We start from the raw sequence: 72,089 nt of genomic DNA, 5'->3' as shown, positions 1-72,089 counted from the left end.
CCCACTCTATTCCCTCACCCTTGTCTCCTTCCACTAATCAGGTAACATGCCAGAAGCTCCCTGCCAACATTGTAAACAACAGCGCACAATGGAGGAAATGGGTTGGTTTTCGGAAGCACTATCCCAGGGAAAGAATCAGGCAGCATTGAAAGCCATAACCAGGAATGTCAGAGAAATGATTGCACTTGATAACCAGCCCCAGCAGGTAGTGGAGAATGTGGTTATCAAGCATTTACTGTAGATGTTGTCCCTGAATTACAAATGAAACCCATCTCCCAAAAGGGATGGAAGTTAAAGAGCATGTAACCATTTAAGTGAACTGCAACAGAGGGGAAAAAAAAGGACAATGCAGCCACCAGCCTAGGAAACTCAGAATGAGATTGAAAAGGTTGACAGATCCCTTACTGTGAAGGTGCTTAAATGACCATTGTATAGATGAGTCAGAGACTCAGGTAGGGGATTTGCATGTCACAATCCTTTGAACTATTGTAGGAAACTTTCAGTGAAATATCACTTTAAATCAAAGGATATCAAAATCCTAAATTACAGATCTCTGACTGGAAAAGTCCTACTTTGGAGAATTCTGAATGAGAGAAGGATTTGTAAGAAAAATATACTGAAAAACTGTCCTAGGAAGCAGATTCTCTCTCTGACTAACAAAGGGTGACAGACCCTTGGGTACCCAATTCTCAGACAACACAAGAAAAATAAATCCAGGCAAGATGGAAGGGTGCACACATATTCTCTTTCCATGGTCCTGTCTGGGTCTTGACATTTTGGCTGAGAGAAGATGTCCCATCCAGGCTGGGTAACAGCGAATGACTGGTCATGAACTTAGCAGAGTTAACTCACTGAAAGCTGAGACTATGGAGGGCCTGAATCACTGAATGCTAAACAAGCCGTGAGCCTAGTAGAGCTATAAACCCAAGTCAAGAAAAAAACCCTCATACCAAGGGAGGTGACCCTGGGTCCCCCTTGAGCAAGGGAACCTCAGCAGCAGATTGAGCAATCTCCACGAAGGTGTGGACCAGAACGACTTGTCCCCCAGGAAGAAGGGGACCCCAGTGGCAGTTCCAGAGGCATTGGTGGGTTCCCCAGGAGGATATGAATCACAGCAGCATTCCAGGAGGCAGAGTCAGGTCCCCCAGGAGGGTGTGGAACCTAGAAACAGACCAGGAAGTAGCATCATGTCCCCTGGAGAGTGTGGACCCCAGCATTGGCACAGACCTGTCAGTGGAGTGGAAGCGGTACAGCGGTTTAGCTACAATGGACCCCCCCCCCAGGCCAACACTGCCCACCAGTCCAGTTGTATCTTTTCACATGAGTGAGACTTGGGGGAAAAAAGGGGATGATAATATTAAAACTTGATTGAAAAGTCCCTTCTATTCTATATAGTGGTATACTGTGGGGGCCAACAACTCCAAATTGCCAAAATTTTAAATGATCTTGCTACCTTGTAGAAATGTATATAGAGACTATTAATCACAAGTAGATAAGTGTGCTGTTTTTACATCCTATTAGCAATGTACATAGTAATTTAGAAATGTATATGCTTATATAGTCTAATAAACATGTATATATTTGTACATACTGTCCCATTTGTTTTCCTGGGGTGAAGGGAGGGAAATCCCACCCAATCCCACCCACTAACTCCTTCTTTCCTAGATGGAGGCACCAAGCACCAAGAACATGAGGACTGACAGAGTCTGCCCTAAGGGGGGCTCCCACCAGGTTGGTCCCAGATCTAAAAACACCCCATGAGGTAAGCAGTCAAGGGGGCATTACACAAAGTTCCCCTCAGGACCACATTCAGTGTAGTAGAAAGATCATCCTAAGCTTCTACAAACAATGCCATAATTGCATCCATGTGCTGCTAGCCAAGGCAAAAGGGAGCAGTGTGCATTTCGCCAGCAACATCAGTACCCCTTCTCTCTGATGGCACACTGGTGGGACATGGATGAGGCAGGGGAAAGCAGCAGCTCGAGGGGACCAAGTATCAGGTTGTAGGTGGGCTTTGCTGCACATCCACTTAATGGATAAGGCCCATACCTTACCCAATATTTTAGTAGCCATTGAAAGGATGTTGGAGGTCTGGCAGCTAGACCAGAAAGCCAGCAGTTGAAACACAAGTTTCTTTGTGACTCACAATGGCTGAAATATGGTAAAGGCAATATCCAATGAGGGATTTCAAGGTGTCTGATGTTTTGCTCACACCCTGCACCTGGTAGTGAAGGAGACCCTGGAGCAGTCTTCCAAGGACAAAGACAATGTCTATCTGCAGGAGTTATTAGAGAAGTGCAGGAGAACAGCTGAGCACTGCCACAGAAGTTTGAACATGGGGCAACGTCTCTGTGAAAAGCAGGATGATTTTGAGATGCTCCACAAGTGTCTTATTCAAGTTATTGGAATCCACTGTAATTCCACCTAAATGATGCTGCAGAGGTTAGTGGAGCAGTAGATACCCTTTCACGATCTGTCTCAGGAAATTGAGAAAAGTGTTGTATTTCCCCTAGGGCATCATGATTGGGTAGTTATGGATCAGCTGGTCAAAATATTGAAGCACTTTAAGGATGCCATAGAGGAGTGGAATTCCAGAAGTGCCATCTTGGTTAATGTCATCCTCATAGTAAATATCCTGAAGGAAAATGTGTTGGGTTTTCAACAGGAAGAGAGAATGACTGCTGAGGTGCTGCACTGCATAAAGTCCTTGCAGAAGCAGGTGACAGAGAGACTACAACCTCTCACCAAAACAATACATTCATGTTCTTTATATTTTATGATCCCCATGTGAAAGGGAGACTCACACTCCAGTCTAACTGTTTGACATACATAAAGAACATCCTGACAGAGAAGGTCTGAGAACAGGAGCACCATAGGCTGAGGCAGAGTAGGAATGTAGCAGAGGAGGAAACACTAACAGTGGGCACCTCAGAAAGTAGTGCAAGTATGAGCAACACCCTGGTACTTCCTCTTCCTCCACTTCAACATGCCAAAACTCTGTTGCCCATAAAGAATCATCTCTTCTGGCATAGAAAGCATCTAGGAAGAAAGACTCTCTGCCTACTCAAGCAAAGGAGACATGAGGACAAATCATTGTGACATGCTTTGTCACAGACCCTATTGAGGACATTGATACAGATGTGCTGTCATATTAGGCACACAAGTACACCATCTGACCACACCTAGCCAGAATGGCTCAGCACTGCTTAGTGAATGACTCTTTTTAATGACAGGAAACATCGTGAGTCCTCTCACTCACTGCTCTCACCACCGTTGCTAGAGAAGCTAGTGATCTTGGAAATCCATCTACCTTTGCATAGGTTTCCAGATCTGCCATGCAAGTGGCAAGATAAATGAAAATACTTTGGCAACCTTATTCCTTCTCTGACTGCCTGCTTGACATTCTACAAATACTACCACAAAGGCCTTATTGAAATGCATCCATTGCTTCTGCATTGCAGGCCACAAGTACATCCACAGGGGCCTAACAGTACATACTGAATCTTCTTGCCATGCCCCAAACACCACCACAGGTAGCTGACTGTAATGCATCTACTGCTCTGACTGCTAGCTTCCATATACCACCACAGGTGCCTAATTGCTTTGCACATACTACTTCTGCCTGCTAGGCCCCAAACAACACCACAAGGACCTCACTGGTTTGCATACACTGCTTCTGCTAGATAGGCCCTGGTACTACCACAGGGGCCTGACAGCATACGTTTCTTTTGCCTGTCATGCCCCAAACAACATCACAGGGGCCTGATAACAAATACTTCATTAGCCTGCTATGCCTCAAACACCACCATAGGGGACTGATTGCTTGGCATCCATTGTTTCTGCCTGGAAGATCCCAAGTATATCCACAGGGACCTGACAATACATTCTGCATCTTCATGCTATGCCCAAAATACTACCATAGGGGGCTGACTGTAATGTGTCCACTTCTTCAGACTGCTAGCTTCCAAACACCACCACAGGTGCCTAACTGTTTTGCAGTCCTTTGCTTCTGCCTGTGGAGTCCCAAACACCACCACAAAGGCCTGACAGCTCATATTCCTTTTGTTTTCTATGCCATAAAAACTTCTTCAAGGGCCTGAATGATTTACTAATACTTCTTCTGCTAGATAGGCCCCAATACATCACTAAGGCCTGACAGCACATGCTTCTTTTGCCTGCCATACCCCAAATACCACCACAGGGACCTTACTAAAAGGCATGCACTGCTTCTGCCTAATAGGTCACAAATACCACTTCAGGGGCCTGACAGCACATACTCTTTTTGGTTAACATGCTCCAAATGCCACCACAGGGAGATGACTAAAATGTATCCACTTCTCTGACTGTTAGGTCTCAAATACCACCACAGGGGTGTGACAACACACAATCCTTTTTCCTGCCATGCCCTGAACACCATTACATGGGTCTTACTGCTTTGCACACATTGCTTCTGCTTGATAGGCTACAAACATATAGAAACCTAGAAACATAGAAATGTCGGCAGGAGACCAAACGTCCCATCCAGTCTGCCCAGCAAGCTTCCACACTTATTTTTTTCTCATACTTATCTGTTACTCTTGGCCCTTATTAGTAACTTTTTGGTTGTAGTTCCCATCCACTCCCACCAGTGATGTAGAGAGCAGTGCTGGAGCTGCATCTAAGTGAAGTATCAAGCTTAGTTGGTTAGGGGTAGTAACCGCCGCAATAAACAAGCTACTCCCCCGCTTGTTTACCCAGCCTATGCAATTCAGTCCTTGTTGGTTGTTGTCTGAATATAAATACTCTTTTCTTCATCCTCCCTGCTGTTGAAGCAGTGAGCTGCGCTGGATATGTATTCCAAGTGAAGTATCAGGCTTAATTTATTCGTGGTAGTAACCACCATAACAAGAAAGCTATACCCACGCTAATTTGTTTACCCAGACTATGCAATTCAGTCCTTGTTGGTTATTGTCTGAATGTAAATCATCTATCTTCATTCCCCCCTGCCGTTGAAGTAGAGAGCTACGTTGGACATGCATTGAAAGTGAAGTATCAGGCTTAATTGATTTGAGGAAGTTACCACCGTAACAAGCAAGCTACACCAATGCTTATTTGTTTACCCAGACTATGCAATTCAGTCCTTGTTGGTTGTTGTCAAAAAGCACACACTCCTTTTGACTGTCATGCCTCAAACACCACCATAGGGTTCTGAATTCTTTGCACAAACTGCTTACGCATGCTAGGTACCAGTACCACCATAGGGGCCTGACAGCACAATACATCTGCCTGCTATGATCCAAATTCCACCACCACAAGGGAATAACTAAAATGTATCCACTGCTTCTGACTGCTAGATCCCAAACACCACCACAGTAACCTGTTAGCACATACTACTTTTGCCTGCCATGCCCTGAAAACCACCACAAGGGCCTGACTGAAATGTATCTACAGCTTCTGCCTGCTATGCACCAAATATCACCATAGCAGCCTAATAGGACATACACCTTTTGCCTGTCATGCGCCAAACATCTCCACAGGGTTCTGTCTGAAATGCATCCTCTACTTCTGCCTGATAGACTTCCAGGGGCCCCCATGGGTCTTGATGCTAGTGTTCTGCCTTCCTGCCATGCTTATTATGAATGAACATGGAAGGTGTGTTGATTGCTTTACTTTTTTGGTTCTACTGAGGGGATTGTTTTTACCCGGAAATAAATGTTTTTTAAATATAAGTTTATGCTTCCCCTCCACCTGTTGTATGGTTTCTCATTTTAATCCAAGTCTAGTTCTACCACCATGTTTCTTTGTTGGTTAGACTGGGGTGTTTTGTCCCCAGAGAAAAATGTGAAAAAAGACCAAAAGTATAAGTTTCTCCTTCCCTTCCTCCTGTTGTATGTTTCTTCCTTTTGTTCTACCCCTCCACAATCAAAGCCTTGTTCTCCCATTCAATTTGTTCATTGCTTGTACTGGGGTGTTTTGTCCACAAAAAGCCTCTATCAGAATGAAAAAATGGAGGCAGAAGAGAAAACATACAGAGACCAGTCCCATATTCTAAATATGAAAAGTACACTATAAGGAAGAGAAAACTTGAAGCAACACAGAAAATCAGGAAAGGGAAGGGATTATGTTCAGTTATAGGACAGGGTAAAGCCTTTTTTTAAGAAAGCAAACTTAAAAAATTAGCAGGAAAGCCATACTGATGAGAAACCAATTAGATATTTAGAATATGAGTACACTTTAAATTGGCAAGCAAATTAAACCAGAAAACCAAAAATGCCACCCAACAGCAAGATCAAACTCAAGTAAAAAACTTTAAATAAGCTCATGTTACAAAAATTATACTGAGGACTGATGATTGTCTTATACTGAATCTGACATGTGGCAAGTCACCTCCTATGCTTTCTGGTATTCTTCTTATCCTTTACCTTAGTAAGCTTTCTTCCACACAGCATCACTTGCTGCTGTCACTTTGCTATTTGCCAGCTTCTCATATACCACTTTGGAGGTCATGCTATTGATATGCTTACCTGCCATGCTTATTATGTACTAGTATTGGAGTTTTGTGAGTCCATTTTGTTTGCTTTTTGGCTTTCAGCTTACTGTTCCCACCCTGTTCTTTTGCTTGCTGGTTATTCTGGGGTGTTTGGTCACCTGGAAAATTTTGAAAAAGACAAAAAAAATACAAGTTGCTTCTCTCACCCCATCTCTTTTGGAGTTTCTCATATTGCTGTCATGACCTGTCTAGACCTTGTTGCTATTTGAGATTCAACACACTCCTCACTTGGAATGCAGAACAGAATGTCTGCTTCTGGAAATGCACACCAGCTCTCAAGTTTAAATACAGTTCTATGACTATGTTTGCATATCTTGTCCATTTGAAAGCAATATTGGAAAGGATCAGGATCATTAATAATCTCAAATAAACTTTACAGTCCCTAAGAGGGACCTTGAGAGGCACTTTGCAAATGCTACATGAAATTGACTCAGGTACTTTTTTGGAGTTGTTATGGCTACCCTTGTCAGTGTGCTGCTCTACTCCTACCATTTCAGTTTTAAGAATTATCATCGCCACTGCTCCAAGCCAGTCTTGCCAAATTACAATGCCTGTTCTGATGTTCTGAGCATGTGCGAGAACTCTGTTCCCTCAAGATAGACCATTGGAGGTTTTACTGCTACCCTTTTCACAGCTTTGCTCTATTCCTACCTTTCTAGTTTATTAGAATTGCCATCACCACTGCTGCCACCGCCACACCAAGCTAATCTTGCCACATTACCCTGCTCGCTTTACTGCTCTGTTCATGTGAGATAACTGAGAAATGCCTTTAGGGGCATTACAGCTACCCTTTTCCCTGAGTTGTTCTGCTCCAACCATTCCAGTTTTTGAGAATTATCAGCACCACTGCTGATGTCACCACTCTAAGATGGTCTTGGTACCTTTGGGTGCCTCCTGCACTGCTCCAGCTGTGTTCAAGTTTCTTGCCAAATCTCTTTTCCCTACAGTACTTGCCCAATTTTCAACTTGCCCTGGCCATCCATTACTTTGCAAATTTACTGAACCACTCTTCCTCTGTGGTACTTACCTACTTGCCATTTCTTGCTCTTATCCTGACTATCCATTGCACTGCATATTTACTGCACCACTCCATGAATCCATAATTGATTTCATAGCCCATTCACAGTTCTACTGTACTGGCCATGTGTACTTATAATGTGTATAGCTTACTCTTTAACACAAGCATATGCTATTGGACTGGTGGATCAGCAGGTAGTACTAGCATAGGTCTGCCTTAGAACAGGCATTCCCCATTCTGGCTGTATTTAAGAGGTTCCTTCCAATTCTACCTCCTCTTCTTCTATGGTACCTAATGATTTCTGGTCCTCCCCTGGACATCTATTACCCTGCATGCTTGCTGTATCACTCCATGGCCACTTCATGTTACTCCAGATGCTGCTAAACTTTTACTATTTCATGGAAGTATATACTACTTGTAGGATCAGCCACTTAACACCTTTGATTAGGAAAGGCATCCCCCACTCTAGCTTTAGTTTCTACAATATTCCATAAAAATCACTTTCTCTATGGTACTTGCCAACTCTTATTCTTGCTATGGCTATTCATTACTTTATCACCCACTTTGCTTTAATGGTTTCATGGTCCCTTGAACATTTTCTTTGGATGCCATAACTTTTGCAGATGTTGCAATTACTGGTCTCATCAAATATTCAGCCTTTGTCAAGGATTGGGCTGCAGAAGTGCAGTGCCCAGAACCACCATAATCAAGTCTTTTACTACTTCTTAGTTAATGGAGCCAGTATTTGCAAATACTGATTCAAAAGAAGACTCATGTCCTACATTCCAGAACCATCACTTACAAAATTCTTACAATTATCCATAGTCTACTATACAACTCTAACTCAGTTTGGCTTTGTTCCCTATTAAGAATATACAAACCTACCAGACAGCTCCGTTCTATGGATAAATGCATTCTAGAAGTACCATCTGTAAAAATTGCAAGTTTGGCATTAACTCTCAAACGAGCTTTCTCCATCACAGGTCCGATTCTTTGGAACTCTATTCCTGAACAAATTCGACTAACTGCAAGCACCAAAGAATTTAAGAATTCTTTAAAAACCTATCTTTATACCACTGCCTATAATATCTGTTAACCATAAAAACCCATTTCCAACAGGAAATTTTTCGTCATATTAATATCAAATAACTATATATGGTTGAATTATGATGCATTGTAAATGAGATGTATTTTTATGATTTGCTTGTTTTGTCTTTTAACTATGAATATTTTATTATAAACTGCCTAGACGGTCAGGTTACTGCCCAGTCCGTGGTATATAAAAGCATTTAAATAAATAAAATAAATAAATACATAAATAAATAAATAAACCATAAAATATTAAACATCTACTGACTAAAGAACATTTTGTGCCTCTAGTCAATAGCATTTTAACCTCCAGTGATGACAAATCCAAGCCCAAATAACCAGATCCTTTGGAAATTACATCAGGTGTCCTCCATGCCTTCTTCCTGCATGCTTTTCACTTTCTACCAATTTACTTGGTGCTCTTTGCCCCTCATTTGGAACCCTGCAGGTAAATTTTAAAAGGAGCACGTGTGCACCCATAAATGCACAAGCAAAGATACATATAATTTTATATTGTGCGTGCAAGTACATGTGTATCATTTAAAAGATCCTTGTCATGCATATGTGTGCAGCCTTTACTTGCATATTTTAATAACATGGTCACACAAGTGACCATGTGGGATGGGGGAGAGAGGTAGGGAGAGAGAAAGAGAGAGAGAGAGAGAGCGAAGAGAATATGACATTCTATATATCTCCCACTGTAAGAGGGGCTCTTTTATCTCAGGGTGGGTTTTGGGGGGGGGGGGGGTGGTGTTAGAAGGGTCTACAGACCATTATGCCCTAAACAGACTAATGTAACACCACCCCCTAAAAAAGCCCACCAGAAGTTGAAATGCCCTTCTTACAGTAGGAGATATATAGAGTGTCAGATTGTCTGTCTAACAGAGGTGCTTACTCTCTCTCTCTCTCCCTCTCTTTCTCTCTCTCTCTCTCTCTCCCCCTCAGTGTTCAAGACCCCTCTATTTCTAGACTCACTCCTCATCAGGACCAGCATTATTCTGTATGTGCATACTGCCTGCCTTCTTAAAATGTGTATGGCCCATGTTTGGGGCCATTTTTGCACAAGCAATGCTTTTAAAATCTACCTGTTGGAGTGCTCTTGCCACTCTGGGTGAATGCTTTGCTTTTCTCATGCCACTCTGTCATTTGTTTTCACCCTCTATCACTGTATCTTCTAGTGCTTTATTCCCCTTTCATGGTGTCTTCAGCTATTATTCATACCACACATGGGGCCAATTTGTTCCTCTCATACAGCTTTGGAATGTTTATACCAAACCTCTTGAATGCCCTCTTTTCAAGCCTTTGTGAGTTCTTCCCACTCTAGCTTTTCTCTTTATTGAATATACTGGGGTGTTGTGTCCCTAGATCAGAATAAGAAAAGTCAAAGAATACAAGTTTCTCCTCCCATACCACCTGTTTTATGGTTATTCTGCTCCCACAGGACCCAGACTAGTTCTCCTACCCTGTCTATTTGTCAATACTAGAGTGATTTACCTACAAATGCCCTCATTCAACAGGAAGAAATACAAGAAGTACAGAATAAATAGAAGAAAGTAACCATTTACATGTTGTGAGTGTGGTTAGAGTTTGTCAGGCAGATTTACCTTATTCAAAACCAGAAATAGAACAGCCAGACTTCAGCTACAGACTATGATAAACAGTTTCTAAAAAAAAGCAACCCTCACCACTTTACAGAAAAACAAGCCACACGTATTAAACAATTTAGATGTTCTACATGTGATAACAGGTTCCTTCAGAAAGTCCATTTGTCAAGGAAATCACTATTCCACCCAGCAGCTAAATCAAGTTCCAACAGAGAATGTAATCATAGCTTATTTCCAGAAAATGATATTTATCACAGTTCATTCTCTTGTACTGATCTGACAATTGGCAAATGTGCTTGAACAGAATGACCAACATCTCCCATGCCATTCTCCCTTGCTGATATACCTCTGATTAGGGTGTGCATTCGTTTTCAATGTATTGGCAATCTGCAACGTATATGTCCCTATTCATTGTATTCGTGGGGAAGCAAAATGTATTGCGACTCCCCACGAATATAACATATCATCTGTTCCATCTGTTTGGCAGTGCGTGCTTTTCTTTGCCGCCATTTACAATCAGAGGATGCCATTTGGGTGTATCCAGAGCCAAAAACCAGCCCTTTCGTGTGAGTCATCAGTGACCTCACAGCCCTGTCAGAGTGGGTAAGACAGGTTGGCATGGATACCGGAATGCAGTGTATCAGCGATAACATTTTGTGAAATGCACTGAATGCAGCCAATCTCGCTGTCATTCAGTGCTCAGTGACGATTTTCCTGATGACCCAGCACTATATATACTTAAGCACGTGGCATGCCGCGCACTTTCTTTGCAGGGGTGGTTTGGGGAGGTGGTCTCTGTGAAAGGAGGCTGTACTCAGAGCTAGCTAGGCTAGTTAGTAAAGAGAAAAACATATATTTATTCTTTATTTGGCTGCAGTGCCTGTGCCAGCTAGCCCTGTTTGTTTTTTAAGCAGTTTATTTAGGTGATCTGAGATGGTCTCTCTGTGTCAGGGAGAGAAGCTGCTGCCAGTGCCATTTTGTTTAATTCACCCTCTGGGCTAGGCTGCAAGCAAGCACCATTTAGTTGTTGTGACTGGGAGAGATATATTCAATTTTTAGCTAGTTTGCTAGAATTTCCATTGGAAAATATATTTCATTGATTTTCCTGCTGTGCCAACAATTCCAGCTTTTTTAAATTGAGTTTGTTTAATTCAATCACTCAGTCTCTCTGTGCACTGGGCTTCAGTGGGCTAGCACTTTAGCAAACTGAACTTTATTATTGGGACAGTTTGTGCAGTGAAATCCCCAGTCTGCCTCTTTTGTGCTTCAAGCAAGCTGTGTGTGTGTGTACACCACACACATTACATTAGTGCATAGCAAGGCATTGTGATAGTGGACAGTGGGTAGTTTAGCAGACTGAACTTTATTATTGGAATAGTCTGTGCAGTGAAATCCCCAGTCTGCCTTTTTTGTGCTTACAAGCAAGCTGTGTGTGTGTGTCTGCACACCATGCACATTACATTAGTGCATAGCAAGGCACTGTGACAGTGGGCAGTGGATAGTTTAGCAGACTGAACTTTATTATGGAAATAGTCTGTGCAATGAAATCACCAGTCTGCCTCTTTTGTGCGTACAAGCAAGCTATGTGTGTGTGCACACCACACACACTACATTAGTGCATTGCAAGGCACTGTGACAGTGGGCAGTGGGTAGTTTAGCAGACTGAACTTTATTATTGGGACAGTCTGTGCAGTGAAATCCCCAGACTGCCTCTTTTGTGCTTACAAGCAAGCTGTGTGTGTGTGTGTGTGTGTGTGTGTGTGAACATCACACATGTTACATTAGTGCAGAGCAAGGCACTGTGACATTGGGCAGCCAATAGGCACTAGGCAGTGACATTAAATCCATAATGTCAGGGAAAGCTAGATGTGGTCGAGTGATTGGGACTGGCAGAGGAGGCACTTCAAAAGGCACTAGTGCCAGTCCCCCTTTAAAGTTAAAAAGTGACCTGTTGCAATCTACACTCTTTGGAGGGGCAGGCAGTTCCATCCAGAAAAAAATGAAATCTGACCATGATGCATCACCATCACCATCACCTGTTTCTGACCCTGTAGTTTTGGAGGTGAGGGAAGGGGAGGCTGAGTCATGCCAGACAAAATGTCAACACCCAAAAGCAGCAGGGGGACAGAAGTCTCGACTAAGACTTAGCATTGACAATGTAGCACAGTCACTGTTTGCTTCTGATTCAGATGAAAATCATCTTGTCTGGGATTCTCATCAGAAACGGAAGAAGTAATAGTTGACAAAGATTTAGGAGGATCAGTTAGTCCTGTCTTAGCCTCCACTTCAGTGCAGCAGGGGAGAGATGAAACTGATAAGGAGGATGAGCAGTCAGCGCAGGCACAGAGGGTGATTGAGGCCCCTGGCATTGCTTCTCAGGGTTCACCCACTACTTCAGCTCCAGTGCCAACATCCACCCCCAAAGCTTTAGAGAAGGGAGGATCACGAAAGACATCTGCGATCTGGAGCCACTTTAAAGTGCCGGATGATCCATGTTTTGCTCGGTGTAATTACTGTGGCAGGGATATTAGCAGAGGCAAGCAAATGGGACATCTATCTAATTTTGGCATGAACCATCATATGAAGAGGCAACACCCAACAACAGTACTGCCATCTGGGATGGTGACAGTACCAGTCAGGGGACCTCTTCCAAGCAGTGTAAAGTGAATCAAAAGCAGCAGAGTCAGCCCACACCCTCATCACCTTCTAGCAGGCAGGTGGCAGGCCAGCAACCCCCTGACATGTGGCAGAAGCGACAACCCACCATGGAGGAAATGTGGTGAAGTGCAGAAACGCTATCCCGGGGTAGGAGGCAGGCAGCCTCAAAAGTTGTAACCAGGAGCATTGGGGAAATGATTGCCCTTGATGACCAGCCTTTGCAGTTAGTGGAGAATGTGGGTTTCAAGCATTATCTGAAGGTTGTAGTTCCAAATTACAAAGTCCCCTCCAGAACCACATTTAGCAGAAAGGTCCTCCCCAGCCTGTACAAGCAGTGTCACAGTTGCATCCAAGCGCTGCTAGCTAAGGCAGAGGGGAGTGTGCATTTTACCTGCAATATCTGGACCGCCATGAATGCTGCACACTCTTACCTCTCCCTGACAGCACACTGGTGGGACCTGGCTGAGGCAGGGGCAGGCAGCAGCTCTATTACTGAACAAGTATCAGGGTGGAGGTGGGCTTTACTGCACACCCACCCGATGGACCAGGCCCATACCGCAGCCAATATTCTATCATGCATCAGACAGATGCTGGAGGGCTAGCAACTATTCCAGCGAGACAGGAATCCTCAGGCAGGGTTCTTTGTCACAGACAATGGTGCAAACATGGTTAAGGCAATAAATGACGGGCATTTTAAGAACAACTGATGTTTTGCACACACTCTGCACCTGGTAGTGAAGTCAGCTCTGGGGTTGGATTCCAATGACAAATAGAATGAATACCTGCATAGGTTAATACTAGGGATGTGAATCGTGTCCTCGATCGTCTTAACGATCGATTTCGGCTGGGAGGGGGAGGGAATCGTATTGTTGCCGTTTGGGGGGGTAAAATATTGTGAAAAATCGTTAAAAATCGCCTGAACCCTCGCTGAACGACCTCCTGCAGTCGATCTCCTGCCGGCGCCATTTTGGAAAATGGCGCCGACTGAAGACGACAAGATTCAGGAGCAGGAGCCCGTTCCGGACCGCTGCCGTTCCGGACCGCCGCTGGACCCGCAGGTTATTTAAGTTATTTGGGGGGGGTTCGGGAGGGTGGGGGATTTAATTTAAAGGGTCGGGGGTGGGTTTTAGGGGGTTTTAGTGTGCCGGCTCACGATTCTAACGATTTATAACGATAAATCGTTAGAATCTGTATTGTATTGTGTTCCATAACGGTTTAAGACGATATTAAAATTATCGGACGATAATTTTAATCGTCCTAAAACGATTCACATCCCTAGTTAATACAGAAGTGCAGGAACATAGCAGCACACTTCCACGGAAGTGTGAAGGCGGGGCAGGTTCTCTGACAAAAGCAGACCGATTTGGAGATTCCTAACTGCGTCTCATTCAAGACATTGCCACCCGTTGGAATTCCACCTTTATGATGCTCGAGAGGTTAGTGGAGCTGCAGACACCCCTTCATGAACTTTCTGGTACAATGGACATAGGTGTACAGAATCCCCTAGGGCATCATGATTGGTTAGTCATGAGTCAGCTGGCAAAAATCCTGCAGCCCTTCAAGAAAGTCACGGAGGAGCTGAGTTCCAGAAGTGCCACCTTGGCTGACATCATCCCTATAGTTAATTTCCTGGATGAACATTTGGAGGCCTTTAAACAGGAAGAGGGAATGACAGTTGAGGTGCTGCATTGTCTGGACACTTTGCAGCAGCAGGTGGAAGAGAGATTAAGGCCTTTAACAGAACCGAACTCATACATGCTTGCCACAGTCTGTGATCCCTGTGTGAAAGGGAAACTCGCCCTACAGTACAATTGTCTCTTATTGGTGAAGGACCTGCTGTTAGCAAAAGTCCGTGAACAGGAGCACCATAGGCAGAGACAGATTAGGCGTGAAGCAGAGGTGGAAACTGCGGGCACTTCAGAGAGTTGTGCTAGCCCAAGCAAAAGTAGCACTCTGTCAGCAACAGATAGTACCTCCTCCTCCTCCTCCACTTCAGAACACCAAAGGCATGTTGCCCATAAAGATTCATTGTTGTGCGATGGGCTAGAGAGAAAGTAGCTGGCACAAAAACTATAGCAGACAAGATAAATCCCACAATAACAAAAACAATAAAAGAAACAAAAAATCAAAATCCCTGCTACAACAAAAACATCAGAGCAGCAAAAAGGAAACTCAGAAAAATAGAGAGATCATGGAGAAAAAACAAAACAACTACACTTCTATATGCATACAAATCACAACTTGAGAATATAAAAAACTCATCCATAAAAAAAAAAAAAGACTTCTACTCCAAAAAAATTTCCAAATACCAACAAAACCCTAAGATGCTCTTCAATATAGTAAAAACCCTTACAAAAACCTCTCAAGACGATCAATCACTATCATCACCAAAGATCAGCAGTGATGACTTTGCCAACTTCTTTAATGAAAAAATCAAATTACTCATAAATAACAACCTAAAAAATGACTCTCAAGACCAGAAACTACTGAGCATTCAAACAAAAACCTGGTCCAACTTTGAAACAGCATCTTCCTTAGAAACCCAAATGATCATAAAAAAAATGAACCCAGCCAAACACACTATTGATGCCATTCCCATTACAGCAATAAATAATAGGGATGTGAATCGTTTTTTGACGATTTAAAACAATCGTCAGATATATTTTAAATCGTTAAAATTGGTTAGAGCTGTGATACAATAGCAATTCCCCCGATTTATCGTCAAAAAATTGTAAATCGGGGGAGGGCGGGAAAACCGTCACACCAAAACAACCCTAAAACCCACCCCGACCCTTTAAAACAAATCCTCCACCCTCCCAACCCCCCCCCCAAAATGTTTTAAATTACCTGGGGTCCAGTGGGGGGGGGGTGGGGCCCGGCGCGATCTCCCGCTCTCTGGCCACGGTTGCGTTAATAGAAATGGTGCCGGCGCTACCTTTGCCCTCACTATGTCATACGGGCAACGTCGGCCCGTATGACATAGTGAGGGCAAAGGTAGCGCAGGTGCCATTTTGAATATTGGCAATATGGCCCGCGTGCAGGAGATCTCTCCTGCACGCGGGCCATATTGCCAAAAGTCCAGATGGGGGCCTCCTGACCCCCATCTGGACTTTTGGCAAGTCTTGTGGGGGTCAGGAGGCCCCCCCTAAGCTGGCCAAAAGTCCCTGGGGGTCCAGCAAGGGTCCAGGAGCGATCTCCTGCACTCGTGACGTCGGGTGCAAGAAACCAAAATGGCGCCGGCGCTACCTTTGCCCTGTCATATGATAAGGGCAAAGGGCCACCGGCGCCATTTCTATTAACGCAGCCGTGGCCAGAGAGCGGGAGATCGCGGCGGGACCCCCCCCCCCCCCCCACTGTACCCCAGGTAATTTAAAACATTTTGGGGGGTTTGGGGAGGGTGGGGATTTGTTTTAAAGGGACGGGGTGGGTTTTAGGGTTGTTTTGGTGTGCCGGTTTTCCTGCCCTCCCCCGATAAAACGATTTTTTAACCAAAAAAACCATGACGATCAGATTTCCCCCCCCCCAGCCAAAATCGATCGTTAAGACGATCGATCACACGATTCACATCCCTAATAAATAATTTCGATCCATCAATCACCAAAACAATAACAAAAATTGTAAACCTTTCCCTCACTGAAGGAAACTATCTAGAAAGCCTAAAATTGGCCATCATCAAACCCATTCTAAAAAAGAATAATCTAGATCCAGAAAATCCACTGAACTACAGACCCATATCAAACCTCCCATTCTTTGCAAAAATCATTGAGAAAATCGTCCATACTCGACTCACCAATCACCTTGATGAAAATGACATCCTCCTTCCTTCTCAATTTGGCTTTAGAAACAACTTAACACAGAATCCTTACTACTTGCCATGCATGACTTCGTACTCAAAGGTTTTGAAAAAGGCCAAAGTTACCTTCTAATCCTCCTTGACTTATCAGCAGCATTTGATACTATAAACCACTTTATACTGATTAATCGTCTTTCTGAAATTGGTGCTAACAAAACAACTCTTCAATGGGTTTCTTCCTATCTGTCACAAAGATCCTACCAAGAACTACTTAATGATTCCCTATCAAAGAAAATCAACTTAGACACCGGAGTTCCTCCAAGGATCCGCCCTTTCAGCGATCCTCTTTAACATTTATCTTCTCCCACTATGCCACTTCCTTACAAATCTGAATCTAACCCATTTCATCTATGCTGATGATATTCAAATCTTAATTCCAATAAGAAAATCAATTGAAGAAACATATAAATTAACTGCCTATTACCTAAACAGCATCAAGGAATTACTAAACAACATAAAACTCATCCTCAACTTTGACAAAACTGAATTAATAGTACTTGACAGAAAGAACAACTCTCTGCATACACCGACTCTAAATCTCATGAACCAAAATTCAAGCTTATCTTCAACCAACCATGCCCGCAATCTTGGAATAATAATCGACAAAGAACTTTCATTTAAAAAACATATATCAACAAAAATTAAAGACGGTTATCATAAACTACTTACACTCCGTCATCTAAAACCGTTTCTCTCAAATAATGACTTCAGATCAGTCTTGCAATCATTAATATTCTCCAATATAGACTACTGCAACTCTCTACTCTCAACTTACCTCTAAACACCATTCAACCTCTAAATCCTGCAGAATGCAGCTGCAAGAATCCTTTCAGGTGCCAAAAAGCATGACCACATCACCCCAACCCTCATATCACTTCATTGGCTGCCAATAAAATACAGGATCGAATATAAAGTCATTTCCATCCTACATAAAATTATATATGAAGAACAGAAAAATTGGCTAAGCCCCTACATTCAACTTCATACCCCAAGTAGAAACCTGGGGTCAGCAAATAAAGGAATCCTAAAAACACCACCAACGCACTCAAATCAACTCACCTCTACTCAAAATAGAGCGATATCCCTTGGTAGCCCAAAACTTTGGAACTCCCTCCCAACTAAACTCAGAATTCAAGAAAACCTAAAAACATTCAAAAAAGAATTAAAAACTTGGTTGTTCAACAAAGCATATCAAACCACCCAAAGAATCAACTAATCATCACCGCCCTCCATTACAGCCTCATGATTAAATGAATATCAGCACAATTATACTTTTCTAAAATAAGAATGAACTCGTTTTGATCTTAAGCATGAATTTGTTCACTACTAAGCCTAATAATATGTTATGTTTTTACACCCCTTGTTAACCCCTTTATCCCTATAACCTTATTTTGTAAACCGTTATGATGGCGTTATTTTGACATTTCCGAATAATGGTATATAAAACTCGTTAAATAAATAAATAAATAAATAATAAATAAATAAATAAATGAGTGACTCTCAGCCCACCCCAGCAAAGGAGACACCAGCATAGCTGTCAGTGACACGGAATCTCTCAGAGCCAACAGAGAACATGCAGACAGATCCACTGGCATTTTGGGCACACATGTCTACTGTCTGACCACACCTAGCCAAAGTGGCTCAGCAATATCTGTCATGTCCAACAACCAGTGTGCCCAGTGAATGTGTCTTTTCACTGACAGGGGATATCATTAGCCCTCACCGCTCAAGGCTGGCACCAGAGTTGATGGAAATGCTAGTGTTTTTGAAAGTAAACCTGCCTTTGCTTGGGTTTCCAAATTTTCCCTGTGAATGGCAAGATAAATAAAAGCAATTGAAAGCCTTGCAGCAGCTTAAACTCCTTGCTATGCTCCAGATAATATAAGCACTGCAGCACATGTACCTAACCGGAAACGCTGTGCCTGTCCATCCACTGTCCATGCCATACGTCCCTTCAAAGGCCTGACCTCAAACGCTGTGCCTAGACCATCTACTGTCCAAGCGGTAAGTCCCTACAAGAGTCTGACCTCAAACGCTGTGCCTGTCCATGCACTGTCCAGGCTGTACGTCTCTACAAGGGCCTGACCTCAAATGCTCTGCCTGACCATCCACTGTCCAGGCCGTACGTCCCTACAAGGGCCTGACCTCAAACGCTCTGCCTGACAGTCCACTGTCCAGGCCATTCATCTCTAAACGGGCCTGACCTCAAACGCTATGCCTGACTGTCCACTGTCTAGGCCATACATCCCTACAAGGGCCTGACCTCTAACACTGTGCCTGTCCATCCACATTTGGAATGTAAGAACATAAAAAGCTGACTTAAGATGTTTGGACCTTGCATATTTCAAATGCTCAATATTTTTCATGACCTTGCCAACAGTATATGTTTCAAGTACAATTGAAAACTGGTGGTAGTTGCACTCTAGTTCATCCTCTGTGTTCCCATTGTTTACAGAGGCACTGTGTAAACCACAAAGTCAACATAGGTTTATATTGTAGATTTTGACTTGAGTAGCAGTTTTCTTATTTCTGAGAGCTCTTCATGTTCCTTTGTCATCAGCTGAAGTGCATGAGTACAGTTAATAGCTTCTGGGTATTACAAAATAATCTCCAGCTCAATTCCTGCTTCACAAATGGCAGTCTCTATTGCTCTAAAAGCATCCTCTGTTGAATTATCTTTCAGAAATGAAAAAGATGCCATTTTCTCCTGGCAGTGAACCAGTTCAGGAAGAAGTGACAGGTCAAACCACAATATACATGCACAAAGGAAATCCTCGAATGCTGTGCCTGTCCGTCTAGGCCTTATGTCCCTAGGTGGGATTCACTCTGTCCTGTATTGCTATGCCTGTTCGTCCAGGCCTTATGTCCATACGTGGGCTTGACCTCTGTCCTTTATTGCTGTGCCTGTTCGTCCAGGCCTTATGTCCCTACGTGGGATGGACTCTGTCCTGTATTGCTGTGCCTGTCCATCCAGGCCTTATGTCCCTAGGTGGGATTGACTCTGTCCTATATTGCTGTGCCTGTTCATCCAGACCTTATGTCCATACGTGGGCTTGACCTCTGTCCTCGATTGCTGTGCCTGTTCATCCAGGCCTTATGTCCATATGTGGGCTTGACCTCTGTCCTCATTTGCTGTTCCTGTTTGTCCAGGCCTTATGTCACTAGGTGGGATTGACCACTGTCCTCTATTGCTGTGCCTGTTTGTCCAGGCCTTATGTCCCTAAGTGGGCTTGACCTCTGTCCTCTATTGCTGTGCCTCTTCGTCCAGGCCTTATATAACTAGGTGGGATTGACCACTGTCCTCTATTGCTGTGTCTGTCCATCCAGACCTTAAGTCACTAGGTGGGATTGACCACTGTCCTCAATTGCTGTGCCTGTTTGTCCCGGCCTTATGTCCATACGTGGACTTCACCTCTGTCCTCGATTGCTGTGCCTCTTCGTCCAGGCCTTATATAACTAGGTGGGATTGACCACTGTCCTCTATTGCTGTGTCTGTCCATCCAGACCTTAAGACACTAGGTGGGATAGACCACTGTCCTCTATTGCTGTGCCTGTTCGTCCAGGCCTTATGTCCCTAAGTGGGCTTGATCTCTGTCTTTGATTGCTGTGCCTGTTCGTCCAGGCCTTATGTCCATATGTGGGCTTGACCTCTGTCCTCGACTGCTGTGCCTGTTCATCCAGGCCTTATATCCCTAAGAGTGTTTGACCTGTGTCCTTGAATTCTGTGCCTGTCGATCAGGCCTTATGTCCCTACAAGGGTTTGACCTCGATTGCTGTGCCTGTCCGTCCAGGACTTATGTCCCTAAGAGTTTTTGACCTGTCTCCTCGAATGCTGTGCCTGTCCGTCCATGCCTTATGTCCCTACAAGGCTTTGACCTCGATAGCTGTGCCTGTCCGTCCAGGCCTTATGTCCCTACAAGGGTTTGAACTCGATTGCTTTGCCAGTGCGTCCAGGCCTTATGTCGCTAAGAGTGTTTGACCTGTGTCCTCGAATGCTGTGCCTGTCCGTCCAGGCCTTATGTCCCTCCAAGGGTTGGACCTTGATTGCTGTGCCTGTTCGTCCAGGCCTTATGTCCCTACAAGTGTTTGACCTCTGTCCTCGAATGCTGTGCCTGTCTGTCTAGGCCTTATGTCCCTACAAGGCTTTGATCTCGATTACTGTGCCTGTCCGTTCAGGCCTTATGTCCCTAAGAGTGTTTGACCTGTGTCCTTGAATGCTGTGCCTGTCCATCGAGGCCTTATGTCCCTACAAGTGTTTGACCTCGATTGCTGTGCCTGTCCATCCAGGCCTTATGTCCCTAAGAGTGTTTGACCTGTGTCCTCAAATGCTGTGCCTGTCCGTCCAGGCCTTATGTCCCTACAAGGGTTTGACCTCGATTGCTGTGCCTGTTCATCCAGGCCTTATGTCCCTACATAGGGTTGACCTCTGTCCTCAACTGCTGTGCCTGTTCGTCCAGGCCTTATGTCCCTACAAGGTTTTGACCTCGATTGCTTTGCCTGTTCATGTAAGGAATCTGTTAGGAATCTATTAGGAATCTCCTCCAGGAGAGGGAGGAGTTAGCAATCTGTAATGAATCAGCTCCCTTGGTGGGAGGAGTTAGAAATCTGTAATGCTCTTTTCCAGGAGAGGGAGGAGTTAGCAATCTTGTTAGGGTATAGACTGCTGAGTTAGCAATCTTGTTGAATTTTCTCCTGTGGAAGGAGGAGTTAGCAATCTGATATGCCCAGTTTCTGTAAAGGGAGTAGATAACAATCTGTTTTGAACTGTTGCTGAAGACCCCTGATGGCAGGGGTAGCAATCTGTACTAGGGTAGTGCTTGGAGAGGGCACTCAGCTGTAGAGGAAGGTAGATAGGTGAATCCTTGGGCCGATGGCAGATGACAGTGCCCCCAGGAGGATATCCTGAGAGGGACCACCGGCTATGCTGTGTTACGGAGACAGACACAGATAGTTCTTTTATTAGACAGGTTAGTAGAACCACCAGAGGTGGCAGTAGTGAGCTGATATGCCCAGCAGGACTGAAGTCCCTCAGGTACTGGAACAGCGATCCCAGGGTGGCTGAGCTATAGAGAGACTATAGGTAGTGAGTAGACAGGGTATGTTGTGTTCATAGCCAGAACTAGATAACCAATCTCACATAAGGTCTTAAAGAGGCTCAGTAGCTGGAAAGGGTTAGGCCCTCGAGGAGCGAGTACCTGGTTCCAGGGAAAGCTCTGAGAGAGCAATGGTAACTCACAAATGTCTGTATCTGCGATAGCTTCCAGGCAGTAGAGAATCTTCAGATTATTCAGGAACATGGGCCCTCGAGGAGCAAGTACGGGTTCCTATCTGCAATCTGAAATAAAGAAAAGAGAGCGAGGCCCCCAAGGAGCGGGTACCCTGATAACTCCGAGGAGGCAAAGTAGCTTGGACGAAGTCGTAGCGAGTCCGTATACTTGTCCTTGTCCTTGTCCTTGCTAACTCGATTAGTTAGCGAATACTGAGACCTTTTATATTGGAAGCAGATGACATCAGATCAGGGGGACGCCTCTGAGGTTCGCGCCCTTGCTGGTACATTAGTTGGAGCGCGTGCACGCGCCCTACGTCATCAGGCAACATAAGAACATAAGAACATAAGAAAATGCCATACTGCGTCAGACCAAGGGTCCATCAAGCCCAGCATCCTGTTTCCAACAGTGGCCAATCCAGGCCATAAGAACCTGGCAAGTACCCAAAAACTAAGTCTATTCCATGTAACCATTGCTAATGGCAGTGGCTATTCTCTAAGTGAACTTAATAGCAGGTAATGGACTTCTCCTCCAAGAACTTATCCGCAGCATTGAGCTGGTCCGGGGACGCCGGAGGAAGACGGCATGAAGACGCCATGGCTGTAGCCATCCATCAGACCCGCAGGGAGTCGCCACAGAGGTAGAGAGGGCAGAGTGAGGGCGTCGAGCAGCGACGGACGTAACAGTTCATCCAGGACTTATGTCCCTAGGTGGGCTTGACCTCTGTCCTCGACTGCTGTACCTGTTTATTCAGGCCTTATGTCCCTATGTGGGCTTGACTGCTGACCTCGACTGCTGTGCCTGTTCATCCAGGCCTTATGTTCCTAAGAGTGTTTGACCTGTGCCCTCGAATGCTGTGCCTGTCCGTCCAGGCCTTATGTTACTACAAGGGTTTGACCTCGATTGCTGTGCCTGTCCGTCCAGGCCTTATGTCCCTAAGAGTGTTTGACCTGTGTCCTCAAATGCTGTGCCTGTCCGTCCAGGCCTTATGTCCCTACAAGGGTTTGACTTCGATTGCTGTACCTGTTCGTCCAGGTCTTATGTCCCTACAAGGGTTTGACCTCGATTGCTGAGCCTATTTGTCCAGGCCTTATGTTCCTACAAGGGTTTGACCTCGATTGCTGTGCCTGTCCATCCAGGCCTTATGTCCCTAAGTGGGATTGACCTCTGTCCTCAACTGCTGTGCCTGTCCATCCAGGCCTTATGTCCCTACAAGGGTTTGACTTCGATTGCTGTACCTGTTCATCCAGGTCTTATATCCCTACAAGGGTTTGACCTCGATTGCTGAGCCTATTTGTCCAGGCCTTATGTTCCTACAAGGGTTTGACCTCGATTGCTGTGCCTGTCCATCCAGGCCTTATGTCCCTAAGTGGGATTGACCTCTGTCCTCAACTGCTGTGCCTGTTTGTCCAGGCCTTATGTCCCTACAAGTGTTTGACCTCTGTCCTTGAATGCTGTGCCTGTTGGTCCAGGCCTTAAGTCCCTACGTGGGCTTGACCTGTGTCCTCAAATGCTGTGCCTGTTCGTCCAGGCCTTATGTCCCTAGATGGAATTGACCTCTGTCCTTGACTGCTGTGCCTGTCTGTCTAGGCTTTATGTCTCTACAAGGGTTTGACCTCGATTTCTGTGCCTGTCCATCTAGGCCTTATGTCCCTAGGTAGGATTGACCTCTGTCCTCGACTGCTGTGCCTGTTTGTCCAGGCCTTTTCTCCCTACAAGTGTTTGACCTCTGTTCTTGAATGCTGTGCCTGTTGGTCCAGGCCTTATGTCCAGTCCTAACGCCTGAACCCTCATTGCAAAGAGAAACCTCTAGCAATTAAAACTAGTAATCCTTCACAGCATGGATCCTTAAATAAAACAGTTTTATTTAGTTTCAGGGCAGAGAAGAGAACTTCCTCCGTCTTGCTTATGAAGTCATGATCTGTTTGCAAATGCTTAAATCCTAACAATTTGTATCATTATACACTCTAGGGGCCAAACCATTCTAGGGAGCCCTTTCCTACTCAGAGAAAGGGAACTCTCCCCGGTGTTGCAGCCTATCTCTTAGTACCTGTTGATCCATGTTCAGAACGAGAAAAGATCTCCAACACAGTGAGACCATGATCACAGTAAGACCCTGCTCCATGTCGCTACGCTTTGAAGGCTTGTGCTCTACTCTAGGGGCCAACCCATTCCAAGGAAGCCCTTTCCTGCTCAAAGAAAGGGAACTCTCTCCGGTGTTGCAGCCTATCTCTTAGTACCTGTTGACCCATGTTGCACCGTTGTTCACATGGCACCCTGCTCCAGGTCGCCATGCTTTGAAGGCTTGTGCTCCACTCTAGGGGCCAACCCATTCCAAGGAAGCCCTTTCCTGCTCAAAGAAAGTGAACTCTCCCCGGTGTTGCAGCCTATCTCTTAGTACCTGTTGACCCATGTTGAACCGCTGTTCACATGGCACCCTGCTCCAGGTCACCATGCTTTGAAGGCTCGTGCTCCACTCTAGGGGCCAACCCATTCCAGGGAGACCTTCCCCGCTCAAAGGAAAGGGAACTCTCCCTGGGTGTAGCCAGCCCGTATCTACTCTCTGACCCATGTTGAACCACTGTTTACATGGTAACCTCCTCTGCCTCGGCCTTGAAAATTCTCGTTTGTATATCTGCTAGAGATGTGAATCGTGTCCTCGATCGTCTTAACGATCGATTTCGGCTGGGAGGGGGAGGGAATCGTATTGTTGCCGTTTGGGGGGGTAAAATATCGTGAAAAATCGTGAAAAATCGAAAAAACGTAAAATCGCAAAACCGGCACATTAAAACCCCCTAAAACCCACCCCCGACCCTTTAAATTAAATCCCCCACCCCCAAATGACTTAAATAACCTGCGGCTCCAGTGGCGGTCCGGAACGGCAGCGGTCCGGAACGGGCTCCTGCTACTTAATCTTGTTGTCTTCAGCCGGCGCCATTTTCCAAAATGGCGCCGAAAAATGGCGGCGGCCATAGACGAACACGATTGGACGGCAGGAGGTCCTTCCGGACCCCCGCTGGACTTTTGGCAAGTCTTGTGGGGGTCAGGAGGCCCCCCCCAAGCTGGCCAAAAGTTCCTGGAGGTCCAGCGGGGGTCAGGGAGCGATTTCCCGCCGCGAATCGTTTTCGTATGGAAAATGGCGCCGGCAGGAGATCGACTGCAGGAGGTCGTTCAGCGAGGGTTCCGGCACCTCGCTGAACGACCTCCTGCAGTCGATCTCCTGCCGGCGCCATTTTCCGTACGAAAACGATTCGCGGCGGGAAATCGCTCCCTGACCCCCGCTGGACCTCCAGGAACTTTTGGCCAGCTTGGGGGGGGCCTCCTGACCCCCACAAGACTTGCCAAAAGTCCAGCGGGGGTCCGGAAGGACCTCCTGCCGTCCAATCGTGTTCGTCTATGGCCGCCGCCATTTTTGGCGCCATTTTGGAAAATGGCGCCGGCTGAAGACAACAAGATTCAGTAGCAGGAGCCCGTTCCGGACCGCTGCCGTTCCGGACCGCCGCTGGACCCGCAGGTTATTTAAGTCATTTGGGGGGGGGTTCGGGAGGGTGGGGGATTTAATTTAAAGGGTCGGGGGTGGGTTTTAGGTTGTTTTAGTGTGCCGGCTCACGATTCTAACGATTTATAACGATAAATCGTTAGAATCTCTATTGTATTGTGTTCCATAACGGATTAAGACGATATTAAAATTATCGGACGATAATTTTAATCGTCCTAAAACGATTCACATCCCTAATATCTGCTAACTCCACCAGATTTTAAAAGACCAGCGAGAGCTCACTAGATGCCAACGGAAACACCCCACTCTAGGGGCAAATCCATTCTAGGGAGCCCTTTCCTGCAAAAAGGAAAGGGAATTCACCCCAGGTGTAGCCAGCCTATATCTACCCTCTACCTCTGTGCCTTGCTGCCATACACCAGATGATTCACTCAACTCCTTGTGGTGTTCTGGACATTATCATGGTTGCTCAGTGTGTTGGTGCTAGTCTTTCTACTTGCTATGTTCCTCCTTCATTGTGCTGTAGGATGTTGATGCCACTTGTCTTGCCACTTTGCTTGTCGTGCTGCCTTCGAGGGTTCATGCATCTGTTATCGGTACTCTCTTTTGAAGCTGTGGTGTGTTTTTGACATTCTCGCTGCTGCTTTGCATCTCTATTAAAGCACTCCTCTTGCCACTCCTGGTACCCCTCTGCCCCTTTATAGTGCCTTAGGCTATTTGTGCCACTTTGGTGCCACTTTGCCACAGTCTAAGTACCTTGGAGCTCTTTTGTTGTTCTGATGATTGCTCCCCAGAAGTTTCGTCAAAATTGATAAGAAAACCCCAATTCTGCAGCCAAAAATAGGCTAAAAATACTTCCCCCATTGACTTTAATGGGAACCGGAAAACGAATGCACGTATCAACGTATCGGGGGGGCCATTTAACAAATACAACGAATTTGCCCGCTGACGAATATGAATACCAAATAGGACGAATCCGTACCCTCTGCACATCCCTACCTCTGATGCTATACCTTCAGGATCTTTGTGCAATTTAGCCTTGCTGCCATTCCCAGACATAATGTTTCTTGGGATTCTTTCTGCCAATGTGCTTTCCTCCTTACTATAGACCTTATACCTTGAGTTGTTCTTGCCAGTCTGGGGGGCTGCTGTGCATCTTCCATATTTTTTGAGGCCTTGATGCCACTCTTTATGTTGTTTAGTCCCTTTAATAATGCCTTGAGTTTTTTCCTGCCATGTTTTCTGTTTTATTGACATTTCATAGTGCCTTAATATGCTGATGCCACTTTTACTTCCACTTTGCCTCTTATGATGCCCTCAAGGGTTCATCTACTATTGCTGGTGCCCTCTTATAGAGACTTGGGGATGTCATCCCCCCCCTCCCCCCCGATGCTTCTTTGCTGCTCTTACAGTGCCTTGGAAAACTCCTGCCAGTGCTTGTACCCCTTTGTCCCTTTGTAGTAGCGTTAGGCTATTCATGCCACTTTTTTATTTATTTATTGAAATATTTCTGATACATTTCAAGAATCCACTTGAATCATCAAACAATGAGACATTAAAGAAAATACATATCCAAAACTTACAAACAATATAAAACTGCATTGAAATACCAAGGAAGAAAAACATGCTAAAAAATCCTAGTTCTCAAACCCGGGGAATCCTAACCCAAGCCTAGGAAACAGATATTAATTCTGATGCAAGTTAATCACTGATCTAAAAAGAAAAAGGGATCTTATAACATTCAATGAGTGGCTCATAACTGCATATCAGAAGCTCTACTAGCAGAAATAGGAGAGGAATCTAGTACAAGTGAAGGCTTATTATGCAAAAAAGATGAGAGTTGAGAGGGTTAAAAAAAATTAAGAGGAATTCTGATATTTAGTGAGGCATTTACAGGGGATCTTTAAAAGGAAAAATGCTCCCAGTTCTAATAATACCCTAGGCTTCAATAAGAGAATCTGTCACCTTTTCTCCTGTGTTTGTCTGGCCAGGTTTGGGTATATTCAAATTTAGGTAAATTTAGGAAAGTTTCAATTTGGTGGTGGAAAAATAATTTCAAGACCAGTCTCGATCCAACTCCAGAAAAAAATGTAACCTGTTCATTCTGAGATAACTCAAGAACTGCATAAAAAGTCAAACTGGCTGGCTGGATCCGAGACAGAGACGTCTTATTCTTTTCTTCAGGCAAGTCCTTTTTAAAAGGTGATAACTCTTGCTCAGGGATTTTTAGGATATCCACTAAATACTTCTTCCACATATCTTTAGGGGGAACAAGAGGATCTTTAGGAAAATTAATGAAACAAAGTTTTTTTCCCTGCATTTGATTTCTCATTTTCTCCAATCTGAAGAGCAGAAGTACTTTCCAGATCCAATTTTTTGGCATTACTTTCACATTCCAGCTTTTTCACATGGACATCCAAAGCATTTACACAGTTCACCACTAGATATATATAAGCTGAAATATTATTATTAAGCATCTCAATAGCTTCCCAAATCATTTCTAAAGTGAAATTATTTGGCCTTACCAGTTTAGAGGTAAGGCCAAATAAACTTCCATATTGCTGTTAGGCTTCACCTCCAGGAATAATCCGTGCACCTCTGAGAATTTCAAACTGATCTGAGGCAGTTCCAACCCATTCCGCAGTCTCAGGATGAGGCTCATCGCTAAATGTGTCAGAAGCCGACGACTTGCTTTGATGCGGGTCTAGCATCTTTGCCACAGCAAGATTTGCAGGGGCTATCCATTTCTCTGGGGATAGAGAGGTTAGTGAATCAAGGAAGAGGTTGAGTGACTCTTCCTCTTGAATCCCTTCCAGTGATCCAGCTCCTGGAGTAAAGGTCCCTGGGACAGTGTCAAATGACGCTGTTCTGGCCCACCCCTCCAGCCTGGAAAGGCCCAGCACTTCGGTGTGTACCGGGTTTTTCGTGCATTGCCGGATCCGTTGTAAAATGTACGCGGTGTGCACAAGGCCCATGTAAACCCCGGTATTTGTGCGCGCAGGCCTTTGAAAATTTACTTGACAGGCTGGGCAATTTTCCAAAAGCTCATTTCTGTATGTAAAACACTCTTTTACCTGCATAAATGGATTTGAGTATTGCCTCTCCATGCTTATGAAGAAGTATACAATTTCACATTTTATACTAGCAACATTGATCTCTTTCCCTGCTTTATAACAGGTCATTCATATTTAAGAGAGAATTTTTCACATGTGTCTGCATTATTGCAAAGTCCATGGGTCCTTTACCCTATGGACTTTGCACCAGTTCTCAAAAGGAAAATACTTTACATTTGAAAATTGCCTAAGGAAACGTATCCATGGAGTAAATAAGACACAAACAGGCCAATGCAATGTGTACACGCTAAAAATGTGCATTCAAACTGGATGCACATTTTTTAAGGCGTGCACAATCACCTCTCCTGGGCACTCAATGCAATAAGCAAATGAGCTGCCACACTAAAAAGGACGTGATAGGAATAAATTGTGCATCTCTAGTGTGTTCATAGAAGTGGCTGTGCGTTGGTTAGTAAAATGGATGCTCAACTTATGGGCATCCCTTTTTTCCCATGGCAGCTATTTTACTAACACAATATGCACACACAATATACATAGCCTGGAGCACGTATATTGTGGGTGTATATTGTGCGTCCCGAAATTTTTTTTTTATATGAAGAATTTTTTTTTTTGTGCATGGTACAGCTTTCTGTAGTTCTTCCTACTGTTTTCCCGAAAATAATACATCCCCCGAAAATAAGACCTAGTAGAGGTTTTGCTGAATTGCTAAATATAAGACCTCCCCCGAAAGTAAGACCTAGCAAAGTTTTTATTTGGGAGCATGCCCGTCGCAAATACACCAGAGCATGCAGCTGTGATTTTTTTACCCTGCAGGATTCACAGTTAGTTGTCATCACAAACCAGCATAACCAGACAACTATTCAGAATATAACAAATGTTCATTTTTTTGTTCAACACTATATGTGAATTCTTCTTCATGGAAAAATAAGACATCCCCTGAAAGTAAGGCCTAGTGCATCTTTGGTAGCAAAAATTAATATAAGACACTGTCTTATTTTCGGGGAAACAGGGTAGTATTGAGATGATATTAAGCAAAGGAACTACAGAAAAGCATTTTTTTTGTGTTTTTAAGTTGAACCCTTGATGTGCGAGAAGACCTTATGCCTGCTCCATGCAGGCGTCTAATTTCACGGGTTAAAAAGTGCACCTTTGGCACACAGGGATTCTTTGCATTGTAAGGTAATAGCTAATAGCCTCATCTACATGGCATTTACATATGATGAGTGCTATTAGCTATGCATTTGTTTGGACATGTGGTTTGGATGCGCTGATCCCCTTATTGCATCGGAAGTTATAGATGCATGTACAAAACGTGCATTGAATCTCTCATTAAGCTGCGTGCTAGCTGGGCACACTTTATTGCAATGGCCTAAACATTTTGAAAATACAAAATTATACATGTTGTTGCCCCCCCCCCCCCCCAAATTAACCCTGCCTCTGAGCTCACCTACTTTTCCCTCTGTGTGTTTTGTTGATCACTGTGTGTACTTTTATGTGGCTAAAGGGTGGGTCATTTCCAGGCAGCCTCCTTACCTGGATAAATATCTATCTATTTACCTATATAGCTTTTGCATATTGCCCTATAAAAGATGAGTGCTAGTAGAAATTAAGTTTAATTACTGAAGTACATATTATATTTGATGAGCCATCTCTCAGATAAAAGAAATTATCAGATAGGTTTAAAAACTGGGAGGCCAATATTCAAAACTACTTAGCCAGATATGTAGTGACTTATCTGGTTAAATGGTGGCCACTGAATATCTGTGATCAGTGGTCATCACTTAACTGGATAAGTACTTATCCGGCTAAATAGTTAACTGGATAACTTGTGGGTGGATCAAGGAGGAGCTTTTTATCCTATTAACTTAGCTGGATAAGCAGTGATATTTGAACATATCTGGCTAAGTTAACTGGATAAGTTAGACCTACTCAAAAGCTAACTAGTACTTTCTACAGGGATATTCAGCAGTATAGACTTGCTGCTAAAAATCTCATGTAAGTTATAGAGATGTGAATCGTGTCCTCGATCGTCTTAACGATCGATTTCGGCTGGGAGGGGGAGGGAATCGTATTGTTGCCATTTGGGTGTGTAAACTATCGTGAAAATCATTAAAATCATGAGCCGGCACACTAAAACCCCCTAAATCCCACCCCCGACCCTTTAAATTAAATCTCCCACCCTCCCGAACCCCCCCAAATGCTTTAAATTACCTGGGGATCCAGCGGTGGTCCAGAACGGCGGCGGTCCGGAACGGCCCCCTCAATTGAATCCTGTTGTCTTCAGCCGGCGCCATTTTCCAAAATGGCCACCGCAAAATGGCGGCGGCCATAGACGAAAATGATTCGACGCAGGAGGTCGTTCCGGACCCCCGCTGGACTTTTGGCAAGTCTTGTGGGGGTCAGGAGGCCCCCCCAAGCTGGCCAAAAGTTCCTGGGAGTCCAGCGGGGTTCCGGGAGAGATTTCTTGCCGCGAATCGTTTTCCGTACGGAAAATGGCGCCGGCAGGAGATCGACTGCAGGAGGTCGTTCAGCGGAGGTCCGGAACCCCCGCTGAACGACCTCCTGCAGTCGATCTCCTGCCGGCGCCATTTTCCGTACGGAAAATGATTCGCAGCAAGAAATCGCTCCCGGAACCCCGCTGGACTCCCAGGAACTTTTGGCCAGCTTGGGGGGGCCTCCTGACCCCCACAAGACTTGCCAAAAGTCCAGCGGGGGTCCGGAACGACCTCCTGCGTCGAATCGTTTTCATCTATGGCCGCCGCCATAGATCGGCGGCCATTTTGGAAAATGGCGCCGGCTGAAGACAACAGGATTTAATTGAGGGGGCCGTTCCGGACCGCTGCCGTTCTGGACCACCGCTGGATCCCCAGGTAATTTAAAGCATTTGGGGGGGGGGTTCGGGAGGGTGGGGGATTTAATTTAAAGGGTCGGGGGTGGGTTTTAGGGGGTTTTAGTGTGCCGGTTTTCCTGCCCTCCCCCTTCCCCCGATTTACGATTTTTTAACGATAAATCGGGGGAATTGGTATTGTATCGTGGCCCTAACAATTTTTGACGATTTAAAATATATCAGACGATATTTTAAATCGTCAAAAAACGATTCACATCCCTAGTAAGTTAGACAGATAAATTTTGACTGGCTAGCTTACTAAAATGTTCAGTTTTGAATATCTAATCCTATATATTTTCAGGCCATAGGACACTAAAGTATGTATCTGATCTGCAAAATATACAGGATTAAATTATACCCTTGCCTTTAATGGATGAAATTTCTATAATCTTATCTGAAGATTTTGCATGTACTGTAAGTTACATCGCAGTTAACTTTCTGTTTCTGTGTGGTATCATTGTCCCATAAATTGCCATATTTCTTATGTTAACTGCCATGTGTTTTGAAATCATGATAAGGCATAACATGACACATAATATATCTGTAGCAAAAATCCCTTCTTGGAGCAAAGTATGCAGTTAGTCTTGGGAAAGTCAAAACTGGGTCATATATTTCCCAAAACATCCTCAAGTAATAGAAAGGAATATTTTATTTACATCATTTATCACTCACAAGTCCAACTGCTTGCTTTCTGCAAGATACATTGCAACATCCATAATTCCAATTGACAAGTTTAAATAAAAAGTACATTAAATAATAGCAAACATACAATCAGGTCAACATAGAAATCATATATCCTATAAATATACTTTTTCTTTAAACCATCAACATTATTGTCACTTCTCTAATAAGTATTATAATTATGAAAAATGTCACTTGTCAGGGTTCCCATAGACCATTAAGTACTATTTTAGGTCTGGTTGTTGAAATGTATGCTTAATTTGAATTTAAAAATATATTTCTAGAAAGGACTCTCATGAGAGGTGCTGAATTATGAAACGAGTGGTATTATGGACCTGCTTTCCTGAAGAGACTTGTTAAAGCCCATAGCTGAGATATGATAAACAGGGCCAAGCAGTATGTGGTCAGAGAGGGAGGGCAAGCCAGCTGTGAGCACATCATTCCTTCAGCCAAGGTTTATACTTTGATGGCTCCTTTGGAGGTATGAGTGAAAACTAAACCTCTGTTCCCTTCTCTTTTTCATTTTTGCCATGCAAAGATAATCAGGTTTATGTAAAGTATGTGTGCTTTTTTGACAGTCTGCAATATCTCATTAATTCAATCACAGCAAACGCTATTGTTCTCAAAGTGTTTGATATGTGGATAGGGATGGAGGCTTTTCTAATCCTGTCAATCAATGTTAACATTTTTCTTGCAGTTGCCATGGCCAGGGCCAAAGTTCATGAAAACACAGAATAAGAGCCAACAAAACAAGAATAAAGACTTATTTGAAATACTCTTTTTAAAAGACATCTACCATGCACAAAACATGGGAAGTAAATGTAAGCAAGTTTGGACACTATGGCTCACTGAGTGGAAAGAGCAAAAAAAAAAAAAGAATTTAAAAATCAAATAAGCCTATAAAAACTTGACCCAAGAGTCTCTGGGAAAAACTCAATGAATTGCTCCCTAGCAGAACAATGTTCTTTCTTTCACTCGTTCTTGAGGAATACAATGCCCAATATATTATAACACATGCCACTGATGTCTTTACACTGTTATAAGCCAACTTAGACCAACGGAATGCTGATAGAGGGCAACAAGAGATTGTGCTGTTGTAATTCTTCCTTTCTTCTGCTCTGTTACAAATAAGTACTGGGAAAATTATTCATGCATAGAGGCCAACAAAGCAAAGATGGGAGATTTGCAATGTCACACAGTGAGATGTGACAAACTGTTTTAAAAACAACATTCATTCATTCCAATAGACAATGGCAAATCACCTCTATTTCTTTATGAATATAAGGACTCCAGTATCTCACAGTATCCCTCCAGTAATAAAAGTCATATACAAACAAAAAGACCTAGGTTGTCTGTGTGTGGCTGCTGCATGACTTGCAGCTCATACCCTTTCAATTTATAATTAAAACCTATTTTTCTTAAGTATTAAACTTCAGCTAGCTCATATTAAAATTATAATATGAATTTTAGGATGGATTCTTACTAGAGATAAAGATAATCAGAAAATATGCTAGGTAATGTTTAACAACATTATTAACTATCTGATGGTGACAGCTCAAGAAAAAAAAGCATAGAAATTGTTTTATTTTTAATGAATACTGGTTACTGAATCAGTCTACTTCTCCATGATGCTACATATTTATAAGCCTTCTCATGTTTTAAATTCTGCTCCACATGGGCTTTTAGAGATACCCTCTCTTTCTTCTACGTATTTCAGGGAGACATGGGACAAGGCCTTCTCTGTTGCCAGCCCCATTTTTGGAAAACCTTACCAGAAACTTGCTTACAATGCTTTGTTTTACAGCTTTTTCAAAAGCTTTCAGCTCTCTTTTATTTGATCATGCTTATGGTTTAATCTAGTAGTAGGCATATGCATTTATTTTTATGGGCACTGCTTTAATGTGTGTGTGGGGGTGGGGGTGGCTCATGCTTTTCTATCAGTACTCTTTTATGCAGTGAGCTTCATGCATTTTACATAGGTTTAGGAAATGTTCATCATTTGGTTTGTGGTGTTCTTGTGTTTTCAATTTTATGTATATGTTGATACTGATGTTATTGTTTTGGAACTTAGTTTTATTTTATATATTTTTAAGTTGTTTTTATTTTTGTTATGATGTTATCATTGGGCATGTCATTTTATACCCCAACTCGAACTTGGGTTAGGTGTAAATTATAAATAAATATAAATAAATGGAAAGAAAAATAAATTGGATAGAAATAACTTGGTAGGGTCCAGCCCAGTGGCTCAGTGGAAGAAGGACTGTACACTGCCATGTGGTAAAACATGGCTTCAATTCCCAGCTCAGGTCAGCCAGGGAGGGGGATGCTCGGGGGGGGGGGGGGGGGGGTAGCTCTTACAGACTCTTAAGGGGAGGAAATCACAGTCATCATGCAAGGGTGACACCTAGCAGCTGGATTTAGGACGATGATTGCAGGTTTCTGGAAGGACTTTTGCCTGCAATGAGTGGGAGTAAAGTGAACTGGGAGTGGATATAAACTGGAGAAAAATAAGGGCTCATAGTGTCAGATTTCAACCCTAGTTCCAACTGTGTAGAGGTATAGAGGAAGAACCTGCCAAATCTAAAAAAAAAAAAAGGATAAAGAAAACAATGACTTAGGAATCACAAAATAGCAATATATTTTTTTATTTTACAGATTACCTAAAGGTTCTCTTTTTCCTAGTTACTTCATTAATGCAGGGGTACTGGTTGAAATCATGGTAGAAATTACCTTCAACTACGAGAGAAATATCACATCCCCCAATACTCATACCACCCAACACAACAGGGAATCACTATAAATCATACGACTCATTTGTTATCATATGAACTTTGTAAACAATGCTCTATATAATAATTTCATCATACATACACTCTATAATGTGTTTAACAAATGTTTACAATTTTATTATATTGCACTTTTTCCATCATACACAATTTGGGGCAGATTTTAAAACCTGCGCGCGGGTGCAGATTTGTTCGCGCAACCCGGAGCGAACAAATCTAGGCCCGATTTTATAACATGCACACGCAGCCATGTGCATGTTATAAAATCCAGGGTTGGTGCATGCAAAGGGTGCATAATTGTGCAACTTGTGCGCGCCGAGCCGCGCAGCCTGCCTCCGTTCCTCCGAGGCCGCTCCGAAATCGGAGCGGCCTCAGAGGGAACTTTCCTTCCACCCCCAAGCACCTTCCCTTCCCTTCCCCTACCTAACCCACCTCCCAGCCCTACCTAGAACCCCCCTTACCTTTGTTGAAGAAGTTACGCGCGCCAGCCGACGGCCGGCCCGTGATCCCAGGCACAGCTGCAAATGGCCACTGTACCTGGAGGTTCAGGCCACGCCCCTCCCTGCCCCCAGACTGCCCCGGACCGCCCACTCCCCACCCATTTTTGCAAGCCCCAGGACATACGCACGTCCCGGGGCTTGCGCACGCCGAGATAGGCTCGGCGCGTGCAGGGGCAGCTTTTCAGGGGTTACACGCATACCTTACATCACCTTTTGAAAATCTGCCCCTATATTACTTTACATACAAAATGTCATCAAAACATGATATAAAACAGTACATATCACATATGTCATATATCATGTTTTGATGACATTTTGTATGTAAAGTAATATATTGTGTATGATGGAAAAAATGCAATATAATAAAATTGTAAACATTTGGAAAACACATTATAGAGTGCATGTATGATGAAATTAATATATAGAGCATTGTTTACAAAGTTCATATGATAACAAATGAGTCGTATGATTTACAGTGATTCCCTGTTGTGTTGGGTGGAGAAATTACCTTCAGACATTCATGAACAATACTTTACATGTAACAAGATCCCAGGGAGGTTACCTTCTGTGCTTTTTCTAAGATGAACCCAATCCATATGTGGCCATGCAGTTGAAACTGAATCCAAAACATAAAAGAGGAGTGTAACATTCCAGTCCACTCTTCAGTTTGGTTGAGATTGCAACTGTCTAGTAGGAGAACTACTGAAGTTTCAAGAGAATTGATAGAAAGAAACCAAGCCATGAGAAGGGAGGGGCTTTAATCCTCCCATAGAGATATAAATACCTATTTAGTGAGAGGGTATTATGGCTAGTCTCTCGTTCTCTCTCTCTCCCTCCAGTGGTTGCATGTAAGAAATACCTCAATTCAGGCACTTATCTCAAAGTGGGAAAAAGTTATCACAATTTGCAGTAACTTAGCACTTCACATAGGTATTACTGCAAATTGTAATAAACTGCCTATTACCATAAAACATGCCCCTTTTTCTATCGCATGTAATATTTAGTGCATTTTGATAAATCCACGTCCAAGGGAGAAATGTTGGAAAGCTATGACCACAACTGCTCATAGTCTGGACAATAAAATCTCAGACATTCAAACCCTAATGGTGGAGGCAGACTTGGACATCACTGCTGTTATGACAACATGGTTCACTGTGTCTCATGATTGGGATACAGCCATCCTGGGCTATATTTATTAAGGAAGGACAGAGGGGACAGGAAAGGGAGAGGAATAGCTCTTTATGTCAAAAAAAAATATCCAAGCAACTGAAATACAAGGGACAAAGGATAGGGAAGAAGCATTATTGGCTGTTCTAAAGAAAGAAGATGGTGCTTCCATTTACACGGGTATTGCATAGAGGCCTCAAATTCAGACAAGACAGCTGGACAAAGATCTGTTCAAAGGAATCCATAAGGTGGGAAAGAAAAGAGACACATTGTTCGTTGAGATTTTAATTTGTCAGATGTAGATTTGAGTATCTGTTCTGCAAAATTTACAAGAAGTAGAGGGATAATGGATGCCTTTCAAGGGGTTCTGTTCAAACAAATGCTAATGGAAATGATGAGGGAAAGTGTGATACTCAACCTAGTCTTCACAAAAGGGGATAATATCTCTAATATCCATGTAGATGGCCACCTGAGCACAAGTGATCATCAGATGGTATGGTTTGATCTCGCAAATAAGATACAGAGAAGTCACACAAAGACCCGAGTTTTGAATTTCAAAAATACAGACTTTGTTAAAATGGAGATGTTTCTGGAGGAAGAACTGAATGACTGGAATAAAATGGGTGAGGTAGAAAAACAGCGGGCTAAATTAAAAGGAGCTATTACAAAGGTAACAAATCATATAAGTTAGAAAAGTAAACAAAAGTGAAAGAAAAAAGAAACTGATCTGATTCTCAAAGGAACTGGCTAAAAAAGAAAGGCAAAAAGAATAGCGATCAAGAAGTATAAAGGATCCAAAAAAGAGGAATACCAAGAAGAATACCTGGTGAATTTGAGGTAGATGAAGAAAGAAATCAGAAAAGCAAAAGGCTAAGTGGAAGAAAAGATTGCGAAAGAGGAAAAGCGAGGTGAGAAAACATTTTTCAGATATATCAGAGAAAGAGGGGAGGCCAAAGTGGCATGGTGAATTTGGAAGATGACAAAGAACATTGTGAGGAGAGAGACAAAGAAATGGCAGCAATATTAAACAAATACTTCATTTTGGTGTTCACTAAAGAAGAACCTGGAGAAGGACCATTCCTTGTTGAGAAGACCATAGATGGGAGTGGGGAAGATGAAACTCCATTTACAGAAGAGAATGTATGAGAAGAGCTAGGAAAATTGAAAGTGGACAAGGCTTTGGGGCTAGGTGAGGTACATTCCAGGATAGTAAGAGAGCTCAGAAATGTGCTGGAGGGTCCTTTAAAAGATCTGGAAATGGAATTAGTGACTGGAGAAGAGCTCTGATGTCCTGTTTCACAAGAGTGATAGCAGAGAGGAAGCTGGAAACTACAGGCCAGTTAGCCTTACCTTGGAGGTGGGAAAATTAATGGAAATGCTGCTGAAGGAAAGGCTAGTGATCTATAAACAAACTGGTGGTTTGCTGGATCCGAGGCAGCATGGATTTACCAGGGGAAGGTCCTGTCAGACAAATCTAATTGACATTTCTGATTGGGTGAATAGAGATTTGGACCAAGGAAGAGCGCTCAAGCAGGCCAATGCAATATAGTGCGCGCAGCCAAGTGCACGACTTTACATGTGCTTGGATGTGTGTCCAAAACCTCTTATGTAATAATGGGATTAATGCATCCAAACAGGCACGTAGCTAATAGCGCTCATCACATGTAAATTGATGTTGATGAGGCTATTAGCTGTTAGCCACCCATGCAAAAAAAAAAAAAATGTGCACACGATGCGCATATTTTTTACTCAAAAAATTAATGCCTGCCCCGGAGCAGGCATTAATTCTTGAGTAGGCATTAATCCTTGAAGAGCCCCTAAAGTTAACAACAAAGCAGAAAATACTGCTTTTCTGTAGTTCCTCTGACTTAGGAGTAAAGGGAAAATAATAATAAAAAAAAATGTCGCTGGCAGTCAGGTTAGGAAAATGAACATTCTATTAATGAGCATCTGTTTTCCTAACCCAGACTGACAGCCACCTTTCCCAGGTGCCTGATGCCAAGGAGGTACTAGGGACTCAAAATTTCCCCTAGAGCCTCCTTTTTACAGCAGCAACCCATTTATATATTAAATCAAGTACCCAGGAGAGGTGGATCGGCACTCGTTAGGAGGGGGGGCTCAATCATGAGCACCCGTTTTCCACGCGCTGATATTGCATCAGCCTGCATGTGATTTACTTGGATTTCAGCAAAACTTTTGATACAGTCCCACACAGGAGGCTTATAAAGTGAGAAATGGGACTTGACACCAAGGTGATGGAGTGGATTATGAATTGGTTGACTGAGAGGAGGCAGCATGTAATGGGAAATAGAACCTACTCTGAAGAGAGAACAGAGTAAGTGGAGTGCCACAGAGAGCTGGTTTGGAACTGGTTCTGTTCAATATCTTTGTGAGGAACATTGTGGGAGGGATAGAAGGTAAAGTTTGTCTATTTGCAGATGATACTAAGATCGGCAACAGATTTTACATTTATTAAAATTTATGAATTGTCTAACACTAAAAATAGGTCTAGGTGATGAACAAGGATACATACATAAAACCTATAATAAAAATAGTGAAAGAACTAAAATAGCAATATAAAATAGAAGCTCAATAAACAATAAATTATATTAAAAAATAATCAAATTAAAACAAATTAAAATTATCAGATAAAAATAAAAATCATAATTCATTAAAAATAGGCTGCCTTAAACAAAATGGTCTTTAAATGCTCTCTAAAGCTTTTAACTGAATCATACTGATGTAACTCCATTGGTAGAGAATTTCAGAGGGAGCATTCTTGGGTGATATATAAGCAAGCAACTTTCAGGGATGGAACATCTAATAAGCCCCGCTGCAAAGAACTTAAATTTCTTGAGGTTTGATAAAATTTCAAGATAGCATTCACCCATGAACAGGATTGGTTGGTAAACAGATTAAAAATATTTGTGACAAATTTATATTTAATTATCTAACCAGTGTAACTCAATGAAAACCGGGGTAATATGATCAAATTGTCTCAAACCATTGATTAAGTGAGCTGAAGAGTTTAACAAAAGTTGTAGTGGTCATAGTGTTAAGTGTGGAAGGTCACCATAAAGACTATTGCAGTCATCGATAATTGTAAATATCGAGGCTTGTAATACAGTACGGAATTCTGCAGCATGTAAAAGTTTCTTAAGCCTGTATACAACAAGAAACCTGCTAATGACTTGATTGATTTGAGGTAAAAAAGAGTACTGTCTAAGACAATGCCAAGACTTTTGATTTGATTCTTGATTTGAAATTTTGTATTATCAAGCTGGATGATTTTTTTCTATGAGCATAAAGTAAGGACTCCACAAGAAACTGATTTAGACATATTTAATGAAAGCTTGTTGTGGTTTAACCAACTTTTGAGAGCAGAGAAGCATATATTAAGGTGCTTGAGAGTTTCATTCCAAAAGGAGCGAATATCCAAAACAAACTGAATATCATCAGCATAGACTTTGTAGCAATCAGTCAAATTAAAAAGGATTTTACAAATTGGAGTTAGATAGATATTGAAAATAGCAGCAGAAAGAACTGAGCCCTGAGGAACACCAGTTTTATTGAGAGAAACTAAAGAGATTTTGTGATTAAATTTAATGTGCTGAGAACGTTCAGAAGGTATGAGCGAAACCAGGTTAGAACAGTTCTGGCTAATCCACATTCTTGTAACTGAAAGGCAAGAATGTCATGGTCAAGTGTCGAATGCAGAGGAAATGTCTAAAGAAACAAGGAGAAATTGATGACTGCTATCAATACCCCTTCTTAACATGTCAGTGAGTGATAAAAGAAGAAGTTATGTCCTCATAGCATGCCTGAATCCAAATTGGTGTGGATCAAGAAGATCAAATGTTTCCAAATGGTCAGTTAATTGACAAAGTTCCGATGTCTCCAGTATCTTAGAAAGGTATGGTAAAAACAAAATGGGGCTATAATTATTAGGGTCAGAAGGGTCCAAATTATATTTCTTGAGGAGCAGACAAACAACAGCCTTCTTCAGATTGATGGGAACCACACCTTCAGTAAGGGACAAATTAATAACTTGTATAAATGTAGAAGATAATGTGTCCCTTGTAACTTTGAAGAGAGCCATTGGACAGTTACTTGACGGTGTTTTTAGATTTAATCATGAGTTGGCTTATCTCACTAGATGACACAGTCAAAAGTATCCCAAATATTAGATGTCTGATAAATAGAGTCCACATGCCAGTTCGGCACAGCTGAGAATTTAGAGCAAGCTTTTTAAAATGAAATGAATGAATAAGGTTTGTTTCATTAGGTAGGCCCCCAATTCAGTTTGAGGCCTTCCCCGAATGAAATGAATTAGCCTTATTCATCATGTTTTGCAGTTTTGTTTTAAACAAATGCACATCCCTACAAGTTACACCCATGCCCCTTTTTTTTTCATTCTACCTCTACCCTTAAGAGATCCACATTGTTTTCATCTTTACCACCTCTTCTAGCAAGGAATTCCAAGTATCCACTGCCCTCTCCATGAAGCAATATTTCCTGATGTCAGTTCTGAATCTTCCCTCCTGGAGTTTTTACATGCCTAAAGGAATAGAGAGAATGAAAAGTGACTTAAGAAAGCTTGAAGAGTGGTTGAAGACTTGACAGCTGGGATTCAATGCCAAGAAGTGCAGTAATCTAAAAGAGCTGTATGTGATGGGGATGGGGGGGTTGAAAGACTAATGTGCATGGACTGGGAGAGGGACCTTGGAGTAATAGTATCTGATGACCTGAAGGTGGAGAAGTAATGTGACGAGGTGATAGCTTAAAGCCAGAAGAATGCTGGGCTGTGTAGAGAGAGGAATTACTAGTAAGAAGAAGGAGGTGATTACCTGGAGTACTGTGTTCAGTTCTGGAGACTGTATCTCAAAAGGGATGGAGACAGGATGGAGTTGGTCCAAAGAAGCATGACCAAAATGGTATGGGGTCTGTATCAGAAGACTTATGAGGAAAGACTGAAGGATCTGAATATATACCCTGGAATAGAGGAGGTGCAGAGGAGATGTGATACAGACCTTCAGATATCTGAAAGGTTTTAATGATGCATGAACCTCAAACCTTGTCGGTTGGAATGCAGACAGTAGAATTAGGGTTCATGATATGAAACTCTAGGGGGAATGATTCAGAACCGACTTCAGGAAATATTTCTTAATAGAGAGGGTGGTGGATGCTGGGAATTCCTTGCCAGAAAAGGTGGTAAAGATGAAAACAATGTAGATCCCTTAAGGCTAGAAGTAGAATGAAAAAAAGGGGGCATGGGTGTAACCTGTAGGGATGTGCATTTGTTTAAAATGAAACTGCAAAACGCGATGAATAAGACTAATTAATTTAATTCAGGGAGCCTTGAACTGAATAGCCCCCCCCCCCCCCCCCGAATGAAACAAACTATTTGTTTGTTTTGTTTTTTAAAAAAATGCATTGGGCCTAGTTCTAGGCCCGAAGCTGGGGTCTCGCCTACGGCATAGACTGAGGCCCAAAGGAGTCACGGCCTATGCCCTAGGCAAGGCCCTGGCTTCGGGCTGAGGCATCAGCATCGTATTCAGGCATAGGCAGATGCCCAAAGCAGGGACCGTGGCCTAGGCATGACCACAATGCCGGGGTCCTGGCCGAAGCCCCTGAAAATAAAAAAAAATAAATTAAGAACTTACCTGATACATTGGATTCCGTCGGAGGTTGGGTCCCAATGCTGGGGCTTTGGCCTAGGCCGGGACCCAGACTCAGGCCTGACACTGCAACCTGATCCGGAGGCTGGGTCCCAATGCTGGGGCCTAGCCCCAGACCCAGTTATGACACCAGGGTTTCAGATGGAAGGCCAGGTCCCAATGCCTGGGCTTCAGCACAGGGTCAGACCCAGGCTTCAGTGTCCACTCCTGGGAGCTCCCCGTTCAATGTCTTCTGTCTTTGGCTCTTCACTGCCAAATGATGGCATCCTCTGAAGTTGTGCCAGAGTGAATTAACTCCAGCGTATCCTCACCCATGGACAGTGTCATTTTGATTATGGCATGTGTACGGCATTGCCCAACATCAAAATGGCATTGTTCGTGGAGGTGAATATGCCAGAGTTATTTCACTCCAGCACGACCCCAGTGGCTGCTGTCATTTAGCAGTGAAGAGCCAAAGAAAGAAGACATTGAATGGGGTAGCTCCCAGGCTTGGACACCGAGCCCTGGGCCTGACCCTGGGCTGAGGCCCATGTGTTGGGACCTATCCTCCAGGTCGGGTTGCGGCATCTGGCCTGGGTCTGGGCCCTGGCCTAGGCTGAAGCCCTGGCATTGGAACCTAGCCTCCAGGTCAGGTTGCAACATCGATCCTGGTTCCAAGCCCAGGCCCCAGCTTGGGTCACAGCATTGGGCCTAGGACCAAGCTGAGGCCCTGGCACCAGGACCTGGCTTCTGGATCAGGCTGAAGCCTTGGCCTTAAGTATGTTGGAAGTGCTTACCCTGAAATGGGAGCAGTCACATGATCTTGATTTTTGTGCAATTTCCCAGCACAAGTGAGGAAATTGTAAGGGAGAATGGCCAAGAATAAAGACAGATGGGGTGAATACCTCTCAGCCCCACTGCTTCTGCTGCAACTGTGGTATTGATTTACTGGCCACACTGTTGCTTATTGTTCTGGTTACCTGGGTCCCATCAACTTTGCCCCTAGTGACCACACTGGAGGAGGGGTATAGGGATCCTGTTAGTCCCCTACTAGAGCTAATTAGGACTTAACCTTTTAGTGTGGGAGGAGACAGTTTACTGATAGCGTTTGCAGCTCCCCATGTGGAATGCTTGCAATGGAACTGTCATGCTGTCTATACTGAGGGTTCGCTATTTTATCTTTTTGGATCCTTTTTGCTTTTGAGGAGGCAGCAATCCATTTGCTGGGCTCTGACTTAACTTAAACCTCCATGGAGTTCTGCATTTTGGATGAGTTTCTTTCCACCCTCTCATTCTATGCTTTAATTTTTGATTAAGAATTTGAGATAGGCGTGCCAAATCCTTTTGGACTCAATTAAGCTTACTTAATGTTGCTCTTCAATGAAATGGGAGAGGTCCCCTTCCAGCAAGAAGGACTTTAGATCATGAAAGATCCAAGGAGAGGACAAATTCCAGTCACCCTGTGGGAGGAAGAAGGAGAAAGGGGAATGAAGGAGATGGAGCACATCTATGGCCCATGAATATCTACTGAATATTGGGAGATGAGGAGAGAAAAGGTGTCATCCTTGATACTACAGGAGGAGATAGGAGATAAAACATTTTAAAGTACTCCTTTGATACTTCAAGCTATCATGGAAGGGAAGCAGAAAGCTTTGCCCAGAATTCAATGGGAGAGAAGATATCGAGTAACTGAAAGCATTGATTTAATTCAATATAACATCTGAATCTAAAAGAGACTGTAAGAAGTCACAAACTTCTTAGAGTCCTTGTAATAACTTGAATATGAAGTAGCTGCAAAGATTAGATTCATTTGCAACTTATCCGTAAAAAGAGAAATGTTGGAAACCACTAAATACCATATCATGTATGTCATTGATTAGTGCCTTAATTATTCTTTAAGTTGTGATCATCAGTGCTGTGCACAAAAGACTTAAAAGTGGGGACATCTAAGTGCAATTTGAGGGCTTTAAAAGGAAACTTCCCCCCTGTACAGAAATCCCTGGATATACATCTTGTGTGTTATAGTGACAGTGTCCATCTAAAATAAAATGTAAGAAATGGTTTCTGAGTTCAACCATCACAGGGGCAAGAGAATGAGAGATATGGGGGAAGGGAAAGTTTGTCATCAAAAGGAGAGACGGAAGAGTGAGGTTGAAGTAGGGGTACTAGGGGTACTAGAGTAAAATAGACTTAGTTTTTGGGTACTTGCCAGGCTCTTATGGCCTGGATTGGCCACTGTTGGAAACAGGATGCTGGGCTTGATGGACCCTTGGTCTGACCCAGTATGGCATGTTCTTATGTTCTTATGAGGAGCAGAGGGAGAGGTCATGAATGAGTGAATTAGAGGGGCTGGGAGTTGTATGGGGAGAAAGGGTGAAAGTGTGAGTGAGGGGATTGATGATTCTGCAGGGTATAAGTGAGATGATAATAGTTAGGAGGGTTCCAATATATGATAGTTAGGGAGTCCAGTGAGGTGATTGGAGGGTCATGGAAAGAGTGAATGAGGGGAGGGAGGGTATAGGAAAGGATGAGTGAGGAGAGCACTCAATACTGCTTTTTTCCTTCCTTTCCTATGGAGATAAATAGCAGGCTGTGCTTTTGAATTCCAGGTCCCAAAGCCCAAGGAAGATGAGAAGATTGGGTAATACATACCAGTCTTCCATTATCCCCCAAGGCAGATGAGAACCAGTTGATTTTATCTTGAAGAAGTTGCCTATGCCTTACTGGCTAAGGAAGCAGAGGAGAAGAGCTTCTGGACAGAGTAATTTTTCAGGAGATGGAGGGGGATGGGGGGGGCGCTGTAGGATGACTAGGGATCAGGAGTGAGACTTGAGAGCCCTAGGACCACTGGGGGAGGACAAGCACCACTAGAGGATTCGAAAGGGGGGCTGGGAATGGAGGACTTCAAAGAGTGTTATGTTTGCTGGCTCATGGATTGCCCCCATGAACTGACTCACTCACTTGGTGCCACTAGCCCTACCTACACCGCAACCTGTCTCACAGCCAGGACACGGATGACAAAGCCCACCATGGTCTTTCCTCTAGGCATGCGTGCAGCATGGCGTCAACCAGCCTATTTAGGCCCCCCAGAGGTAGCAACTCTCCCCAATGCACCCTGATAACATCACATGGCCAGGTATTTAAACCCTGGCTATGCAATAGGGCATCGCTTCGGCAATGGGTCAACTACCATAGGTAGTCTTAATTGCTGCATTCCTGCATGACCTGCCTTTGTCTCTGCAGTCTGATCCAACCTTCTCTGCCTGCCTTGTCTCTCTAGCCTTGCCTGCCCGCTTCGTCCCTCCTATCCCAGCCTTTCCTCAGACTGACTCTAGATTGACCACAGCCTGGACCTGGACCACTCTCACTTCCTGCCTGCCTCTAATCTCAGCCTGAACCTTGACCACCCCTATCTGTTGCCAGCCGCCGTCTCTAGCCATGACTGGGACTTCCCCCCATTCTATTCTCTATGAAATTATTGCCTAAGTCCTGCTGGTCCCCAGAACCCGAGGGCTCAACCTAAAGGGAAAGAGGGTGGTAAAGGAGAAGCCCTAGATTAATCTTACACAGCCCAGTCTTGCCAGCTATCGGGGAGAACCTACAGGGCCTCCCCTGTAGGTTGAGTCAACCTCCCCACAACTACAAGGGTCCACAGTCCTTAAAGGTTGCTGAGGTCATGGACCTGGTAGTCTTGTCATTACTCCAGGCCATCTTGAATCAGGTTAACACAGTCTTAGAAAGACTTGCCATCTGAGAGAAACCAAGATGGCGCCCTGAGAGGACGTAACTCCGTTTGCTCTGTGTTCTCAAGATTCTTTGTTACTGCTTTGGCTAGCAACCCTGGAAAAAATGCCTCATAAGAGAAAAGGTAAAGTCCGGGTATACCCACCCGACCCGGACCTTACCTCGGGGCAACGTTTGATATCTGAGTTCGCCTCTTCTTCACCCGTTTTGAGGGTTTCAACCCCCGCTGGTGAGTCGGCGAGAGGAGAGCCTTACTCCCCTGGGGAGCTTTCGTTGAGCCCTCCCGCTCCGAAAACACCGCTGGAAGCCTTGCCACGCACCGTCTACGGAGGAGACGAGTCTCATGTCGATGACATCATTCAGAGTGCTTGGCTGGGTGGCCCAGAAGCTGCCGATGCGTTGGGAGGAGAACCGAGGCCCCAAACGGCTGCTGCACAAGGAGGAAAGGGGCAGGAAGCAGCTGAAATCCCTTCAACATCGGAAGAAAGCAGCATGTCTGCAGGATTTGGGGTAAGGAGATCCTCCCCATTGCAATTTGTTAAACCAACGGTGGTGACCCTTGATACCATCTGGGACTTTATGGTGAGGATGTCGGATAAACTAGACAATCAGGCCCAAATGTTTGAAGAGTTTTCTGCAAGAATTGTGATACAAGAGCGCGACAACCAGCAGAAATTTGTGGAACATGAGGAAGCAATAAAGAAAACTAATGAGGAAATAAGAAATCTTCATAGCATAAATGCCACTATGATTTCTGAAAGGACTTATATGTCGAGGAGATTAGAATCAATAGAAAATTTTATGAGGCATCTAAATATAAGACTAACAAACTTTCCTATTGTAATGGGGGAAATCCCTTTGTTAACCTTTAAGAAATATGCAATAGAGATATTAAAGATACCTCAAGAAGAGATTCCTCCTGTAAAGAAATTATTTTTTCTACCTAAAAGGAATAACCCAGACCCAGCTGTTTCTAATGTTCAAAGGTTGGACTTTCAAAACCTAACCGAATATTTAGAAGATTCCACCATCAAAATTGTGGATAGGGCTATACTTTTTGTTTCCCTTTTTGATGAAGCTAGTGTTTCAAAGATAATGAAGAATTATTTTAAAAATGTAAATGAAGTATATTGTGGTGGTTTAGTGCGTGTGTATCCGGATCTTGCTAAACCTACGCAGCAACGTAGGAAGGCTTTCTTACAAATGAGACCTGAGGCCTTAGCACTAGGAGCCAGCTTTATGCTGCGCTATCCTTGTAAGTGCATCATTAAACTGGCCAGGAATACTCATATATTTTTTCTACCTGATCAACTACGGGCCTTTTTGAATGGGAGAAGACCTCCTAGCGAATCATAAAGGGAGAGTTAGATAGGGGTAGATATCAGGAGCTAAAGTATTTTTTTTTGTTTCCTAAAAAAACTCCTTATATGTTTCCTTTCTCTCCACATTTTCCTATGTAATAAAGGAATTTAAGTAAGAAGTATTTAAAACTCTCTGAGTTAAGAGGGTCTATGACTTCTTTGTTTATTTACTTCAGGACTATTTTCTATATTGAGATTCTTTGTATTTCCAATGCAAAAGTTTTGTTTTGTGTAATTGTTAAAAGATGATAAATAAAAAATTAAAAAAAAAAAAAAAAGAAAGACTTGCCATCTGTATGAATGCCTTGACCTCAGCACCATTTCCACTGGTGCTCATCACCTCCTCTTCTAAAGCTACCACTGTACCCAGGCTTCCAGTACCTCTGCTTCCAGAGCCACCTCACTACATGGGCACCCTAAAGAGTATTGGGGATTCCTAAAACTATGCAGAGTACATTATGCATTCCAGTCCAGCCTGTTTGCAACTGATCTCTCCAAGGTCCTCTACATCCTCTAGCTCCTTGGTAGTACAGCCTTAGCTTGGGCTTCCCCCATATGGGAAAGAAAGGATCTTTTGCTCCACAGTCTACTAGACTTTCTGCAACAATTCAGGCTGGTCTTTGAGGAGCCCAGGTGAATATGCTCTTTAGCCAATGAGATCCTGCAGATTCACCAAGTGGGGTGCGCCCTCAGTGAATATACCATAGAGTACTGCACCTTGGCCTCGAAATTACAAAGGAGGGAAGACAGCCTTATGGCTATATTTCTACAAGGTTTATCAGGTAAGATTAAGGATGAGTTAGTGCGTCGAGATGTCCCTGCTTCCCTGGATGCCTTAATTGATCTTGCAGGCTGAATAGACTGATGTTTTCAAGAAAAATCTAAAGAAAATAAATTTACCTGCCAGCCGATAACCCTGGCATCTCATTTTTAGTGGCCTGTTCTCCAGCACCTACCTCAGACACACAAACATCAGATGAGCCCATACAACTGGGTAGGAGTAAACTTCTTCCAGAGAAGAAACTCTGCAGAAGACAGATGGACTTATGTCTCTACTATGTCTCTACTATGCAGGCTGGAGGAAACCCTAGGCCATACACATTCCTTCCCTCAACTCCTTGTACCCATCAGGATCACCATATATGAGACTCAGCTTTATAACAAAGCCTTCCTTAACACTGAGGCTAGAGGAAATTTTATTGACCAGGCCTGGTCCGCCAATATAAGATTCCTAACATTCCACTTCAACCACCTGTCACCATTTCATATGTCTATGCGGATCCCCTGCCAGGCCAACATTTTGAGATGATGGCTCCTATCTTTTTCCATACCAGACTTCTTTATTCGGAGGCCAGCTCTCTCCATGTCACCCCATGGGTGGTGAATTGCCTTATATTGGGGCTACCTTGGTTTTAATGGCATCAGCCTGTGCTTGACTGGGCTTTTCTAGAACTTGCCCAATGGGTTCCTTCTTGCTCCATCAATTGTCTGATGCCTATCCAGCCTTCAGTTTGTCTAACCAGGACAGCTACCGTGTCAGACTTCCTCCACAATATGCTGATTACTGTGATGTGTTCTCCAAACAGCAGGTTGAGACACTACCATCACATCATCTGTTTGACTGAGGTATAGAACTTCTCCCCAATAAAATTTCTCCGAAGGAAGAATTTACCCATTCACTATACCAGAGACCGAGGCTACGAGCAAATACATTAAAGAAAACCTAGCCTAGAGCTTCATCTGACCTTTCTTCTCTCCTGCAGAAGCGGGCATTTTCTTCATGGCCAAAAAGAATGAAATGCTCAGATCTTGCATTGATTATAAAGGTCTTATGCCATTACTAAGAAAAATCATTATCTGCTGCCCTTCATCTGTGAACTATTTGACTGCCTGCAGGGTATAAAGATATTCATCAAGGTGGAACTAAGAAGCAACTATAATCTCATTCATATCAAATAAGGAGATAAGTGGAAAACTGTCTTTAACACCAGTGAAATACACTACAAGTATCTTGTTATGCCCTTTGAGCTTTTCAATGCTCCAGCTGTGTTCCAAAACATGGTCAATGAAATCTTCAGGGATCTTCTTTATTCCTCCATTGTGGACTGCTTAGATGATATTCTCATCTATTCTCAATCTCAGGGCTCGCATCGACATCATGTACACCAAGTGCTTCAATGTCTTCCTTTTTGGGCTACATTATTTCTTGCTGTGGTTTCGTGATGGACCTGGTGAAACAGAAAGCCATTCTGGATTGGTCGTGGCCAGATGACCTTTGAGCATTACAACGCTTCTTAGGGTTCGCTAACTACTACTGCCAGTTTATCCCCAGGTATTCCACTCTAGCCACCCCACTTACTGCCTTGACCAGAAAAGGGGCAGACACCCAGAACTGGTCCCCAGAAGCCATCAAATACTTTCAGGAATTAAAGCATGCCTTTGCTCAAGGTCCCTGCCTGTGACACCCAGACCCTGAACATTCCTTCATTATGGAGGTAGATTCCACTATCCTTAGCGTAGGGGCTTTCCTCAGTCAACACAATTATGAAGAGACTTTGCTACTTTGCTCTGTTTTCTCCAGAAAATTCTCTCCTACAGATAGAAATTACACAATTGAAGACTGCAAACTCCTAGCAGTCAAGTTGGTTTTGGAGGAATGGTGACATCTCTTAGAGGGAGCTAAGTACCAGATTAACATCTAAACAGGCAAGAACCTGTAGTACCTCCAGTAAGCCCAACAACTCAACCCCAGACAGGCTCGCTGGTCCCTTTTTGTTATGCTCCGTGGCCGCAGGCGGCTGCGGCCGCTGTTGCTCACCTCTTTGTTTGCTGCCTTAGCTCCATTAGGGGAACTCGCGGTAACTGCCAGCTACCATTGGCCTTCCACTCTCCGTTCTCAGGCCTCCTCGAGTGGCATGGATGCCACCAACCGCCATCTTACCTGTGGGGTTCCCTAGGCTCGCAAGCGCGCTCCCCGACCTGCTTTAACCACATCATGGTAGGAACCTCGGGGGCGTCCCCACTAGATGATGTCACTGAACCTGGATACTTAAGTTCACCAACCCAGACAGACAGCATCTTGGCAACGAGTTCACTTGCTACAATTATCTACTCTCTTTGCAACACTGTTCTGGTTCCTACTTTCGTGTTGGAGACTATCGGGTACCCGCTCCTCGGGGGCCCTATCTCGTCTCTTGGCTATCCGCTCCTCGGAGGGCCTTCACACGGATTCCTACCTGTCTCGCTCCCTGAGGCATCTCCGGACCTGCTACTGCCTTCAGTCACTGTGAGTGCTACTCTGCGGTTCCTGTTGTATTCTCTACGTGGGAACTCTCTACTGTGTACCCTGCTCTGCGGACCAGTGCCGTGACATCTGAAGAGGAACCCTCACCAGTGTACCCCACTACCGTGAACTCCCACCGAAGGCCCCTCTTATATACCATCTCTACGGACCCAGTGTACTTTAGTCACTATACTTCTATCGGCACCTCCGCTCCTCGGGTAGTGCTATTACTATTTGTATACTCCAGTTTCCGAGCCGAGTCTGACACCAGCAGCTGCGATCTATAAAAGCCGTGAGGATAAACAAAAGGAGATAGATGCCAGTTGTCTTTTACAAATATTTATTGTGGTGGAGACGTGTTAAAAACTGCCCGACTCAGGCCGACTTTCGCCACTCTTAAAGTGGCTGCCTCAGGGGCTCAAACGCTCATTTGGACCAAATACCAATCAGAATAAAGAAGAAAGATTTTGTGATGCAATACTATTTCAGATACATCTGCAGTGAGGGTTTAACTTTTGTTGTATGTGTTATATAGTATGATCTCATTTCTTTCATATGAAAGTATGTAAACCACACTGTAGAAATTTTGTCGTGCTTCTTGGCAACCGGATGTTCAGTCTTCACTCGTACAGGCAAAGGGGTACCCTGCTCTGTGGACCATTGCCGTGACATCTGAAGAGGAACCCTCTCCAATGTACCCTACTCTGCGGAACTCTTCCGTTACCTCCCACCCAGGGTCCCTCTTGAATACCATCTCTGTTATGGGAGTCTCTGTTTAGTGGACCCATGGGCTGACCTGCTGGAGACTGGGAAAGGTCAATGTCTCTAATGAATAGCAGGCTGGGAGGCAGATGTTCAGGCAGGACGTAGATGCTCTTCACCCTGGAAGCTGGTACTCCCCCGGGAGGAGCCCGTAGGAGCCCAACCGCTGGGACTTAGGTGGCTTCACCCTTGGAAGCCGAAGCCCCCCCCCCCCCGGGAGGAGCCCGTAGGGGCCCAGCCACTGGCACTTAGGCGGGTTGTGGATCAGGACAGGTAACTGGAACCAGACTAGGACAGTAGCAATACTGTAACTGGGCTCGGGTTCTGGAACCAGGCAGGAACTGTAACAAGACTCGGGTGCTGGAACCAGGCAGGAACTGTAGCAGGATTCGGATACTGGAACCAGGCAGGAACTGTAGCAGGATTCGGGTACTGGAACCAAGCAGGTACGGTAGCAGGCAGGCTGGAACCAAGCAGGTACTGTAGCAGGCAGGCAAGAACCAAGCAGGTACTGTAGCAAGCAAGCAGGAACCAAGCAGGTACTGTAGCAGGCAGGCAGGAACCAGGCAGGTACTGTAGCAGGAACAGAGCGACGAAGCAAGGTGAGTCACTCCGGGGCACAGCGCAACAGGAAACCGGGAGGCTAATCCGTTGCAAGGCAAAGACTGGATGACCACGGCCGGCTTATGAAGGCCGCGGCGTCTGATGTCAGGAGTTGGGCGGAGTCACCGCTGGCGGGAAACGGCCTAGAAAAGCGCCCAAGTGGCGCGTGCATGCCTAGGAGCCGGGCGTCCATGGGAGAACTCACAGCGGCACAGCCTCAGCGGGGATGCCACCAAACAGGCCGCAAACCAGACCTCTGGAAGTGGGAGCAGGTCCGGGAGCCTGGAGGTAAGAGCCTGGCTGCAGTGCTCGCGGCCAGAACCGCAACAGTACCTCCCCTCTTACGCCCCCTCTTAGCCAGTCCGGGTTTACTTGGGTGATCCAGATGGAACTGCCGTAATAAGTCCTTGTCGAGGATGTTACGGGCCGGTTCCCAAGAATTATCCTCGGGTCCGCATCCCTCCCAGGCAAGCAAGTATTCCCATCGGCGTTGATGAAACCGGACATCCAAAACTTCACGCACTTGATACGTGACCTCGTCCGGTACTGAAGGATCCGATGGTTCAGGAGCCCGGGAGTGGTACCTGGATAACACAAGAGTCTTCAGAAATGACACATGGAACACATCATGTATGTGCATGGAGGAGGGTAAGCGCAGATGGTAGGAGACTGCTCCCATTCATTCGGCGACTCGAAAAGGCCCACAGAATTTCGGAGCTATTCTTCTAGACGGAATACGTAGCTGTAGATTTCTGGTGCTAAGCCAGACACGGTCTCCTGGGAGGAAGATGGGTGCTGGCTGACGATGCTTATCTGCCCACTTCTTGGTGGACAGGGCGGCTTTACAGATCTTTTCCTGGGTAGAGATCCACAAGGAACGAAGCTGGCAAGCTGAGAGTTGCACTGCTGGGAGTGCACTAGGTTCAGGCGAAGGTAGGGGCGGCCGAAGTTGCTTCCCATAAACAATGAGGAATGGCAAACTTCCAGTAGCAGCATGCGTGTGATTATTATACGAGAACTCCGCCCATGGGAGTAGCTTAGCCCAATTATCTTGTCATTTGTTCACGAAGAAAAGTCTTCAAGGTTCGATTGGTTCATTCCATTTGCCCATTTCTTTGAGGATGGAACGCTGAAGAAAGACTAAGTTGCACATTGAAGCATTTGCATAGGGCTTTCCAATAACGAGCTGTAAACTGTGGTCCTCGATCGGAGACTATATCCTGCGGGAGACCGTGAAGTCTAAAGATATGCTGGGCGAACAGGCCGGCCAGGTCAGGGGCAGAAGGTAGCGTAGGTAAAGGGACAAAGTGTGCCATCTTGGAAAATCAGTCCACGGTTACCCAAATGACCGAATTACCTCCTGAGGCAGGAAGGTCCACGACGAAATCAGTGGAGATGTGTGTCCAAGGCTCCACCGGGATGGGCAATGGTTGCAACAGGCCCCTGGGCTTCCTGATGAGCGGCTTTTGAACAGCACAGGTAGGGCATGAGCCCACAAAAGCTTGGACGTCCTGTCTCACTGTTGGCCACCAGTAGAAACGGTTTAACAAGTCTAAAGTCCCTTTCCAACCCGCATGGCCCCCAAGTGAGGGAGTCATGGGCCCAAGCAAGAACTGCTCTCCGGGAGCGACGTGGAATGACGGTCTTCCCTTGGGAGGACACCGAGGTTGCAGCAAGACTTACTTTCTCAGGGTCCAAGATATATTGGGGTGTATAAGGAGTCTCTTCGACCTCAGAGGAGTGCGAGAGCGCGTCAGCTCAAACTTTCTTCGAGCCGGGTCAGTAGCGTAACATAAAGTCAAACCGGTCAAAAAACAGTGACCACCGAGCTTGTCTTGGATTCAGGCATTGGGCTTGCTTCAAAAATGCTAGGTTTTTGTGATCGGTGTAAATCGTAACCGGATGGTTGGCTCCTTCCAACCACTGTCTCCATTCCTCCAGGGCAAGTTTCACAGCTAGCAAATCTTTGTCACCAACACAGTAGTTGCTTTCTGCCGGGGAGAATTTCCTTGAGAAATATGAACAGGGCAACAGCTGTCCAGAATCAGAGTTCTGACTCAGTACGGCCTCCACGGCCACATTAGAGGCATCAACTTCCACCATGAAGGGCCGGCTGGGATCCGGATGGCGAAAGCAGGTGTCTAACAAGAAGGCTTCTTTAAGGGCCTCAAAGGCTTGACAGGCAGAAGCAGGCCAATCCACCACGTTAGCCCCCTTTTGAGTGAGGGCAGTTAACGGAGCCACAATACGAGAGTAATTGGGAATAAAGTGACGGTAGAAATTAGAAAAGCCAAAGAAGCGTTGCAACGCTTTAAGACCCCTTGGCTGGGACCAATTCTTAATAGCAGCCACTTTCTCAAGATCCATTCGAAAGCCAGCTGCAGAGACTATGAGGCCTAGGAATGGCAGGGAGTCTTCTCAAAGCTACATTTTTCCAGCTTCGCGTACAGACCATGCTCCCTAAGTATCTGGAGCACTTGACGGACATGCTGACGGTGTGACGACAGATACTGGGAGTAGATTAACACATTGTCGAGGTAAACAGTTACACAGGTGTTCAGAAGGTCCCGCAACACCTCATTCATCAGGTGCTGGAACACCGCCGGGGCATTACATAAGCCGAAAGGCATCACGAGGTACTCCTAATGCCCGTCCCGGGTACTAAACAAGGTTTTCCACTCATCTTCAGGACGGATTCTGACTAAATTGTACACTCCTCGCAAGTCCAACTTTGTGAAAATCTTCACTCCTTGAAGCCGATCAAGGAGCTCCGGGATTAAAGGGAGCGGGTAGCGGTCTCGCTTGGTAATAGAATTTAGGCCTCGATAGTCTATGCACGGCCTCAGTGAGCCGTCTTTCTTGCTGACAAAAAAGAAACCTGCGCCTGCAGGTGACTTGGACGGACGGATAAAGCCCTTGACCAGGTTCTCCGCAATGTACTCGGACATGGCCCGGGTCTCAGGTATGGATAAGGGATAAACCCTTCCTCGGGGGGGGGGGCATAGTACCAGGTAGCAAGTCTATAGCACAGTCATACGGACGATGCTGCGGAAGGATCTCCGCCTTGCTCTTGGAGAATACATCCGTAAAGTCCTCATAAGGTGCAGGAGGACCCACGGCAGTGTTCATCAAGGGAAGTGCGGGAGTCTTAGGCACTTTCATACAATTAGCTAGGCAAAAAGGACTCCATTTGACAATCTGTAGCGTATCCCACTGAATCGTGGGTGAGTGTTTCTGTAACCACGGCAACCCTAGCACCACAGGGTAGACAGCCTTCTCCAACACTAGGAAGGCTATCTCCTCCGAATGGATCGCCCCAGTGCGGACCATAATGGGTACTGTGGACATCCGGACAGGTCCTCGAAGAAGCGTCCCCTGGATAGAGGTAATTTGTAACGGAACCTCCCGTCTATGCGTAGGGATACTCAACTGGCTAAGTCCTGCAGAATGAAATTACCTCCGGCTCCGGAATCCAGGAACGCCATCGTCTCAAAGTAGCCTCTGGGATATTCCAAGGTAACCGGAACAGTACATTGAGGAGCTGTAGCACAGCCTAGGAGGAGCTCCTCCCGACCTCCTAGGCTTTGGCATTTTCCGCACACTCCTGGCAGCATGCCAAGAAGTGGCCCTTCTGGCCACAAACAAGCACAACTTCAATGAATGGCGACGTTGCCTTTCTTCAGCAGAAAGCAGGGCCCATCCCAGCTGCATAGGTTTGCAGGTGGGAGCGTCTGGACAAGAAATCTTGGACGAGGGCACAGGTCTCGGCCCACAAGCTGGACTATGGCGAGAGGAGCATTGTTCCTTGGTCCGTTGTTGTAGGCGGCGGTCAATGCGAGCAGCCATCTCAATCAAGGTGTTGAGGTCCTCTGGCAGATCTCGAGCAGCAATTTCATCCTTTATGAGTCCGGAGAAGCCTTCCAGGAAGATGGCCTTAAGACTACCATCTTGCTAACCTACTTCTTGGGCTAAAGTCCGAAACTCCATTGCATAACTGCCAAGGAGTGGGCCCCCTGACAAAGTTGCAGCAGGTCAGAAGTAGCTGTGGCTACTCGGGCGGGCTCATCAAAGGCCTGGCGAAAATTCGTGATGAACTGTTATAAGTCCGTTAGCAAAGAATCATTGTTTTCCCAGAGGGGAGAAGCCCAGATTAAGGCTTTCCCATCAAGCAGGGACAGGATATATGCCACTTTCACCTCATCCGAGGGAAACTGCCAAGGCAACAAGGAGAACCGTACAAAACATTGGTTCAAGAAGCTGTGGCAGGTCCTTAAATCACCAGCGTAACGAGAGCGTGCCGGTAGCTGAGTCACAGAGGAACTGTGACCCTCGGGGGCCCTGCCAGCAGAAGGCAAGGACTCCAGGCGCGAAGATAGCCATTCCACCATGGCTGCCAAGGTGTCTATGCAGCTCTGCTTCTGTAGCATCTGCCGGGCCATCCCGGGCAGATCCGAGGGAGCAAGTGCATCTACCGAGTCAGTAGAGCTCCTCCCCCTGGGCGGTTCCACCTCTCGCCTCGGTCAAAGGGTCCACATACTTACAAATCCTAACACTTTTCTTTTATTGTTTTGATTTTGAGCTCCGCTACCAACCAGCTGCAAAAAATCTACAGGCAGATGCTCTCTCCGGCTCCTTCCAAATGTAAGATGTAATGGAAGTATTATGCCACATCATTGATCTACAAGAATTATCTTTGATTCTGCCACCTCTGTCCCCGCAGAAAAGATGATTGTTCCTAAGAGGCTTCAGGAAAAAGTGTTGAAATGGACTTGACTCACACATGGCTGGACATCCAGTTGTATCCTGATCCCTCAGTCTTCTTCACTGTCACTATTGGTAGCCCCAATTAAAGAAAGGCATGAAGGCCTACATGGATTCCTGTCCTTCTTATGCACAGAACAAACATGTTTGTGCCTGACCCTGGGGATTATTACAGCATTGTCAGCTCCCAGGGAACCCTGGACCCACATTTCCACAGACTTCATTGCGGATCTCCCTTTCTCACATGGCTCCACTGAAATGTGGATCGTAGTGGACAGATTCTCTAAAATGGCTCATTTCGTACCTCTCTATGGACTGCCTTCAGATCCTGAACTAGCCTGCCTCTTCATTCAACATGTGTTCAGATTACATGGCTTACCTTCGCACATTCTGTCTGGCAAGGATATCCAACTCACAGCCCGCTACTTGAAGGCTTTCTGCTAGAAGTTCGGCATCACTTTAGATTTCACTACAGCCTACCACCCTTAGGGCAATGGACAGATTGATAGGATCATTCATGTCCTCAAGGCCTTTCTGACTTTATGTTAACAAAAGGCAAGATGACCGGGCCATCTTATTTCCTTGGGCATCACATAACAGCTACCTGATCAGTGCCACTGCTACCTCTCCATTCCAGGATATCTATGGAAAACATTCTTGAGTACCACTTCCTCTGCCTCTCATGGTAGACAGCAGCCTGTTTCACCTTTGAGGTAGAGACACCACAATCTCCTAAATTCACAGACAGAAACTCAGGCCAAGAAACAAGTGCCACGTTGACCAGTGCCACAATTCAAAGTGGGTGATCTCATCTGGCCAAGTACCCAACACTTACGCCTTCATGTCCCCTCACTCCATTTGGTACCTCAATTATTTGGACCCTACCCTATCCAATGACAGGTAGGACCTGAAACCTACCAGGTAAAGCTACCCATTTCCCTAAATATCCATAATGTGTTTCACATCTCGCTATTGAAAATGTGATCCTTTCCTGGCCCTCCAGGAAGCCTCCTCACACCTTTGGAACTAGCCTCTGAAAAAGATACACCATATTAGGTACAAGAGACCCTGAACTCACGTATACAGTGAAACAATCTAGAATACTTCATCATTTGGAAACACTTCGATCCAGAGGAGAATTCATAGGTGCCTGACAATAACTTAAAAGCTCCGCTCCTTGTAAAAGAGTTCCACAGACAATTCCCCTCCAAACCAAAGCCTCGGATCTTGAGGAGGGGACTTAAGAGGAGGGATACTGTTATGTTTCCTGGCTTGCAGGCTGCTCCCATGAGCCGGCTCACTCATCTGGTGCTGCCAGCCTCACTGACACCATGACCTGCATGGCGGCCAAGTCACCACTGCCATCACCTGCTGGGGTCTTCTCTCTAAGCATGGGTGCATGGTGCACATCGGCTTATTTAGGCCTCATGGCAGGAACCACTCTCCTCCTTGCAGCCCGATGACATCACACAACTGGGTATTTCAACCCAGCTGTGCAACAGGGCATCGCATCCGCAATTGTTTAACTATGGTAGGTAATGTTAGTTGATGTGTTCCTACCAGATCTTGCCAAATCTCTCCAAGCCTGCCTGATCCAGACTTCTCTGCTCATCTTGGGGCTGATGCAATTCATGTGCACTGAATGTGGGTGCTGAACACTCAGCATCCGCTTGCCTAACATGCCCCCAGACACCCCTCCTGGGGGCACCATGCAATATTTAAATTAGGGGTCATGTTATCCTTGAGAACAATATTAAGTAGGAGGATATACAGAAAAGCATTTTTTCCTGCTTTTCTGTCCATTTGGGAGCGCTCAGAAAATTATCGCCTGCCCGGAGTGACTTAGATGCAACTTAGATGCACATTTTTTTTTTGCATTCGGAGTGAATAGCTAATAGTCTCATTCACATGCATTTGAATGTGATGAGCGTTATTAGTTTCGCTCCAAGTTGGACACGCATTGTGGAGGCACTAATCCTCTATACAACCCACATTGCCAATTAAACAGTGCACTCGGCTGAGTGCACTGTATTGCATCAGTCCCTTTGTCTCTCCAGTCTTGCCTGCCTGCCTTGTTTTTCCAGCCTTGTCTACCTGCCTCATCCCTCTTAGCTCCACCTTTCCTCAGACTGACTCTCAAATTGATCACAGCCTCTATCTGGACCATTCTCTCCTGCCACCTGCCTCTGACGACAGCTTGGACCTGGACCATTTTCGCCTTCCATAGGCCTCTGACCACAGCCTGGACCTAGTCCACTGTCACCTGCCACCTGCCTCTGATCTCAGCCTGAATCAAGACCATCCCTGACTGCTGCCTGCCTCTGACCCTAGCAATGTCCAGGACTTTCCCCCATTCTATTCTCCATGAGACTATTACCCAACCTAAGAGGAAAGGGGCTGGTAAAGGTGCAACTCTAGACCACTCTCACACCAGCCCAGTCCCACCAGCTGTTGGGGAAGACCTACAGGGCCTTGCCTGTAAGTTGAGTCAATCTCCCCATAGCAACAAAAGTCCACAATCCTTACAGAGAGGAGGAGGAGAAGGAAGATGAGATTAGAGAGAAAGGGTCACATTCTACCCTCCTCCCCCACCTTATATATGAGAACCTCCATTCCCCATCTCCAGCAGTGATCATTCCACAGCTATTCTTTGCTCACCAGAACTTATCAAACAAATAATGGCTGGGGGTTAAGCACTAGTGAGAGCTGGCAATGGAGTATCACTGGGATAAGAATGAAATGGAAGAGTGTGTTTACATATGTGATTGTGAAAGAAAAAATGTATATTTAGGAGAGAAAGGGAATTCATACCCAGTCATGGACCCTTGCACATATCATCTGGCCTTGCTGCATCTCATCCCTCCACCATTTCACAAAGTTTATTTTGTTTCATTTTCCTCACACCTTCACAAACAAAAACATGAACTCAAGGAAAATATAAAAGGAAATAAACAGAGATAAATATCCAATATCCTTTTCTACTTCCTTTTTGTCTACAAATTAAGCCCTGATCATAATCACATGAAAGTAGCGCCGGGAGGTAGACCCTTGGCTTGGTGCAGGATTGGTAGGCTCCCTGGTCGGACCCAGAGAGCGCATGCCACCAGGAAGCGGAGAACAGGAGGAAACAGAGGCTAGCTGGAGCTTCACCAGTAGCAACCCGGGGTTCCCTCAGATTGAGCCCTTGGTTACCCAGGCCGCCTGGTCTTAGGTGGGCCTCGCAGGATCTCCAAGAGATAACGTTCAGGGGTGTGCCCACCATGAACAAGGGTGTACGGTCGATGTTCAGGTCAGGGAGCTCAGAAGCCAGAGAAGGCCAGAACAGAGTCTCTGAATGGAGAGCGAGGATCAAGGCCAGAGTCAAGGATAGCATACTCAGCCAAAGCAGGGGTCAATACCTGTGGTCAGTCCGTGGATAGTCAATCATGCAAAGGTCAGGTTCCAGGCGGTGATCAGACGTGGTCAGTGTTCAGGCAGAGGTCAGTTCTGGGCAGCATTCAGACGTGGTCGAGGAAAAGGGCAAAGGTCAAATCCAAGCGGCGGTCAAACGTAGTCAAAGAAAAAGGCAGAGGTCAGTACCGAGAAGACAGTCCGAATAGTACTACCTGAGGAGACGAAGGAACAGGGGGACGCTGGAACAGGAGGATGCTGGAACAGAAGACTGGAACAAGACACTGGAACAGAAAACTGGAACAAGACACTGGAACAGAAGACTGGAACAAGGCACAGGAACAGGAAGGCAAACTTTCTATCAAACGTGATTGACCCAATTGCCAAGGCATCGTTCCGGGGAACAGGCCTTGCCTTATATACTACAGAGTCGTGATGTCATCAGGGAATAACTCGACTGGGTTTCCCGCGCTTGGCCCTTTAAATGGCAGGAGGTTGGCAGCGCGCACGCCTAGCAGCGGAGCCGAGGAGGCGCTGGACGTGGAGCCCCAGCGGGAGCTCCGCTGTGAGGCCTGTGATGATGTCGGAGTCAGAGCATGATGAAGAGGGCGACGGGGACGGCTGGGACCGACAGCGGCAGGGAGGCCTGAGCTCGTGGATGGCTGAGAGAGGTGAGCAGGCCTGGCCGTGACGCGTACGCGGCCGGGAAGCGCAACAACATATTCATGCATAATTCTTATTTCTTAGAAATCTGGTGAGCATGCATGCACTCAAGTGATCATGCACAACAGTAGAAGTCAATTTAAATGGTGGTGTTTAGGATGTGTCCAGTCAGGGTTAGCAAATACATATGTACTTTCATATTTTATTAATGGAGTACTTGTGTGCATCATTAAATATGTGGGAACAATTTTACACCAGATTTTTAACATACCAAATTCAAACCTAATGTCATTTGTGACCTGGTGCTTGGAATGGCAGATACTATTGGACATTGGAGAGTGCAAATTGGTAGCAGTTCTTGAAGAATGTGTGCTGTGCTTGTGTGGTAATTTGTTTTTTCTATCTGCTGTTTCTTTGAAGCATCCTTCATTTCTTCTGTATTTATTATTTATTCAGTTTGTCACTCAGTGTGTCTCAGGTTTTGGGGGTAAGGGGTTTTCTTTATTTAGTTGCCTTTCAGTGTATGTCTTTTTGTTTTGAGAGTATGTATGTCTGCTGTTACTGGTAGTATGTCTGATGTTGATGGTCGTGGGTTTAATGCAACTGGAGGTTCTATGGCTGATGTGACTGGTGGTGGTAAGAAATGCAGCAAAGAGTGCAATAAATGTGTGGATCCTGAGGGATCAATAGGAATGTGCAGAGGAAAAAAATATGGTTTGCATTATTCATTCATTTTGTAGGGCAACTAGATTCTTTTCATTAGTTTTAAATGAAAAAAAAATAGTTTATTTGTTCATTCATTTTCCATTAGAGTCAATAAAGGAATTTTAGATTTTAGATTCACAAATTGACATTTTTTAATCATTTCTATTGAAATTGGAGGATATTAATTATCAGAGAGGTGAAGGCATGCCAACGCACTAAGACTATGTCAAAATTGCACCAAAAGTGGCATGAAGAGCCTAAGGTACCATAAAGGGGCAAAGGGGTTCCAGCAGTGGCAGGATTTTGCCAAGGCACTGTCTGAAGAGCAAAGAAGCAGCTAGACTAAGAAGAACACCCCAAGGCTTCAAAAAAGGGCACCAAAAACAGTAGCATGAACCCTTGAAAGCAGCATGAGAGGCAAAGTGGCACCAAGAGTGGACATCCCAAGGCGCAATGAAGGAAGAATGAAGCAGAAAAGGCAGCAAGGAAAACTCCAAGGCACTGATAAAAGGACAAAGCAGCACAAAGAGTGGCATCTGAACATAGAGCATCATGAGAGCTACAAAGCAGTTTCCATAGTGGCAAGAATACTCCAAGTTATAGAGTCTGGGGTATGACAGCAAGTCAGAGTGATAGCAAGACTCTCAAGATGCAAAACACTGGATATGACAGTAATACTGGGTAGACACAACTTAAGGTGAAGGATAAGGGGTATAGCAGCAAGGCAGAGTGACATTTGAGATGTCTGCTTTCCTTTGGAAGCACTGGAAACTTGTCAGATTTAGTGCAAGAAAAGAATCTTTCATCGTTATTTTTGTGACGTGAGCTTTTAGTGGTGAATGAATTGTGGGTTTCTTGTGAAATTTGCTTTCTGATTGAAACTTTAGTCATAATCAGAACATGATAAGAGTGTCTTCTCAGTAATTAGAAAGGTTTGCTTTATTAAGAAAGTTTTTCTCATATTCTGCAGTCAAACACTGTGTCTTCCCGTTCTTGATTTTATGGTGTTGAATTAGTTCTCTCTTCCTTCTGAAACTTTTACCACATTCAGAACATGTAAAAAAAGTCTCTCTTCTACATGATTTTTGTTCTGCCTGTATTTCTTCCTTTTGCCTGTGGATTTTTGCAGATAAAATACTCCAGTATAACCAACAAACTAATTAGGCTGGGATTGAGGGGGAAGAACAAATTGAAAAACATTTAAACAGATGGAGTGGGAGGAGAAACATTTCTTTAACATTTTTTTTTCTGGGGACAAAATACCCCAGTATAACCAACAAACAGGGTAGGAGAACCAGGCTAGGATTGTACATGGATAGAATAAAATGAAGAGTAAAATTGCTTTATACATTTTTTTTCTGGGGTCAAAACAGACACCCTAGTATAACAAACTCAGAACAGAAAACATGGAGACACCAAAATTCCCATGCTGATACATATTAGGCATGACACATTAGCCATGACTTAATACTCATAATCTCAGGATGATGAGTATTAAGTAAAGAGGTAGAAAGAGAGCGGGGGGGGGGGGGGGGGGGGGGGAGGCTAATTCTAAACAAACTTTCATTCTGTTAGAGCATACGAGTTACATCGCCTCAAGGATTAACAGAAGGGACCTTTAAATAACACTCCCACAACGGGTTCTGGTTGCTCATACCTGAAAGGGAATGCCAAGATGCCATTATGCTCGAGTTTAGAATGTACTTAAAGTAAGCTTTTGAATTATGTTGGATAAGTGTGATTTGAAGTACCTGTTGACCATTACCATTCATCTTGAACCAAATAGTGCTACAAAATAGTATTATTTATTACAGACATGGTTATCAAAGCCCTTGAAAAAGGATTGTTATCCGAAACACAGTCCTGTATCGGGCTTCGGGCTTCAGTTATGACAGCTTCTGCTTAGAAAATAGCCACTGCTATTACTAGCAATGGTAACATGGAATAGACTTAGTTTTTGGGTACTTGCCAGGTTCTTATGGCCTGGATTGGCCACTGTTGGAAACAGGATGCTGGACTTGATGGACCTTTGGTCTGACCCAGTATGGCACGTTCTTATGTTCTTATGTTCTTAAGCTAACTAGCATGGATAACGAAAAAACCATCGGCCTTGAAATCTATTCGAGGATCTGAGATTATTCCTTCGTTGAACAGATCCCCTACCAATGTTACTAGAACTGGCCATATTAGAATGATCGTCTTCAAAACAGACCTGGAGGAGCTGAGGCAGACAGAGAGGTTTATAGATGAGACCTTCAGTGACATAGTAGCAAAGTCCAAACTTCAGACTGGCAGCCCTGGTGCTGCCTTGGAGGAAGAAGGTCTAATGATTGGAGACCATCAACCTGGTGCAGTAGGAAAGGATCTTCTAGCAAGGACCTGCTCTTCAGGTGATGCATTGTCCTTTCACACTGAGGATATCTCCCCAAGGCCTACTGTCAGGGAGGGAAGGGTTAGGTCGGCCGTCATAGTTGGTGATTCGATTATTAGGAATGTAGCAGCTGGGTGGCTGGTGGGCGTGAGGATCGCCTTGTAACATGCCTACCTGGTGCGAAGGTGGTGGACCTCACGCATCACCTAGATAGGATTTTGGACAGTGCTGTGGAGGAGCCAGCTGTCATGGTACATGTGGGCACAAACGACATAGGAAAATGTGGGAGGGATGTTCTGGAAGCCAAATTTAGGCTCTTAGGTAGAAAGCTTAAATCCAGAACCTCCAGGGTAGCATTCTCTGAAATGCTCCCTGTTCCATGCACAGTAGGGATGTGAATCGGGCTTTGGACGATTGAAAATATCGTCGATATTTTCAAAATCATCAGAAATCGAGGGCTCCCCCGAAACGATAGGAAACCCCCATGATATTGATCATGGGGGTTCTCTTATCGTTTTGGGGGTGGGCAGGAAAAATGGCACACAAAAATAACCCCTAAACCCACCCCGACCCTTTAAAACTAATCCCTTTGCTTCCCCCACCCTCCCGACCCCCCAAAAACATTTTAAAGGGTTAGGGTGGGTTTTTTTGTTTATCGGCTCGGGCGCAGCTGATAAACAAAACCGCGATCCGGCCCGATGAAAATAAATCCACACGTGAATCGGAACCGGAATCTGAACCGATTCCGGTTCCAATTCACATCTCTAATGCACAGGTCCCCAGAGGCAGGCAGAGCCCTGGAGTCTCAATGCGTGGATGAGATGGTGCAAGGAGGAGGGATTAAGTTTTTTTAGGAACTGAGGAACCTTTTAGGGAAAGGGGAGTCTCTTCCGAAGGGATGGGCTCCACCTTAACCAGGGTGGAACCAGACTGCTGGCACTAACCTTTAAAAAGGAGATAGAGCAGCTTTTAAACTAGAACAAAGGGGAAAGCCAACAGTCACTCAGCAGTGCATGGTACAGAGAGAGGTATCTTCAAAGGATACTAATGATGCATTAGAATTAGGGCATCCCAACAGTGAGGTTCCAATAATAAGAAAAGTAGTACAAGTGCCTGTAACTAAAAACTCATCTGAGCAAAAAATTCTAACTTATCCCTATCAATTAAAAAGCAGAATGAAAATACAAACAAAAAACAAACTTTGAAATGTTTGTATGCTAATGCCAGAAGTTTAAGAAGTAATATGGGAGAATTAGAATGTATAGCAGTGAATGATGACATATACTTAATTGGCATCTCAGAGACATGGTGGAAGGAGGACAACCAATGGGACAGTGCTATACCGGGGAACAAATTATTAGGGATGTGCAGAAGGAAATCATTTGTTTCAATTCGGTATTCGTTTCACTGGGACCCAAATCCATTGTATTCGTTTCATAGGGGGGGAAAACCAATTCGTTGATTAGTTTTATTCGTTTTCCGATTTCCTATTAAAGTCAATGGGGGAAATATTTGCAGCCTATTTTTGGCTGCAGAATTGGAGTTTACTTATCAATTCTGATGAAACTTCTGGGGAGCAATAATCAGAATGAGAAAAGAGTTCCAAGGTAATTAGAATCTGGAAAAGTGGCACCAAAGTGGCATGAATAGCTTAAGGCACTTTAAAGGGGCAAAGGGGTGCATTAACAGAGGTGCAAAGCAGCAGTGAGAATGTCAAAAACACACCACAGCTTCAAAAGAGGGCACCGATCACAGATGCATGAACCCTCAAAGGCAGCATGACAGACAAAGCAGGAAGACAAGTGGCATCAACATCCTACAGCACAATGAAGGGGAAACATGGCAAGCAGAAAGACTAGCACCAACACACTGAGGAATCATGATAGTGGCAAGAACACCATGAGTGAGTCATCTGGTGAATGGCAGCAAGGCAGAGTGGCAGAAAGCTGATAGGGGCAAGACAGGCTGGCAGAGCAGAGGTTGTCTGGTCCCTGTGGTTTTGATAGGGGCAAGACAGGCTGGCCCCAGGGGAGAGTTCCCTTTCCTTTGAGCAGGAAAGCGCTCCCTAGAATGGGTTCTCCCCTAGAATGTGGTGTTTCCATTGGCATCTAGTGAGCTCTCGCTGGTCTTTTAAAATCTGGTGGAGTGTTACCAGATATACAAACGAGAATTTTCAAGGCCGAGGCGGAGAAGGGTGCCATGTGAACAGCGGTTCAACATGGGTCAACAGGTACTAAGAGATAGGCTGGCCATCTACCCCGGGGAGAGTTCCATTTCCTTTTAGCAGGAAAGGACTCCCCAGAATGGGTTGGCCCCTAGAGTGGAGCACGAGCCTTCAAAGCATGGCGATGTGGAGAAAGGTGCCATGTGAACAGCGGTTCAGCAAGGGTCAACAGGTACTAAGAGATAGGCTGGCTGGCTACCCCGGGGAGAGTTCCCTTTTCTTTGATCAGGAAAGGGCTCCCCGGAATGGGTTGGCCCCTAGAGTGGAGCACGAAACTTCAAAGCGTGTTTGTTTTAATTAAGGATCTATGCTGCGAAGGATTATATTTTGAATTGCCAGAGACTGAGGGTTCCCTTTGCATTGAGGGTTCAGCCGTTAGGACCAAAAGAAGCACTGACATCATCTTCCACCCAAATCTACAATATCAACCTATGTTGACTTTGTAGTTTACACAGTGCCTCTGTAAACTATGGGAAGACAGAGAATAAACTAGAGTGCAACTACCACCAGTATTCTATAGTATTAGAAACATTACTGTTGTCACCTATGAAAGATTTCGGGAACATGGCCCATATTATGAAGGTCATGAAAACTATTGAGCATATGAAATATGCAAGCTTCAAACATATTAAATCAGTTTTTTATGTTCTTACATTCAAAATGTGGATGGACAGGCACAGCATTGGAGGTCAAACCCTTGTAGGGACGTAAGGCCTGGACGGAAAGGCACAGCATTAGAGGTCAATCCCTCTTAGGGACATAAGGCCTGGATGGACAGGCACAGCATTTGAGCTCAAACCCTCGTAGAGACGTAAAGCCTGGGTGGACAGGCACAGCATTTGAGGTCAAGCCCTTTTAGGGACATAAGGCCTGGATGGACAGGCACAGCATTCTAGGATAGAAGTCAAGCACTCATAGGGACATAAAGCCTGGACGTACAGACAGCAGGCACAGCATTCGAGGATAGAGTTCATGCCCTCATAGGGGCATAAAGCCTGGACGTACAGGTACAGTATTCGAGGTCAAGCCCTTGTAGGAACGTAAGGCCTGGATGGACAGGCACAGCATTAGATGATAGGAGTCAAGCCCTTGTAGGGATATAAGGCCTGTATGGACAGGTATAGCATTAGAGGATTTCCTTTGTGCAGGTATGTTGTGGTTTGATCCGTCACTTCTTCTTGAACTGGTTCACTGCCAGAAGAAAATGGCATCTTTTTCATTTCTGAAAGATAATTCAACAGAGGTTGCTTTTAGAGCAATAGAGACTGCCATTTGTGAAGCAAGAACTGATCTGGAGATTATTTATGAATACCCAGAAGCTATTAACTGTACTTATGCACTTCAGCTGATGACAAAGGAACATGAAGAGCACTCAGAAATAAGAAAACCGCTACTCAACTCAAAATCTACAATATCAACCTATGTTGTCTTTGTAGTTTACACAGTGCCTCTGTAAACTATGGGAAGACAGAGGATGAACTAGAGTGCAACTACTACCAGTTTTCTATAGTACTAGAAGCATTAATATTGGCACCTAAGAAAGATTTCGGGAACATGGCCCATATTATGAAGGTCATGAAAAGTATTGAGCATATGAAATATGCAAGCTCCAAACATCTTAAGTCAGCTTTTTATGTTCTTACATTCCAAATGTTGCAAACACGAAAATGAATATTCTGTAAAGAAGTGATGCACAAATACATGAAACTGAAATTAGAAATACTAGAAGTAAACTCAGACAGGCACAACATTTCAGGTGAGGCCCTTGTAGGGACGTACGGCCTGGACAGTGGACAGACAGCGGTTGAAGTCAGGTACATATGCTGATATTATCAGGAGCATATGAGGCAGTTGGAGTTGCTGCAAGGCTTTAAATTGCTTTTATTCATCTTTCCATTCACAGGAAAAATTTGGAAACCCAAGCAAAGGCATGTTTATTTTCAAAACCACTAGCATTTCCATCAACTCTGGTGCCAGCCTTGAGTGGTGAGGGCACATGATATCCACTGTCACAGAAAATACACGTTCACTGGGCACACTGCTTGGTGGCATAACAGATATCGCTGAGCCACTTTTGCTAGGTGTGGCCAGACAGTGGGCTCGTGTGCCCAATATGCCAGTGAATTTGTCTGCATGTCCTCTATGGGCTCTGTGAGATACCGTGCACTGACATTTGTGCTGGTGTCTTCTTTGCTTGGGTGGGCTGAGATTCCTTCTTGCCAGCTGGTTTCACTCTAGCCCATTCCAGAACAGATGCTTGTTTATGGGCAACATGGGTTTGGCGTACTGAAATGGAGCAGGAAGTACTAGCTGTCACTGACAGAGTGCTGCTCCTGCTTGAACTAGCACTACTCTCTGAAGTGCCCGATGTTTCCTCCTCTGCTTCATGCCTAATCTGTCTCTGCCTATGGTGCTCCTGTTCATGGAATTTTACTAACAGCAGGTCCTTCACAAATGTGAGACAATCTGACTGTAGGGCGAGTTTCCCTTTCACACAGGGATCACAGACTGTGGCGAGCATGTATGTCTGGTCTTTTGTTAAAGGTCTTAATCTCTCTTGCACCTGCTTCTGCAAAAAGTCCAGACAATGCAGCACCTCTGCTGTCATTCCCTCTTCCTGTCTAAAGCCCTCCAAATTTTCCTCCAAAAAAATAACTATAGGGATGATGTCAGCCAAGGTGGCACTTCTGGAACTCAGCTCCTCTGTGGCATCCTTGAAGGGCTGCAGGATTTTTACCAGCTGACTCATGACTAACCAATCATGATGCCCTAGGGGACTCTGCATACCTATGTCCATTGCCGCAGAACGTTCATGAAGGGATGTCTGCTGCTCCACTAACCTCTGCAGCATCATATAGGTGGAATTTCACCGGGTGCCAATGTCTTGAATGAGATGCTTGTGAGGCATCTCCAAATCAGTCTGCTTTTGTCGGAGAACCTGCCCTGTCTTCACACTTCTGTGGAAGTGTGCTGCTATGTTCTTACACTTATGTCTTAAGTTGTCCCTGCCTGACAATTCCTGTCAGGCAGGGACAATGCCCGTCAGGCAGCTATACCAGCTGCCAGGCGGGCTGGCAGCTGGTATAGCTGCCAGCCCGCCAGCAACTGTCTGATGCATGCTAGAATATTGGCTGAGGTATGGGCCTCATCCGTCAGGTGGGTGTGCAGTAAAGACCACCTCCACCCTGATACTTGTTCACTAATGGAGCTGCTGCCTGCCCCTGCCTCAGCCAGATCCTACTAGTGTGCTGTCAGGGAGAGGTAAGAGTGTGCAGCATTCATGGCGGTCTGGATATCGCAGGTGAAATGCCCACACCCCTGTGCCTTAGCTAGCAGCGCTTGGATGCGACTGTGACACTGGATTTACAGGCTAGGGATGACCTTTCTGTTAAATGCGGTTCTGGAGGGGACTTTGTAATTTGGAACTAAGACCTTCAGCAAATGCTTGAAACCAACATTCTCCACTACCTGCAAGGGCTGGTCATCAAGGGCAATCAATTCCTCAATGCTCCTGGTTACAGCTTTTTAGGCTGCCTGCCTACTTCCCCGGGTTAGCATTACCAAACACCACCCAATTTCCTCCATGTTGGGTTGTCGCTTCTGCCACATGGCAGGGGGCTGCTGGCCTGCCACCTGACTGCTAGAAGGGGCTGAGTGCGTGGGATGACTCTGCTCCTTTTCAACCATTTTATGCTGCCTGGGAAAAGGGGTCCCCCTGACTGGTACTGCCACCATCCCCAGATGGTGTTGGGTGTTGGTGTTGGGTGTTGCTTCTGCATATGATGCATCATGCCAAAATTAGTTAGATGTCCCATTTGCTTGCCTGTGCTAATAGCCCTGGCACAGTAATTATACTGAGTAAAACGCGGGTCCTGCGTCACTTTAAAGGGGCTCCAGATCACAGATTTTTTTTTGTGATCCCTTCTCTATAGCCTTTGGGGTGGATGCTGGCACTGGAGTTGAGTATTGGGTGCACCCTGAGAAGCAATGCCAGGGGCATCAGTCACACTCTGGGCATGCGCTAACTGCTCTTCCTCCTCATCATCATCAGTTTCATCTCTCCCCTGCAGCACTGAAGTGAATGCTAAGACAGAACTAACTAATCGTCCCAAACCTTCTTCAGTTATTACTTATTCCATTTCTGATGATGAGAATCCCACCCAAGATGATTCTTCATTGGAATCAGAAGCAAAAAGTGTCTGCACTACATTTTCAGTGCTAACCAGAGTCTGCTGTCGCACTGCTGCTTTTGGGTCTCGCCCTTTTGTCTTGCATGACTCAGCCTCCCCTTCCCTCACCTCCAAACTGGCCGTGGCGGTGCATCATCTTTAAATTTCAGTTTTTTCCAGATGAAACTGCCTGCCCCTCCAGAGATTTTAGATTAGAACAGTTCCATTTTTAACTTTTATGAGGGACTGGCACTGCCTTTAGATGTGCCTCCTCTGGCAGTGCCTCCTCTGCCAGTCCCAATCACTTGACCACATCTAGCTTTCCCTGACATCATGGATTTAAAGTCACTGCCTACTAGGGATTTCAATTAAAAGAATTATTTATTTATTGGTGACTGAACACCTATATAAAACTACACAGAGAAAAAAGACTGGAAGCCTGAGCAAGCCTAATTCCTACAGTGATGTTGCTTGTTCTTTGAAAATACCAACTCCTAGACAGCCACTGCAACTCTCACACTATCTCCCACCCACACCACCCAAACCATGCCTGCAACCTACTCCAGGGGGTTAAGATCAGCAGCAAAATGCCACTGCTGACAGTTTCTCTCAGTGGGAGAGACAGAGAGACAATCTGAGTTCAATAAAAAAAAAAAACGTGGAGTAAAATAGCCTGGCTGGCACAGCAACAAAAAGGAACAAATATCTTTTTCAATGGAAAATTCTATGAAAGTAGCAAGCACAGCAGCAATAGCAATTGAATATAGATTTGAGACACTCAGACTAGGTCTGAGGAAAGCTACCTCCCCAGACAACACCCGAGAAAAAAGTGTGTGGCACACCACGTGCTTAAGGTATAAATAGTACAGCGTCAGCAGGAACAGCATCACAGAGCACTGAGCGCAGCAATAGGCTGCAATAGAAAAATGCTTAACTCTGATAGGTTGCATTCTCGTCTCCTTGCCAACCTGTCTGACCCTCTCTATGACAGGGCTGTGAGGTCACTTTTGACTCACAGGAAAGGGCTGGTTTTTGCTATGGATACTCCCACATGGCCTTCTCCTACTTCAAATGGCTGCTAAGATATCACGGTGAACCAAAAGAATGAAACTAATAAGATATGTTTCATTCATGGGGGATCACCATGTGTTTTGCGATCCCATGAATCAAACGAACAGGGACTTATGTATTGCGGATTGCACATTCATTGAAAATGAATACACATCCCTTCTAAAAGCACCTCTGAACTTCTATATTTGATAATTTCCCCAAAAGGTAATTTTCAGAGAAATGTATCTAAATAAACTGGCATGGCTGAAAATTGACCTTCTCCATCCCTTTGAAAATACACTATAGACGTGATAGAACATGACTTGATCTAACATGAAATTTCTTATAATACAATCAATGATTGGCTCCCAAGTTTTTCAGGATTAAAATGCACATCTTGTGATTTCATGATTTTGTACATTGATAATGATAGAGTGCAGGTGTTTTATTCATAGCATTTTTGTTCATAGCAATAAAACCTTTATTTCCATGACATCTTTATTTCCAGCATCCAAAGCATTGCACAGCATCAGATTATCCTATTTTTCTTATCTATTACAGCAAAATACAGGCACCAAGATGAGAGAACACATCTCTCCGGTTTTGTTATCCCTTCTTTAGCTTCATATTCACTGGCGGATATGTAATAAACTTGCTGTCACTATCCACACCTTTCATCAAATCTCCTTGGATCCTCTCTGTACTAGAAATACACATTCCATCACATAGTCCCT

This window comes from Rhinatrema bivittatum, chromosome 2 (assembly GCF_901001135.1).
Source record: "Rhinatrema bivittatum chromosome 2, aRhiBiv1.1, whole genome shotgun sequence".
In the NCBI taxonomy this organism is placed as follows: domain Eukaryota; kingdom Metazoa; phylum Chordata; class Amphibia; order Gymnophiona; family Rhinatrematidae; genus Rhinatrema; species Rhinatrema bivittatum.
The sequence above is the reverse complement of the archived record's forward strand: the minus strand, read 5'-3'. Positions refer to the sequence as shown.